Here is a 72,089-nt window from a genome sequence, read left to right as displayed (position 1 = left end):
CCTCCCAAAGTGCTGGGATTACAGGCAGGAGCCACTGCTCCTGGCCGAGTTGCAAAATATTTTTAATATAAGAAAACAAAACTTAATACAACAATTAGATGGGCACAAAGGTAAGCTACGTCTTTCCCACCGTAATGATTTTCTTTCCTTGAGGATCATTGACTGACTCAGGTCTGGTTACTTTTGTTCAGAAAAAGAAAAATGAGAAACTTTGGATGTAGTTTAGATTTTTGGGTTTGCCTATGTATGATAGCTATTGCTTTGTCATCTTAGAAAACAGAGTGAAGGATGGGATAAAATCACAATGATATCTAGTGTACTAAGTTTTAAAAGAGTCGTGATTGATGTTTTTAGGATTAAGCATTTGTCTCCCCTGCAGCATGCAGACACAAAAATTGTTTATGAAATATGATTTCTCCAGATCATTTCTTATTCAGTCAGAATGAGGAACCAGTGCTGAATTCAGCTCCCAGATGACCAACTTCGCTTCTATTATTTGTGCATGAAAATAATTGCAGGTGCAAAAGGGAGGGGAGCTTCCAAGCAACTGGCCTTAGGTGTGCTGTGGTAATAGTGCCCAGGCAAGCTGGGTCCTGCAGCAGCTATTCCAGACTTTGGTTTGAGTCATTTCAGTGACTTGTAGCTTTAAAGAGGACGAGGTGCAAAGAGAAATAGCAGACTTCATGGTGTTTAAAAGAAGACCTTTATATGGACTGAATTTTATTCTTTTCATTGCAGAATTTAGAGATGGCAAGCAAGTCACAAAGCACCTATTTCTGCTTTGAAATACAAGTTATGGTTTCCCATTGGTTAAAATTTGCTGTATTTTTTAAACACTTTGCCTAAGAGTTCATAATGCGCTTGTAAAGTAATGGTTATTGAGGGAGTTTAAAAATTCCCTAAGGAGCCGGTTTTTTGTTGTTATTCTCCAAATAGAATGGGAATTTGCTTAAGACAGCAGTGGTTACCTGTGCTGATTCCTAAATCAGAAGTAGGGGTAGCACAGGAAGTCACGTTTGCATGTGATCTTTGGATTAAGAAGCAAATTCCGCAACTTCAAAAGCTCAACTGAATTGTTTCCTTTGGAGAAAAGAAAAAAATCCAATGGACTTGTTAAACCGTCTTGTCCCATGCCGATTCAATCCATGGAATGGAACTGATCCATAATTTATGGGTACCAAGGTGAGGTGATGGCGTTAGGTGCAGCTTTTGGTCCAAAGGAAACCTCCAGCACGTGAGCAGCATGGTGACCCCTGGCAGCCACGGGACTGTGAGGACGGCATGCCAATTACTGAGGAAAACAAACAGCCGCAGTGTCTACACGCCCATCGGAGATATGAAAAACGCAGCGCATGTATTTTTTAATTTAGTGCATTTTTGCTGCTCAATAAATGTATAATAATAATAATCATCGCATTTTTATTAGACACTGTGCATTTATGAGCAAGCTTGGTGGTCTCTTTGGGTCTCTGCCAAGGTCTAATGGAGCCTTCAGAGTTTCTCAGATTCCTCTTTTTAAGTTTTTCTCTCCTTTTTGCATAGTCTAAGGAAAAACAGCACAACTCCTTAGCATAAGGGAGAAGTGAAAAAGGTATTTTTAAGTTTATCTGAGAGTCGATCTATCTTAGCTTTTCGAAGCCAAGTACATTCTTATAGAAATCACAGTGCTGTATAACAAAAGTTGAAAAGAAAATAATCACCCACAAAGGAAAAGAAAAATGTTAGCATTAGGGTTTTGTTCCAAAATTGGTTTCTACTCCAAGTCTCAATATTCATTAACCTATACTGCCAAGTAGTATGCTTACTTATCAATAATTGCACAGCTGGGACTTGGCAGAAAACATCACATCACTTTTTAGGAACCAGAAATAAAACATGGGTAAAGGCACAGTTAATGCTGTCACATCAAGGCTGAAGAATGTAAAACGCCTTGAGTGAGTGATAAAACTGTGGAAAGTAGGCACTTTGGAAAATAAACGTATTATTTGGCATTATAGGTCACAAAAATAATTTTATAGAACTTAAAAACTTCTCCCCTTATATTCAAGCAGATGGCTGTAAGGCCTAATCAAACATCCCGATAATCAGTACAGTCGTGATCAGAAGGGGAGAACTTAATTTTTTGGCACATAACCTTAATTGGTACACTTGTCAGATACAATCAGACCTGGGTTGTGGAAGGGTGAGACAGGGAGATTCATTTAGCCAGACAACAAATTGTCAATGAGTGCTTAATATGGACCAGCCCCCTTTCTTAACACTTGGATAGATCAGTGAACAGGACAAAGAGTTACACTTGGGTGGGCATTGGGAAGCGTATTCTACTGAATAGAGAGTTCAGAGGAAATCTAACATACAGTGTAAGGCTGGAAGTTGAGGAAAATGAAAATGAAATAAGGAGATCAGTGTTACTCAGTTTGGGAAGACACAGTTAGAATGAGACCAATAAAATGATGGTGTCCACATCTGAGTCCTGAGAAGACCAGTGTCCCAACTTGTAGGCAGTCAGGCAGACAGAGAGAATCCTTTCTTCCTCAGCCTTTGTATTCTGTTCAGGCCTTCAGTGGATTGGATGAGGCCACATTAGGGAGGGCCATCTGCTTTGCTGCTAAGCTTACCTAGAAACACCCCCATAGACATACTCACACATAATATTTGATCAACTATCTGGGCAAACCTGTGGCCTGGTCAAGTTGACACATTAGATTAATTATCACAGTCATGAAGAATCTTTTCTTTTTTTTTTTTGAGATGGAGTCTCTCTCTGTAGCCCAGCTGGAGTGCAGTGGTGCGATCTTGGCTTACCGCAATCTCTGCCTCCCAGATTCAAATGATTCTCCTGCCTCAGCCTCCTGACTAGCTGGGATTACAGCTGCGTGCCACTGCACCTGGCTAATTTTTTGTTTTTTTTTTTTAGTAGAGACGGGGTTTCACCATGTTGGCCTGGCTGGTCTTGAACTCCCAGCCTCACTTAATCCGCCAGCCTTGGCCTCCCAAAGTGCTAGGATAACAGGCATGAACCACTACACCCAGCCCATGAAGAATCTTTAAACTTTATTTATTCTATCTTAAAAACTTGAAACACCTGTAAACTTACTGAACATAATACTGAATCATTGTTTCAGAGAGATACATGCACAATAGTAAACCAAACATAGTTCTTTGCAGCTAGAGAACAAACACATTTTGTGTCTAACTTGAAGACAGATGAATGGGACTATACAGAAGAAAACATTTTTTCCATCCGAGGTAATGAGTACTGCAACATCCATGCATGAGACTGGTTTATCACTTCTACTGTGTTGTATGCACACATACACAATGTATATATGTGTGTGTAATATATAATTTATTGGCTTTTTGCAAGATGTACAGTCAGCATATCTCCCAGAGGAGCCATGTTTGAGATGTTTTAGAGAGATGTCATCTCTTGAAATTTAGACAGGTATTGAGACAGCAGCTAGCTAATTCTGGGAGCATAATTAGTAAACATCTAGCAGACATTCAGATCAGGGGCTGGTGAGTCCATACTGCCCACCCTGGCTCTCCCTTTGCAGTTGCTTCTATTACGAGATTAGTACTTGACACCCGATATTATGGGCAGAGCTTCTTGAGGGCAGAGACCATGTCCCACATAGTGTTGGATCCTTAGCACCCACCACTTAGTGGGTGCTCAGTTCAGGATTATTGGTCTGAGCTGAATTCTACAAACAGGTAAGGAAACTCTCCTCAAGGGGAACTGCAAGACCAAGAACTGTGCTAAAGGAGCTGTCATTTGGGACAGGCCTTTCAGCTTAACTCCAGGGCATATCTTTTGTCTTCTCCAAGCAACTTCCGTGCAGTTGTGCAAAGAGGAGTGTTCAGGAGGGGGCTCTGCTCAGTGTTTAAGGATGTTCATCATGGCACTGTCTGAAGGACTGGAAAACTGTTGACAAGCCAGACATCCACCAGTAGGAGAAATGCTTAAATTGGTACATGGATATTATGGAGAACGAAGTAGCCATTCACGAAGAATGAGACGAGCCTGAGGGTTCTGACCCAGGAGGATATCCATGGTATAGTGTTAATTTTTAAAAATCATGCTGAATATCAATATGTACACTTTGGTCCTAGTTAAAGGAACAACCCTCTGCATATATGTCAGTACTTCGAAAAGTTCTGGGAGGATCTGGACCAAGTACTAGGAGTGCATTTGAGAGGCTGGGAGAGATTGTTTAACTTTACTTTTTTTTTTTTTTTTTTTGAGATGGAGTCTTACTCTGTGGCCCAGACCAGAGTGCGGTGATGAAATCTTGGCTCACTGCAACCTCTGCCTCCCGATTTCAAGCGATTCTCCTGCCTCAGTCTCCCAAGTAGCTGGGGTTACAGGCATGCACCACCACACCCAGCTAATTTTTTTGTATTTTAGTAGAGACGGGGTTCTACCATGTTGGCCAGGCAGGGCTCGAACTCCTGACATCAAGTGATCCATCTGCTTCGGCCTCCCAAAGTGCTTGGGATTACAGGTGTAAGCCACCGCACCTGGCCTAATTTTGCTTCTTACACTTCTGAGTTGTTTGCATTGCTTTTGCAATACCATATATACATATATATGGTATACATATGTACCCTATATATATACACAAATATAAAACAAAATGATAGAGTGTGTGTGTGTATATATATATATATATACTATATACATATATATGCACACACACACAAATATATATATATATATTTCTGGACAAGGAGGCCCTTCAGCCTTATGAAAACTTCCATTTTAGTAGGCAAGAATAAATATATAAATAAATATCTTAAGCATTTATGAAATGTTTATTTAATAAACATTTAATAATATATATAATTGAATAAATCACTACTTAAGTATTTATTATTTCTTTCTTTGCTTTGGCTAGCTAAAACAGAAGAGTTCTCCTGAGGGAGCAGGACCCTCCTTTACTAGAGGAAAAATCCTATTTTCTCTGATTGAAAGCCCTCTTATTTGATTGGGCTTGGATTTCTTTTTGTGGAAAGTAAAGAGCAGTGTCCCCAAAGGGCCCCTCTGGGATTGTGTCCAGGATGGGGAGCCTTCAGTTCAGAAGGGCCACTCTCTGTTTAGCATGAAGGTCTGTAATCTCTGTGATTTTGTGGTCTTCTGAAGTTGGGGTCTTGGCCCTGGGCACCCTAACAAGAAGTTGGCTCAGGTACTCACAACTTGGTGATGAGGCTGGCAGAGTGTGCCCGGGGGCCAGTTACAGCTGGTTTGCAGACTACTGATGACACCCTCAAACTGGTCCGACACCTGGGGAACTTTACAAAAATTCGTGGAGGTGGGCTTCCCCTGGATTAATTTACTCAGATGTTTGAGGGTGAGGTCTGGCTCCCACATGATTCCAACACTCAGCCAAGTTTTTGAACCCCTAGGTTAAGAAGGAAGCCGGGCAAGAGAATGCAAGTGAATCAGTGAAAATCACAACAGGTGAAACAAGTCAAAGGCTTCTCAGTATTGCAGTCTCCCCAAGTGTGCTTTTCATGATCACCATTCAGAATCACTTGGGGTATGCATTAAAAATGCAGATATTTGGCTCCCCCACCCCCCAACCCCACCCAGAGATGTTGAATTGGAATCTCTATGGGGTTGATCTTAGGAACATGCATTTAAACAAGGATCCCAGGTGATCTCCAGGTAAAGCTCTAGAACGCTCTGTCCACAGACAGTGGTTCAGTAACAGCATCTTCATTTGGCAATCAGTTACAGGAGGCTGCTTACTGTGAGAAAGAGGGTGTTTGATAAATTTATTGGATTAAGCTTTAGAAGAATTAATTCATCAACTTTTTCAATAGGGAAATTTATTTCAGCAACTGATTTGGCAAAACAAAAGAAACATGTTCCTAGTATGTTGGTTACTGTAGTTGTAATAATGCTGTGGCTTCAGAGTTTGTGTTTATAGGCACCTTTTATTTAATGATCTTAATGTGTTTTATAGTTGTTCTTCTTATAATGGTTCTGTCAGAGTTTTTACTGTCCTCACTTCTCAGAACAAAAGTGAAAGATTCATAATTACAAGTCACATCCTGGCAATAAGAACCAGTGTTCCTTTGGAGTTCGTCACGGTGCATACATACCACATGATACAGGAAGGATATTTTTGTCAATATCAGAGCTTTAAACTTCAATGGGGTGGCATTTAGATATGTAAGTATTGGGAACAGATAGATATATGTAAGTTTACAATTGAATTCTGAAAGGTTGGTTCCAGACATGGATCAACTTAAAATTAACTCCGTATTTTTACTTTTTGGTGATTAACTCTTATAAAGCTCTAAGACTTTCTCTGATCAAAACTTTATTTTATAGGTTAAAAAAAGTGGTTCTGAAAACACTGCTTTTGAAATTGTAGGCCTTTTTAAAAAACTTGTAATTTGCGTGTCCAATGTTATTTTTTTCTGCTTTTTCCTTTGGCACATCTAAATAAAGCAAGCCAAAAGTTTGAGTGAATTCTCAATTAGCATTCTCTACTGAGGGAAGGGAAATCCTAGCAGTAAGTCTGACATGAGTCCCATGCAACCGTAATTTTATGTCACTCGCCTCATAGTCCTGAGGTACAGCCAGGAGTAAAACCTGCTCCTGGAGTTTCCTTTGGATGCTAATAAACATCTCCACAGAGTGTCAACTGGTCTCTCCTATGCTATCTTCACTCTCAGAAAAAATAGCAATAGTGAAACATTATTTACCAACACAGGTCTATACTTCCCCTATTCGTTTTGTGGTCAGCCTCAGATCCTGATTTCATATTTAAATGCTTATTCCTTTAAAAGTGTCTAGAATCAAGGTTCCATCAATAATTTAAGATAAATTGAAATCACTGCCTTACTGTTCCCTAAGTCACTCTTAGGGGGGATTTGGATGAAATGATCAGAAAGTTTCCTTCCAGTCAAACCATTCTATTTTATAGGTTTGGTAAGTAAGGACCCGAATGCTCTAAGTAGGTTCAAATTTATAGGCTGGGATGAGCTATATCTCAAGGTACTATAAAAATTCATGTCTATGATTGCAGAGACCTGGTCAACGGTATTTAAGAAACCTTTCCATGCACTAAACAATCTTCTACCTCACTAAAAAGCAATCATTTATAATATATCTGTGTGGCCGAATTGGTCTATTTAACTGATTCCCTGTCACTGAACATTTGTTTCTAGTTTTTCTCCCCTTTTTCTGATGTCTTTTTTCTCTTCACCGGGTGGGATAGTTAATAGAATGTGTCAAGTTGACTGGGCCATGTGATGCCCAGATATTTGGTCAAACATTATTCTAATGTTTCTGTGAAAATGATTTGGATGAAATTAAAATATCAGTCTGTAGACTGAGGAAAGCAGATGGCCCTCTCTCATGTGCATGCGCCTCATCTGATCGGCTGAAGGCCTTAATAGAAAGACTTACCCTCTGCTGAGTAAAAAGGAATTCTCCTGCCTGATGGCCTTTGGATTGGGACATGGCCTCTTCCTGGTTCTACAGCAGCTTCTGGACTTTGGACTTGAGTGGGACATCTGCTCTGCAGATGTTGGACTTGGCAGTCTGCATAATCACGTGAACCAATTCTTTATAATAAATCCCTCTATCTCGCTAGCTTTATATCTGTCTTTATATATCTCCTATTGATTATGTTTCCGTGGAGAATTCTGACTAATATCAATGGCAGTGAAAAACACATCCTTTTCAAAAGTGTGTTTTCAGCGTTTTTTTTTTCTGTCAAACAACAAACGTATTGGATTGTTAGCAGAAAATACGTGCTATGTTAATTGTAAATTAGATACATGGAGCCTGAGGATGCTACTGTTATAAGCTAAAAAATTTCCTCTTATTCCTCATTTGAGACAAAGGAGACTTTGAAATGAGCAAATTGTGTTCAATGTGTAAGTTCGGTTCAAGAATGTTAAGTAAAATTGAATATATCTCTGGGGATATGTAACTTTAAAAATTAATAACATAAATTATGTTTCCCAATAAACGAGTTAACAGCAGGTTGGTAGACGTGTTATATATGTGATTGTATTTAAAGTGTTTGTAGTTTACTAACAATAAAGGGCACTAATTCAGGAAGTTAGTATTTTCACCTATTTTAAAAAGGACACATTTTCTTCCTCTTACCCTTCCAAAGTCACTCAAAACTTTGATACAAAAGACACTTTCGGTAAAGCCAGCAAACTAAAGGTTAAGAAAATTTAGAGGCACGAGATTGAAATTTGTAGCTGAGCTCCTACTAGGATGGTGTAGACCAGGGTTTCTCAACCTCAGAACTATTGATGTAAAGTCAACTGATTGTAGATGTTAATCACAACTGCCCAGATAAAGATGAGTGTTCGTTTGACTTTAAGTAAGGGAGATGATCCTAGATAATCTGGGTGAGCTTCATCCAATCAGTTGAAAGACGTTAAAAACAGAACCCAGGTTTCCCTGAGGAAGGAGAAATTCTGCCTTTGGACTGCACAGTTAACTTCTGTCCCAGAACTGCCAGCCTGCAGCCCCGTGCTACAGATTTCGGCAAGCCAATTAATTTCTTGCAATAAATCTCCCTCTCCCACCCTCTCCCTTCTTCTCCTTTCTGCCACCCCTCCCCCTTCTTTCTCTTTCTCTGTTTCCCTGATGGCATCCTGGCTGATACAGTGACCCTTAATGCTCACACTGATTTACAATGGGAGAATCACCACCATTGTCATTATCAAGGGACATCATGAGGACAGGAATTTATCTCATTTATTTTGCTTCCTCCTGGAGGCTGGTGTATGGCTCTCAATAAATGATGGATTGAATGAAATCATTGTTAACAATAATTGCAAACTGCTCTGGAGCATATAAAACACTATCTTGAATGTTTCTTCTAGGAAGTAGGTAATTTGTTTTAAAAAAGCGTTATTTAACTTTATATACATGTATATGCATATGTATATAAAGTCCTGTGATTCTATTCTTTTGCCCTGTTTTCCAGAGTTTCAGTAGTGTGATTCTATTACTTTAATAATGATTCTATTACTTAAATTATGAAATACACATATATACACATATACTTGTATTTCATATATATGTATTGAATATATGTATATATATGTATTGAATATTTGTGTGTGTGTATATATATATATATATATATATATATATTTCATTATTTAAGTAATAGAATCATACAGCTGAAACTCTGGAAAACAAGGCAAAAACACCAGTAAGTTCATGATCCTAACATTACTAGTACCAGTATTTTGGTGTATTTCCTTTCGGTTTTCCTCCAAACCCTACCTTATTATTCATTTGTTATTTTTGTATAGTGGTAATCATACTGTACTTACATTTTTTTCCTGCTTTTCCCTCTTGTTATTGGTCTTCATATACATCATTTTCTCTCTTTCTTTTTTTTTCCTGTTGAAAATATCTTTACTGTTTAGGTAAAATTAGTTTATGCTCATTAATAAGATGTAGCTAGGCTGAGGCAGGGGAATCACCTGAGGTCAGGAGTTCAAGACCAGTCTGGTCAATATGGTGAAACCCTGTCTCTACTGAAAATACAAAACCTTAGCCATGTATAGTGGCGTGTGCCTGTAATCCCAGTTACTTAGGCGGCTGAGGCAGGATTGCTTGAACCCAGGAGACAGAGGTTGCAGTGAGCCGAGATCACGCCACTGCACTCCAGCCTGGGCGAGAGAGTGAGACTCCGCCTCAAAAAGGAAAAAGAAAAAGACAAAGAAAAGATGTAGGTTTATTGAGCTGTGTTTGGATGCCATACACAGAGCTATGCATTTTACGTGATCTATCTCTTTTCATATTCAAAGCAAGTATGTGGTGAGTGTTGCTACCATCCCCAGTGTGCAGATGAGGCAACTGGTCTTGGAAGGATCAAAGAGCTCATTCAATTTGCCCGATGGGAGAACTTCTGAAGAATATGCTCCTTCTACCTTGCCGTACTGTCTCATTTTGCTTATTTTACTTTATGTTTTCTTTCATGGATGAAGGGATACGTGGACTATGGGAAAGCATTCCTTTTCGTCTTGTTCTGTGGAAAAGAATATGTGCCAAGACTCAACATCTGGCTTCATCTCTTACCATCTAGTTTAAGTGTTTCTTAAACTTGGCAAAGTGAACCATATCTTTTTTTTTAGGTGTATGACTACTGATATTTTGCTTCTATTCATGCTTTCAAATTTAGTTCACATTGCAGTAATTTTCACTGAGGAAAAAGGCATGGAGTTTGTATGCTTGGGGTCAGTCACTGGTAATTATACCATCTGAAATCCACATAATCAGGTACATATTTGAAGCTGACAGAAAAAGTACTACAGGGTCATGCAATCCCAGTGGAAGGATGCAAAATGAAATAAATGAATGAATACATACATTTTAGCTATTGTTAAGGAAATTTTCAAAGATTAATATTGGGTATCATTGGGGGAGTTCTTATGTTTCAGGTGAGAAGTGATTTAAAATACAGATTTCTCTCCCTGTTTGGTTCTGCTTAGAAATACCAAGAAATTTTCATTGTCTTTTCACTGCGTGTTCAATACATTAAAACAAACAATGCCACACTGAAGTCAACAATCCCAAATATGGACAGTAATTAAAATACATGCATGATCAGATTACAGCACTGCAGAGAAGGAAGCATTACTATTATTGGCATTTTAAAACAGTTTCACTTCCTTTTTCCTCAAGTAGCTCCTGTGTATTGCAAGAGTGGCCATGTTTTCCTACTTTTCTTCGTACCCATGCTATTCAATTATTTTTGAGTAAAGGCTTATTTTTAACTTGAAATTAACTGTGTGTCTTCTGGGCCTGGCTAGTTCGTGAACAAGGTTTGCTCTCCTCTCCCCTCTGATTTTTAAAAAATTGTGCTAGTGCTGGTGGAGAAGTTTTGAGCATTGAGATGTTCTGGCCCTCCTTTAGAGGATAATACATAAGGGCTGCTGACCACTGTGCCAAAGACCAGCTCAGCTGAGTAGCAACTACCCTGCACAATGAAAGGAGTTTTGTTGGATTGCCAAAGCTCTCTAGAAGATGCTTAAGGATGTTTTCCATTCCACTTTGTTGAAACATCAGCTTGGTCAGGCCTCTAGAGAGGGAGTAAACACAAACATATCCTCTCAGTTCTATGTAATATCGAGAAGCCAGGATAGATGTTAGGAGGTGAGTTCACACACCTGCATAAGTCATAGAGCTAACGTGCCAGAAAGTTCATATAGGGTACAATTTTAGCCTTAGAAAAATTTGGAATATTATTTTTGATTTCCTGTTCTCTCCAGTCAGCAGCCCAGTGGAAAATGCTGCCTGAGGTGATTGTTTCATAAATGTTATGAACTTGCCTTTACCAACATCTAGAAAAATGATTTAGGAGTAAGTTTAAATCTCATCTTGAATCTGCATTCAATCTTATAAACAAAGATTGATAAATGCAACTCTGTTTAAGACTCTGGCCTGGTGAATTTCTTCTACTATGTGTATGTCCTTAAATTAGAGAGAGTGCAGACAAGCTAGGCCTCAGAAGAACCTGGAAAAGTGCTCTTTGCCTTTCATATGGACAGTTGTGCTCAGGTGGTGTGACTTCAGAGATTCCTTGCTGACTCAGATACCCTGGTTTACCTCCATCTCAGACTTGGTAAAAGGTTTTATTGGGATAGCGAATGTGCAAGACCTTTGAAAACTATAAAACACTATGAAATATAGGGTAGAATAGTTGATACAATAATTTTCTCATTTTCAAAGATAAAATATAAGACTACTACTTTGGATAGAATATAGCTGGCCCTACTGCAGCAACTAGAAAAAGCTGGAGAAATTACAAAAATCATGTTTTTTAAAACCTCAGAAAATTGTGGAAGAAACGAGTACTAGATGAGCTAAAATTATGGAGAGGAGTAAATTGTTCCAAGGTAAGCTGATGATTGACAGTTTCCTTTGGCCCTAGGGGATTTGTTGATTCTGGATTCAGGATGAGGACTGGACTTGGTTCAGGCAGAGGGTCCTTGTGAAGGAAAGACAAAGCAGCAAAGCTTTAACCAACATGAGGCTAGTGTGATGAATTGGAAACTTGGAGTGGTTCAAACTCAGAATTTATTTTTGTCACAAGATATTTGCTGAGTTCTTGGACTTTACAGGATACTGAGGAGTGAGTCTGAAAATGTCTAACGGAAAATGAAACCTCCCACAGGCTTATGCTCTTAAGAAGCAAGAAGCATCTAGTGGGTAGAGCCTACTTTAAGCACATGACTGTTTTCCCCATTAAGACCTTTGCCAGATGTTGAAGTTTTCTAGGGCCAGGAGACTGGTGAGCTTGTTTGAAAACCTCTGAAGGTTAGAGATAGATTTTTCACAATCTTTCATGATTGAGGAAACTGATACCCACCAGACTATCCATCAAAGTCCTGAGAGGGGTATACCCCAGGGACAGGGGTGAACCAAAGGTCTATTAAGTCTTAAATTGAATTCCTGATTGGATTAAGGCGCACAGCCTCTCACTCAGTCTGTCTAAAAGAAGGGGGAAAAATACTCCACATTCTCTGGTGGAATATAACATGTGCATATAACACACTTTTATGCACAATGTCTGGAATACAATTAACAATATCTATACGTGCAAAGGGACAAGAAAATGTGAATGATAATAAAGAGACAAAAAAGACAGCAGAACCAGACCACATGATAAAACTACTAGAATTAGTAGATTGGAACTTTTAAAATAATGTTCAAGAAAAGAAAGAGAGAGGTGGAAACAACAGATGAAAATATGGAAAATTCACCAGAGAATTGGAATTTATTTTAAAAAATCCAAATGGGCAGTCTAGAATTGAAAAAAGCCATATCTGAAATTAAGAGCTAAGTGAATTCATTTAACAGCAGAAGGGACAGAGTAGAGACTAAAGTTAGTGAATTGGAAGAGAAGTCAATAGAAAATACACAAACTGAAGCCCCAACTGAAGCACAGTGAGAAAAATTAATAGAAAAAAGGTCCAACATACACATTATTATAGTCCCAGAAAAAGAGAAGAGAGAGAATAGGAAAAAAGCAATATTAAAAAACACGATTAAGAATTTTCCAAAATGAGAGGACATTAATTATAGATTTAAGAAGCTCAGCAAACTCCTAGGAGAGTAAACACAAAGAAATCTTATTTAGGGACAACACATTAAACCGACTGAAAAATTACATACTAAAAAAGAAAAATCTTAAAAGCATCCAGAGATAAAAGACACGCCACCTGCAAAGTAACAACAATAAGATTTGCAGCTGACACCTCCCAAAGATATAGAAGTTAAAGACAATAAAATGACAACTCTAAAATGATAAAGTAAAATAATTGTCAACCAAGAATTCTATTCCTGGTGAAAATGTCCTTAAAAGGTGAAATGAACACATTTCAGGCTAACAAAAATGGAGGGAATTTGTGGATGGTGGGCCTCACTAGAAGAGAAACCACAGAGGGTTCTTTAAACAGAAGAAAAAAAATGATTCCTGATAAAAACAGAGAAATTCAGGATGGAATAAAAGAAAGAACAAATATAAGTAAATACAGGCCACAACAAATAAAAGTGGAGATTCAGAACCATATTTTATATGTAATATGCATGTCCCAAACAAACTCTAGCACAACGTCTTATACAAAGTATGTGCTCAGAAATTTTTTCCTGGATATTTTCTCTGATTCTAAAGAAATTCTGATCTAATTATAAAGGCAATTATTTAATGACATGAGATTTTTGTTGTCCGAGGGATAATAGGAGTTAGATGCTCTTACTTCTTTAATAATTTTCTTTTTACCATTTTTCTTTCTTCACTCATTCTTCATCATATTTGATATATGACTTCTATACATTTAAGTCATATCTAATATTATTTTATTCTTAATATTGTATTAGTCCATTTTCATGCTGCTATGAATACCTGAGATTGGATAATTTCTAAAGAAAAGGAGGTTTAATGGAGCCACAGTTCCACATGGTTGAAGATGAAGAAGAAGAAAAGGCACATCTTACATGGTGGCAGGCAAGAGAGGATGTGCAGGGTAACTGACCTTTAAAAAATCATCAGATCTCATGAGATTTATTCACTATTATGAGAATAGCATGAGAAAAACCTGCCCCAATGATTCAATTTCCTCCTGCTGGGTCCCTCTGATAACACGTGGGGATTATGGGAGCTATAATTCAAGATGAGATTTGGGTGGGGACATAGCCAAACCATATCAATATAATTTATACTATTAGTTTTTCTGTTCTTCCTATGTCCTATGTTTTAAGGTCATACTTACTATAAAAATGGTAACTTGGTAATTATTCATTGAATCACAAAAAAGCATAGGACTATAAGAAGTAAAGCAGACCAATGCTCCATTAAACTTAGTATCCTCGTTAATGAGGATAGCAAAGGGAAGAGTTGGAAACAAATGAAGAAGAAGAGAATATAGGCAGATAGTGAGGGTCTGAGTATAAATTAGGTTTAAGCTGGGGAGAAGTAGAAGCAGAGGAACCAGATGTTGGGGAGAGAGAGGGTCTTGGAAAAGGTTAATTAGTGATAGAAAGTATTGCAAAAGGGGGCCGGGCGCGGTGGCTCAAGCCTGTAATCCCAGCACTTTGGGAGGCCGAGGCGGGTGGATCACGAGGTCAAGAGATCGAGACCATCCTGGTCAACATGGTGAAACCCCGTCTCTACTAAAACTACAAAAAAAAATTAGCTGGGCATGGTGGTGCATGCCTGTAATCCCAGCTACTCGGGAGGCTGAGGCAGGAGAATTGCCTGAACCCAGGAGGCGGAGGTTGCGGTGAGCCGAGATCGTGCCATTGCACTCCAGCCTGGGTAACAAGAGCGAAACTCCGTCTCAAAAAAAAAAAAAAAAAAGAAAGTATTGCAAAAGGTAAAGACTGTGATTCTATGAGAGTTACTCAAGTTCCAGGTAGACAATTTCATAATTGTTATTCAGCACTGCTTAGCATTTGTTCTGTTTGAAGTGAAGAAACTGCATTGTGCAGCCTGTGGATTCTTTCAAGGGAATCATTACCCATCACAATGGTTGCTCATCATGCTTAGAATAACACTCAACTCCTGAACAAGGCTTATATGGCACTAGGAGATATGGTTCATGTCTGTCTCCAACTCATTTCACACACTGGGCTTCTCACTTATTCTTCCGCTGCTATTCCTTTTTGTTCTTCAGTCATTTCAAGCTCATTCCTGCCTCACGGTCTTTGTGCTCAGTAATCCCTCCACTGGAATTCCCTTTACAGAGGTCCCCCCTTATCCACGGGACATACATTTTAAGACCCCAGTGGATGCCTGACCCCATGGATAGTACCGAACCCTACATAGTCTATGTGTTTTCCGATAACCAAGACAGCTACTGGTGACTAATGGGTGGGGAGTGTACACAGCGTTCATCTGCCGGGCAAGGGGGTGACTCATGTCTTGGGCGGAATGGAGCAGGACAGCACAAGGGTTCATCGTGCTACTCAGAATGGTGCGTGCGATTTAAAACTCATGAATTGTTTATTTCTGGATTTTTCCATTTAATATTTTCAGACTTCAGATGACAGTGGGTGATGGAAACTGCAGAAAGTGAAACCTGGGATAAGGGTGGATGACTGCACTCAAATCTTAGCAAGATGATCAGCTCCTTTTTATCATTCAAGTCGCATTTCAATGTCATCTTTTAGAAAGCCCTGGAAAGCAGGGCTTCAGCTCCTTCCACAGCACTGTTTTATTTTCCTAATAGCACTCAGTCCTATCTAGAATTATCCTGTTGACTTGCTTATTGTCTGTTTCTCTCCATAGAAGTTAAGCTCCACAGCAGTGAGGGCCTTGCCTGTCTTACCGTATCAGCCAGTAATAATTGTTATAATTAATTATATATATATCATTATATTATAATTAATTAAATATATAATTATTATAATAATTATTATGAAGGAAAATAGTGATTGTGGGTGATAGGCGAAGGGTTATTTTAGAATGATCAAAGCAGACCTTTCTGAGAAGTCACAGTTCCGTAGACAGCTTACTGAAGCCAGGGAACAAGTCATGGACAGTTGAGGGAAAAGCAATCCCCTAGTAGGTCTGCCAGCAGATGGGAACATGCAGGACCTTGAGAAAAAACAGGGAGATCCATTTTGCGGTAGTGTGAACACTCGAGATGGTGGTAGGAGACGGAATCATAGTGGGAGGCAGGGTCAGCTAGTGAATTCTCTCGCAGGTAATTTGGTTTAAGGGTGACAGTGACATGACTGGGCTTATGTTGTGTGGCATGTGGGTTTGACGCCTATGCAGGGAGACTGTGAGGAGGTCATTGCAGTAATCCAAAGGGAGAGACGCTGGTGGCTAGAGCCACCATGGGATCAAAGAAGATGGCAGAAGGTGGCTGGACTGTGGACCTTCTTTGAAAGTGGAAGTGTTAGGGTTTGGATGGGTGGCTGAGTGGATGCCGTGCTGTTTGCTGAGATAGGGAACACCTGCAGCCCAGGTTTCTGGGGACAGCCCAGGTTTCTGGGGAGAGAGGCTGTGAAGACTCAAGAGCTCCAGGTGTGCCGTGTTGGGTTTTGCAGGTCTTCTAGAATATGGAGTGGAGGTGCCAGGGAAGCAGCAGGGTAAACACTGGAGAAGGGAAGGAAGGGCTAGGGATATAGTTTGGGAAGCCTCGGCGAGTGGATGGCATGTGAAGCTTTGGGAGTAGATGAAATTTGAGAGGTGAGTACAGGGAAAAAAATATCTGTGAGAACAGAGCTGTTGGATACTCAAAATGCTGGATATTGAGAAGAAGATGCAGCCAAGGAAATGGAAAAACGATCAGTGATGTAGGAGGAAAACCTAGAATGTGTTCATCTGTCATAGATGACAGAAGAAAAAAAAAGGATGTGAAAGCCAAGAGAGTGATTTAGTCTGCCAAATTCTACTGAGAGGTCAATTGAGTAGGTTGAGAACTGACCGTGGATGTATGTAGCTGGACATTCATTTTGGGAGATGATGGCAGTACCAGTGAGAGGCAATTTGTTCCTACTCACCCTTGGAGAATACTGGAAACATTCTTCCAACATCAAGAAAGAAGCAAATATTAAAGAAGCCTTTGCAAAAAAGGGAGAAGGTCTTCTCCATTCACACATTCAATGGAAGCTGGCTATGTAATAGATTAAAAAATTATTTTAGCTAATTCTTAAATTCCAGTGGACTAAGTAGCAGAGAACCTAGGCTACGGTGTTGAAAGGTCTATGTTAGAATCCGGCCCATGACTTCCTAGCTGTGTGACTTTGGTCAAGCATCTTAACCTCTCAAAGCCTCAGTTTCCTCAACTTTAACTAACAGAGATAACAATGTTGAACTTGCAGTGTAATGAAGCTAAATGGAATATGTGAAGTTCTTTTACGTAATGTGTGTTTGATAAATGTAGTTGTTGTTAATATTATTATTTATGCCCCATCTACATTGTGAAAGGAGGGAAAGTTAAAATGGGTTATGCTGGCATGAGACCAGAAGAGTGAAGAGCAATGGAGAAGCAGAGGCAAATGATGAAGAGGAAGGAGGTCGCATCAGGAAGCTGGGCAGCTTTACTGGCCATAAGGCTGGACTCGGATAGGGAGATGGGGCAGTTTGGACCAGCAATGTGATGTAACATGGAGACAGTGATAAGTGAAGAAAATCCCAGGGCTTTGTCAGCCACATTTTACGACAGAAGAACTAGAGACAGGCAGGAAAGTAAAATGGCCAGGAAAAAAGTCAGACGTGGCTGAGGAAAGACAAGCGTTATTGTGGAGAGCTGGCAAGTAGCAGACCTTGCCAGGCTTCCCAAAGACCTGATGAGTTTGTCTTTTCACATTTTCGGAGATGTATCCACCTGGGGATATGTGGGGGAAGGTGGGCCCTAATTACAACATTTTCTGCAGTTGCTCCCAAGATTTTTGCATCAGGCACAGTCCTTCCATGCCTTCCAGAGAGAAATATGTAATTATAGTGAAAAGTTAAACTTTATTATTTTTGTAAATAAATAGCACATTCAATAAAGTGTATTAGTGAAAATTCTCCCTCCCACCCTTGTCCCCCAGCTATGCAATTGTCTTTTCCAAAGGTAGCCAGTGCTGTTGTATTTGCTTCTTGAATACATTTATAGAAATATTTCTGATATGTGTAAATATAAAAGGTTTCCCCCTAGGACACAAATAAGGCATGCCATATACACTGTTCAGGATTGTATTTTTTTTCATAATATTCTTTGGAGATTAGTCCTTATCAGTATCCAAAAACCTTCCTTATTTTTCTTTTAACAAGCTACATAAGATTCTATTTTATAGATTTACTGTAATTCACTTAACCAGTCATTCTGGATGGGCACACAGCTCTTGGCAATCTTTCCCTACTGCATAGAGTGCCATGGTGTGGAATCTTTGGCATATGGGAGTCTGCATATGCATGCATAGACATATAGAAGGTAAATTCTAGAAGAGAAATTGCTGAGTCCAAGGGTCCATGTACTGGAATTTTAATAGATTTTACCAAAGTGCCCTTCAAAAAGACTGTGTCAATTTAATCTCCATTAGTAATATAGGAGAGTGCCTGATTTTCCAAACTCAAACACACATTGTTTTATGTAATTTTTTAATATTTGTCAAATTTATAGGCTAAAAATGGTATATTGACATAATTTTATTATGTATTTTTTTGTGAACAGAGTTAAGCATAGTTATTAATGTTTAAGGAACATTTGTATTTACTTTTCTGTAAGATGACTAGTCTATTCTATTGTTGATACATTTTTCTTTTAACACTTTAAATATTTCATTCCATTCTTTTCTTGCTTGCATGGTTTCTGAAGACAAGTCTGATGTAATTCTGACCCTTGTCCACTTTCTGTTGCCATAAACGAATACATGAGACTGAGTAATTTATAAAGAAAAGAGATTTATTCAGCTCATGATTCTGGAGGCTGGGAGGTCCAAGACTGGGCATGTAGATCTGGTCAGTTTCTGGTGAGGGCTTCATGCTGTGGAGTAACATGGCGGATCATGGGTGAGTGCAAAGAGAAAGATGAAGCCAGCTGACCTGCTTTGTAAAGAACTTGCTCTTGAAAGAACTAATCCAGTCTCTTGAGAACTGCATTAATCCCTTCATGAGGGCAAAGTCCCCATGACTCAAACACCTCTTAAAGGCTCCATTATCTCTCAGTACTGTTATGTTGGGAATTAAATTTCACTGTTAATTTTAGAGGGGACAAACCACATCCATAGTATTCTGCCCCTGGACCCCCAAAACTCACATACTTCTTACATGCAAAATACGATCATTCCATCTCCATAATACTGTTGTAAGTCTTTTTTTTTTTTTTTTTTTTTTTTTGAGACGGAGTTTCGCTCTTGTTACCCAGGCTGGAGTGCAATGGCGCGATCTCGGCTCACCGCAACCTCCGCCTCCTGGGTTCAGGCAATTCTCCTGCCTCAGCCTCCGGAGTAGCTGGGATTACAGGCACGCACCACCATGCCCAGCTAATTTTTTGTATTTTTAGTAGAGACGGGGTTTCACCATATTGACCAGGATGGTCTCGATCTCTTGACCTCGTGATCCACCCGCCTCGGCCTCCCAAAGTGCTGGGATTACAGGCTTGAGCCACCGCGCCCGGCCTTTGTTGTAAGTCTTAATGTGTTCCAGCATTAACGCAAAAGTCCAAAGTCTCATCTGAGACTAAGGCAAAGTGCTTCCAGCTGTGAGCCTGTAAAATCAAAACAAATTATCTGCTTCCAAACTACAATGGTGAGATAGGCATGGGGTAGACATTCTCATTCTAAAAGGGAGAAATAAGCAGGAAGAAGGGAGTAACAGGCCCTAAGCAAGCCCCAAATCCAGCAGGGAAGACATAAAATTTTAAAGCTCCGGAAGAATCTTTCATGCCACATGTCACCACATGACACACTGGGCTTGGGATAAACTCCTGAGGCTTCAGGCAGCCCCACCCCGATGACTTTGCTGGGTAAAGGCTATGTGGGCACTCTCTCAGTGTCTGCAACTATCTCAGGCAGGTGTTGCATGCTGCTGGTGGCTCAACAGTTCTGGGGTCTCAGTGGCAGCCCCATTCCTGTGACTCCACGAGGCATTGACAGGTAGGGACTCTGTGGCAGCTCTACTTCTGTGGCAAGTTTCTGCTGTTCCCGTGGGCTTTCTGTGACATCCTTTGAGATCTAGGTGGAGAAAACCATGCCTCCAAAGCTCTTGTATTCTGAATACCTGCAGAGTTAGCACCACATGGACACCACCAAGGCTTATGGTGTGTGCCCTCTTGAACAGTGGCCTGAATTGCACCTGGGCTCATGTGAGCCTTGCCAGGGCAAGGATTGCTTAACTGGGATGTGGGAAGCAGAGTCTGGAGGTCGCCATAGGCATCAAGCCAAGGTTCTGTGTCTGAGATGAAAGGGGCAGCCTCTAAGATCTCTGTAATGCCTTTAGGACCATTCTCCCATTGTCCTGATGAGCAGACCTGGCTTCTTTCTGCCTGTGCTAATCTCTTTAGCGAACAGTTGCCTGGCTGCCTCTTTGTACTGACTTTTTGCTCTCTACATAGCCACACTGTGAATTTTCCAAATCTTTCCACTCTGCTTCCCACTGCTCTTGTAACTCACTGTAAGTAGCCAGAAGTAACCATGCGGTATCTTGAGCACATTCCTACTTAGCTATTCTTCCACCAGGTATTCTAGTTGTCTTTCTTAAATTCCACCTTCCATAAAGCCCTTGGGCATAAATACAATGCAGCCAAGTTCTGTGCAACTGAATAACAAGGATGCCTTTATTCCAGGTTCCAATACCTTGTTCCTCATTTCCATATGAGACCTCATCAGCATGGGTCTCCCTGTCCATATTTCCACCAGAATTCTGGTCACAACCACTTAAGTAATCTCTAAGAAGTTTCAGAATTTCCCTAGTCTTTCTGTCTTTTTCTGATCCCTCACCAGGCTCTCCCTCAATGATTTGCTCACAGGTTAGGCGTTTTCTAGCTGACTTCTTCAAAATTCTGGATACTACCCATTACCTGGTTCCAAAGCTGCATTCACATTTCCAGGCATTTGTTAGAATCGCAACCCCAATGTTGTTACCAATTTTCTGTCTTAGCTCATTTTCTGTTGCTGTAACAGAATACCGCAGACTGAGTACTTTACAAAAGAAAAAGGTTTCTCTAGTCTATAATTTTGAAGGTTGGGCAAGTTAAATTTGGTCACCTTCTGGTAAGGGCCACTTGCTGCATCATACATGGTGGAGAAGTGAAAGGGGAGGCAGGTGCGTGCAAAGAGAAAGACAAAGTGGGCCAACCCACCTTATAACAACTTACTCTTGAGAGAACTAACCAGTCCCATGAGAATTGCATTAATGCCTTTGTGAGGGCAAAGTCCCTATGACTCACCTCTTAAAGGCCCTATTACCTCTCAATCCTGCTGGCAATTAAATTTCAACGAGTTTTGGTGGAGACAAATCACATCCAAACCATAGCCATAGGTAAGGTGTCCCCTGCCCCCCCACCTTAGCTTCTTTCAAGATATTCTCTTTATTTTTGACTGTCTGTGGTTTGAATATATGCCCAGGTGTATATATTTTTTGGTATTTATCCTGCTTAGTGGTCTCTGAGCTTCCTAGTTGGTGGTTTGGGGTCTATCATTAATTTTGAAAAATTCTCAACTATTATTACCTCCAATTTTCTTCTATTTATTTTTCTTTTCTTTCTGGCATACTCATTAGAATATTTATACTTTGTATAATTGTCTCACCGTTTTTCCATATTCTATTTTTTCGATCTTTAAAAAAGTGTCTGCATTTTAGCTTGAAAAGTCTCTGTTGACACCTCTTCAAGCTCCCTAATGATTCTTCAGAGAGAAGAAGAGAGAGCCCTGGTCATATTTCCCTGTGTCCAGTTAACTGTCATTCTCATCAAAGGCATTCTTCATTTCTGTTATAGTGGTTTTTATTTCTACCACTTCTTTTAGATTTTTCCCTTTAGTTTCCATATCTCTGTTGACCTTACCTATCTATTCTTGCATACTGTCCATTTTTCCATTAGTGATTTAGCAAATTAATCATGGTTAAGTTTTCAGTGTGATAATCCCAAAATCTCTGTCATTTTTGAGTTCTTGCTTGTTTTGTCTCTTCAGACTGTACTTTTTTGCCTTTTAGCATGTCTTATAATTTTTTGTGGAAAGCTAGACATGACATATTGAATAAAAGTGACTGAGATAGATAGACTAGTGTGAGGTTTTATATTTATCTGGTGAGGGGTTAGGCCTGCTAACTCTTTGCTCTAGCTATAGATGTCAGAGGCTAAAATGTCATCTGATGTCCCTGTTTTGGTCTAGAGATTCCTGGTGTTTGAACCTTGCAGTTCTTTAAGTCCTAGGGTAGTTTAGCGTAGTTCTAGTGATGTAGTGGTAAGGTGTGGAGGGGTTGCGTTCTGGATCACTATCATTAGGGCGCAGTCTGTTAGTGAGCCTGGGGGTGTATTTCCCTATCCCCATTTCGAAGGCTAGAGGGGGCTGGAGTTGTGTGTTTCCCCTTCCCCATGTTGGTTAGGCCCTGGTCAAACAGTTTTCCTTGAGGGTAGGCCTTGCTAAGAAGAGGGAGCCCTGGGCATATTTAGAAATAGTCACTTTTCCTCTCTTCTTGTGGGAAGTAGAAGAGGATTTTTCTCAGACCTTCACAGGGAGAACCTGGTAGGGTTCCTGGAGGTAAAACTCAGGGAAGTGTGGGGACCCCTGTAAGAAAATTCATAGGAGATTTTTTTGATGAATTCTTGACTCTGAAGCTTGTCACAGTGAGTCTCCAACAATTAGAGTTTAAGGTATTCCCACTGATAGCAGCTCCAGCTGTGTTTTGCTTCTGCTTTGGTAAGCTGTGATTCTCTGTATCAGCCTGTCTGCCTCTCCACTTTTCAGGGCAGCAGTTTTTCCTATGACCTTAATTCTTGATTAATCTAAGAAGAGTTCTTGATTTTCAGTTTATTCAGTTTTTTTCTTGTGTGCATGGGAATGATGACTTCCAAGCACTCTACATGTTGGATCAGACACCAGAAGTCAAATTTTTCTTAATGATTTGTAGGAGCTATATATATATATATATATATATAGGCACTCACATACACACAGACACAGACATACACACATATATATATTTGAGATATGGTCTCACTCTATCACCCAAACTTGAGTGCAGTGGCATGCTCACAGCTCATTGCAGCCTTGACCTCCTGGGCTCAAGCAATCCTCCCACCTCAGCCTCCAAAGTAGCTTGGACTACAGGTGTGTGTCACTACACCCAGCTAATTTTTTAATTTTTGTAGAGACAGGGTCTTGCTCTGTTGTCCAGGCTGGTCTTAAACTCCTGGCCTCAAGTGATCCTCCTGCCTCTGCCTCCCAAAGTGTTGGGATCACAGGCATGAGCCTTTGTGCTGGCCAGCTTTTTATATGTTAGAAAAACGAGTCCTTTATCTTTATATGAGATGCATTTTTTCTCATTTCATCATTTATCTTTTGAATTCGTGTTTTTCTCCCATGCAGTTAAAAAATGTTTTGTGTGTGGTTGCATTTATCAATATTCTCTTTTAGGCATATGGATTCTATGGTACATTTAAAAAGGACTTCATACATCAGATCATAAGGGAATTCTTCCATTGTTTCCTTTAGGACTTGTTATAGTTTTATTTTTTACATTTTAAATATTTGCATTTGGGTTTTATCCTCATGTAAATCATGAAGAATAAATACTATGTATTTTTTAGTTGTCTATTCTGTTGTTTCAAAACTGTTCACTGATCGTTCATTTTTTCCAAATTAGTTGATCACCATATATAGAATTCTAATATGTATTAGGATTTATTTTTATAATTTCTATTCTGTTATTGCTTTATCTGTTTATTCATAGGCTAATATAAATAATTCACATGATACTCTGTTCTAATTATTATAGTTTTAAAAATATTTAAAAATATTGTGTGGCTAGTTACTCCTTAATTTTTCTTGTTAATTAAAAAAATTTATTGTCAACTTTATTTTTCCATATTACCTGCAGCATCAGTTTATCTAATTTTAAAAGTCTTGGCATTTTTATTGTCATCGTTTTTAGATTAATTTAGGAAGGATTACATATTTATGACACTGAGTTTTTCTATCTAAGAATATGATACGCCTTTCAATTTGTTCAGGGCATCTTTTGTATTCCAATAAATATTTTAAAATAAATTTATTTTATTTATTTATTTTTAAGGATAAGAAAAAAGCATACTTTATTCTTTTTCTGCAGTTTTTTTTCTTTTTTTAAAATTTATTTTATTGCATTTTAGGTTTTGGGGTACATGTGAAGGACATGCAAGATTGTTGCATAGGTACACACGTGGCAGTGTGATTTGCTGCCTTCCTCCCCATCACCCCATATTTGGCATTTCTCCCCATGCTATCTCTCCCCAACTCCCCAACCCCCCACTGTCCCTTCCTATTTCCCCCTAACAGACCCCAGTGTGTAGTGCTCCCCTCCCTGTGTCCATGTGTTCTCATTGTTCAACACCCACCTATAAGTGAGAACATGCGGTGTTTGATTTTCTGCTCTTCTGTCAGTTTGCTGAGAATGATGGTTTCCAGGTTCATCCATGTCCCTACAAAGGACCCAAACTCATTGTTTTTGATGTCTGCATAATATTCCATGGTGTATATGTGCCACATTTTCTTTGACCGGTCTATCATTGATGGGCATTTGGGTTGGTTCCAGGTCTTTGCTATTGTACACAGTGCTGCAATGAACATTCGTGTGCACGTGTCCTTATAGTAGAACGATTTATAATCCTTTGGATATATACCCAGTAATGGGATTGCTGGGTCAAATAGAATTTCTATTTCTAGGTCCTTGAGGAATCGCCACACTGTCTTTCACAATGGTTGAACTAATTTACACTCCCACCAACAGTGTAAAAGTGTTCCTATTTCTCCACATCCTCTCCAGCATCTGTTGTCTCCAGAATATTTAATGACCACCATTCTAACTGGCGTGAGATGGTATCTCAATGTAGTTTTGATTTGCATTTCTCTGATGACCAGTGATGATGAGCATTTTTTCATATGTTTGTTAGCCTCATGTATGTCTTCTTTTGTAAAGTGTCTGTTCATATCCTTTGCCCACTTTTGAATGCGTTTGTTTGTTTTTTTTCTTGTAAATCTGTTTCAGTTCTTTGTAAATTCTGGATATCAGCTAAAATAAATTTAAAATAAAAATAAATTTTAAAATAAATTTAAAATAAAAATAAAACTTAAATAAATTTAAAATAAATTTTATTTTATATAAAAAGAAAAAATATATTTAAATATATTTTTATATAAAATAAAATAATATAAAATAAAACAAAATAATATAAAATACAAAATATATTTAAATATATTTTTATATAAAATAAAAATATATTTAAATATAAATTATAAATATATTTAAATATAGTTTAAAAATATTTCTTGGTCAGACCAGGCATGGTGGCTCATGCCTATAATCCCAGAGCTTTGGGAGGCTGAGGCAGGTGGATCATCTGAGGTAAGGAGTTCGAGACAGCCTAGCCAACACGGTGAAACTCTGTCTCTGCTAAAAATACAAAAATTAGCCTGGTGGGTGGCACATGCCTGTAATCCCAGCTACTGGGGAGGCTGAGGCAGGAGAATCGCTTAAACCTGGAGGTGGAGGTTGCAGTGAGTCAAGACTGGGCCACTGCACTCCAGCTTGGGCAACAAGAGTGAAATTCTATCTCAAAAAAAAAAATATATATATATATTTTAATATAAATATATTTAAATATATATGTATTTTAATATAGAAATATATTAATATTTAAACATATATTTTTATATATGTTTATTTATTTATATATTTATATAAATTTATTTATATAAAATATACATACATATATATATATATATATGTTTCTTGGTTGGGAGTGGTGGCTCATGCCTGTAATCCTAGCACTTTGGGAGGCCAAGGTGGGAAGATCACTTAAGCCCAGGAGTTGGAGACCGGCCTGAGCAACATAGTGAGACCTTGTCTCAAAAATCCCTTTTTTTCTTCATATGATCTTCTACCTTTTCTTTGTTGTTAATTTTTTCCTGGGGATCTTATCTCTCCTCTCCTTCCTTTCTTTGCTTTCCTTTCCTTTTTAAAAAACCGATTGTAACTGGGGTCTTTTCTTTCCTTCCTTTTGTCCTTTAGCTAGTCATTGTTTACATACACTCAGTGTAACTGGCTGTTGATGTAAACAAGTATATATGCCCATCATTTATTTCTGTGTATTTATTTTGGGGAGACATGCTATTAAAAATTTAAAAGTATATGCCTGTTATAATTGAGGACAGTGTTGCACAATAAGGATCTCATGTCTATGAACTGGGCTCCACCATTTATTAGCCCTGCGGCAATAGGAATGCTACTTAATTTCCATAAGCCACAGTTTCCTCATTTATAAAATGGGATCAAATAATATCTCAGAGGACAGTTTTCAATATTAGGAAGAGAAAGCACAAAAGCACTTAGCAGGGTGTTGGAAACAGAGTAAGCGGTCAGTAAATGATAGGACCCTACAAGGGTTCTATCCTCATACCATGATGTTCAAACCTAGTTTCTGGGGTCACACTGACTTCAGCCTTCCAAAATCACTCCCCTCCATCCCATGCTCCTGATTGCTCCTAAACAAAAGCCAGTAAGTAGACTGAAGGGTTGTGGGGTGGGGAGGAGGAGAATGAAGGAAAAGGATGGAAGGGTAGAGGCCCGGTGACACCTTTATCATAGAGAAGGAATGAAATGACTCTGTACTGATTTGGATTTTGGGATCCAGGGAATCTGAAGGAAGACAAGCTAATGAACGTGGCAGGGAAGGTGGACCTTTTCCAAAGGGCCACTTCGAATTTGCAGAGGACCTTATAGCTGACAGCTCACTTTAACCTAACTTCACAGCAAAGGGCTAGGCCCAGTGAGAGGGCCTGCAGCCACACAAGGAGTAGGTAGAGGGTCAGATGATGTGTTTCAGATCTGCCGGCTCCCATTCCAGTGCTCATTCCTCTTCATAGCCTTCTTTATTTCTCTTGTCGTTTATTCCCCTCTGGGCCTAAGTACTTAATTAAAAACAGAAAAGACAGATGACAAACGTGATAGAAAACACAGGGAAGGGGAAGGAGGAAAGATAAGAGTTAAAATATTTTGAGAAGAGAGACTCAGGGAGCTTTGGAATTAAAATCAATGATAGTATTGGCTGAATACCCCCATGGGAGAAATCCACGGGGGAACTATATAAGGAATAGTGTAATGATTGCGACTATGTCTTGAGGGTCTATTGTGTGCTGCTTGTTTTGTGTGCATTTTATTTTCCTTTTACTCCTAACAACAGTCTTCCGAGGCAAGGGTTATTAACCCAATTACACCGTGTGCCTGTAGAAGGCAAGGCCTCTGTCTTCTTGGGGAACTAACATCTTTATACTCACTGAGAAGACCTGTAAAATGTACTCATAGTTCTGGACATGGACATGGTTTTGCCAGAGCTGTGAAGGACCTTGAGGATGTCAGCCCTGGCGAGTCAGGGTGAGTGCAGGAAAAATGTGATGTGGCCGGGGCAAGGAAGGACACTGTTTCTATCACTACAATAAGAAAAACCACCAGAGCAAACCAACCAACAAATCCAGGCAGAGAAACCTGACAGAGAAGGCAAAGGGGCGAGGAAGCAGCAAAAGCTTCTTGCAGCTGGAGTTAGGGATGCGTATGAAATGTGGATCAAGCCAACTGCAGTGGGGGAGGCCGCTCAACCTGGGAAAGTGCTCCATCAGCTACTTCGCCCTCTCTCCTACTGCTGCAACGCTTTTTAAAGGGACAGTCACACCCTGCAGGATTCGGAAGCGGAAATGGTCTTTGCTCATTGGATGACAATCTAAATTCAGACCGAAAGAATGTGGTTGGAGACAGCTGGTGGAAATGGTCCCAGTCTTGTCTTCACTGGAAATGTCCGGTGTTCACGTGCTGCTCGTCTCTCTTCTTAAGAAGCGTCTCCCTGTCTCCATCTCTCTCCCTGTGCCTGTCTCTGTTTCTTCCATCGTTTTTTTCCCCCCTAAGTAACCATCTCGGCGCATTGTACCCAACTGCTCGAGGAACGCCCCTGCTGTACCCATCGCTGCTGGCTGCCTCGGTGATTAATGCGAGCGACTCGGGTGGTTTATGAGAAGTGACACTTCCTCCCCAGCTTCTTGTATCTGCTGCCGAGCAGTTAACGTTAAAGCCCGCTCTGTACCTCCGCGGATGTGACTGCTGTAAATACCACGGGGCAGGGCTCTCATGCTTCAGAAACACGTAAGCAAGACGCACCGAGCCAGCCCCGGACACCCAATGACCCTGGACTGCGGCAAAGCGGGGGTGGGAATGGAAGAGGGGAGGACCACCTCGCTCCTCTCTCCTTTCTCCTCGCCCGGGCCGGAGCACGCCTTCCTCCCCGGAGGGCAGGGGAAGGTCGCTCCAGGTCGCTGGCACCTCCAGCGCCCCCGAAATCTGCAAATTCATCGCTCCGGTTCGTCTTCAGGCGAAGCCCTCCCGTCCGGAGTAGGGCCAGCCCCAGTTCTGCTTCTCCAGCCTTTAGCTGACTACTAAGGCGGATCCGACTTCTCCCCCATAAAGAGGTTTTGAATCGCTTCCCCACCGCAGGGGTTCAGTCTCTGCTTTCGACTTTGCTTCTCAGTTGCACGCTCCGCGTCCGGAGCTGCGCTCAAGTCTCAGCAACTTTCACCATCTTGACCTGAGAGTTGGGCCGTTTCTAAGACAATGTGAACAAAGAGGAGCAGGGGGAGGGAAGGGGGGCCCCGCGGGAGGGCTGCGGGCGAGCGTGTGTGTGTGTTGGGGGCGCCGCGCTCCGCGCCCGCGGGCACTGGGGATCCGGCGGCTGGCAGACTGTCCCGGGTGCAGAGCGCGCCGACTCCAGCCTCTCGGGCCGACCCGGCCCGGTAGGGCCCCGGACGGCCCCTGGAAGCGGGTTTCTTTGTCCCTGACTCCCGCTGGGCGCGAAGGCCGCCGGCGGCTAGCAGAAACCCGAGCCCGCGCACCGGAGGTCAGTCTTCCACGTGCGGCCCCGCTGGGGAGAGCAGGAAGGAGCGGCTGCGGCCCGGGGGCGCCCCGCGAGCATCCTGCGTCCGGCCCTCCCGGCTCCACCGCGGGCTTCGGGCGGTTGGAGGGAGACACTAGAACTCGCCTTTCGCTTCCCTGAGCCGAGGTAGGGCTAGGGATGTCGCCGCTCTTCCTAAGGAGCATGGTTTGGGGGCGAGAGGAAGCCCACTGGGGCGCTCCCCGCGACCCAGACTCCCCGAAGACGCGCGCCCGAGTCGAAGTCAGGGACAGAGAAGGTTCTCTGGCGCCCCCCTGCCGACTGCTTGGCGGCCGCCGGGACCCCGGCTGCGGGGCGGGACCTAAACATAGCCCCGACCCAAAGATGCCCAGCAGAACGCTGCAAACAAAACCGAAACGGTGGCCGCATCTGCGTGTGTGTGTGTGTGTGTGTGTGTGTGTGAGAGAGAGAGAGAGAGAGACGGGGAAGGGGGGTTCAGATCCAACCGTCTTACCTGCAACATAGTTTGTGCTTCTGTGTGTGTGTGTGTGTGTGTGTGTGTGTGTGTGTGTGGCAGAAGAATGGAAGAGAAACTGCCACGGCCATCCAAGCCCATTAAATCAACTCCCCTTCCCTCCGACTCTCTCCACTCAGTCATATTCTACAACGCAAGGTTACAGAGCCCACGTGAAAACTAGTTTCCCAGTTTCACTCTGACCCTCCATCCGTGTAGCCAGCTAGATTTTAGGTTATCGGCTTCTATTCCGCAGAACTTCGAGTCTCAGGAGACTCAGGGATTCTTCCTCCCGCCTCGCGCAGTGCATCTTTCATCTGCTTTTCTTTGTAAAGCCAGGGCTCCTCGGCTGCCTCCCCAGGAAGTCCTGCGCTCTGGCGCGCCGCGCCTCGCCTGCCGCAGAGCGGCGCGGGCAGCAGGCCGGGCGCTAGGACCGCGGGGAGCCGGGGCGGCCGCGGCGCTACCTTAAACCCAGCCCAATGCCGCTGCCTGCGCCACTCTGCGCGCCGGCGGGGGCTGCGCAGGAGGAGCGCTCCGCCGGGCTACACCGCTCCGCGAGCCGGCGCGGCAACACCTGTTCGCGGCGGCCAGGGCGGCACGCGAGCTCCCGGACGCGGCTCTCCTCGCTCGCCGCTCGCCGCCCGTTCTAAGCCCATGGACATCTGCCGAGCCTCTGGAGGATCCTGGATACTAGCTTTGGACGCCTAAAGTTTCTTCTTCTTTTTGTTTTATTATTATTATCGTTTTTTGGAGGGGGGACCGGGAGGGGAGATTTGTCGCCGCCACCAACGTGAAATTTTTTTTTTCCCCTTGAAGGATTCATGCTGATGTCTGCAGAGTCGGTTAGAGAGTAAAAACAGCGCATGCCTTCCTGGAGTCAGGATCCGTAAATTCTGACGTAGCCCGTGCATCTTAAAAATCCCTATAATAACGCCTAGGCATTTAAGTTGCTATGGTCATTCTGATCTCAAACCAAATGGAGAAACTACGGATTTTTTTTCCTTATTACTGTCGGATGGGATGAAGACCTTCCTGCCTGCTAAGAGCTGGGGATCTATCTATAGAGATACATAGATATGTTTATCAATATGTCAGTGTGTGAGTATAAAGTGGTGGTTTCTTAGACTATCAGTGGTTTGACCTTGAACCTGTGCCAGTGAAACAGCAGATTACTTTTATTTATGCATTTAATGGATTGAAGAAAAGAACCTTTTTTTTTTTTTTTTCTCTCTCTGCAACTGCAGTAAGGGAGGGGAGTTGGATATACCTCGCCTAATATCTCCTGGGTTGACACCATCATTATCGTTTATTCTTGTGCTCCAAAAGCCGAGTCCTCTGATGGCTCCCTTAGGTGAAGTTGGGAACTATTTCGGTGTGCAGGATGCGGTACCGTTTGGGAATGTGCCCGTGTTGCCGGTGGAGAGCCCGGTTTTGTTAAGTGACCACCTGAGTCAGTCCGACGCAGGGGGGCTCCCCAGGGGACCCGCAGTCACGGACTTGGATCATTTAAAGGGGATTCTCAGGCGGAGGCAGCTATACTGCAGGACTGGATTTCACTTAGAAATCTTCCCCAATGGTACTATCCAGGGAACCAGGAAAGACCACAGCCGATTCGGTAGGTATACCATTAACCCTTTAGTGTCCATGAGATGGCATGTTGGAATTATAACTACCAAGAAGGTGTTGGCCGGGTGGGGAACGTGGGAAGGGATCTCCCCTCCTCCCCCTTTTCTCGGTATCTCTCTTTCTGTGTCTTGCCAGCTCAGGAAAAAATGCCTCCGGAATTGCAGATCTGCTGCTGGCACTGATGCAAGTATACATCAAAAGGCCCCCTACTTTTAATTTAAAGGGGGGCATAATTTATAAATATAATACAAGTTTCCAGTTCTTTTGCATCAGATACACGGGTTTAGGAAGTTTCTTTTGAATGGACTGATCGCACGAGTTTAAAGCTTTAATCATTAACTACTAAGAACTTAATGCAGTTTCCTGGAGGCAGTGGGTATCTTGTGCCCAAATTAAGGTTTTTCACTTTTCCCCTTTCCTGTAATAAGTATACTGCTTGAATTGTGTATTTATTAAGCGCATTGATTATTCCCCCTTGTGAGGGTCTGAAAGCCCCATAGGCAAATGTTGCTGACGGATTGTCCTGTTGGGAGGGCTAAAGTCGTATTTTAGGCTCCGTGAAAACCAGGGACAGAGGCTTTGGGAAAATGACTTGGGAAGGGGCAGGACGCTGGCCAGGGGTGTTTGTTCTTCCCAGCTATCAAGTGCTAATCTCTGCTTTTAAATTTCCATAGCGTGCAGCCGTGTGGGTTTCTTGCTTGGCTCTCTGGTGTGAGTGTGTGCGCGCGTGCAAACGTTGCGAGGTAATTTTAAAGGGCATTCCGAGGATTTCATTTTCAGCGAGGGTTTTTGTGACTCAGCACTGAGGGCTGCAGGCTGGAGGGCTGCTGGCTCTGCCCACTTTATGCCTGCACACACGTGCTTGCCGGGGCACCTGAGCCCAATAGCACGAAGTCAACTAACACACTCCCGATGGGGTGGACTCTCGAGTTTTTTCCTTACTTAAAAAAAAAAAAAAATTAAGCGCCAGTTGGGGCAACCAGACTGTTCGAAGGAGTTAACTTCTGAGTGAACCCACCTGACAACACTTAAACTGGGTCGTAAAAAGCAAAGTCCTGCGGTGATTTTTCTTCCTCATGCTTTAGTGCCAGATGTTGAACACAATCTAAACTATATGTTTAGCTTCGTGCGGCTGCGGATGATGCCAGAAGGTGAGGAGGACTCAGGCCTGGGCTGGGGATAGTCCCAGATCCACGAGGCCCAGGATTTGCTCCTTGTGCTCACCCCTGAGCCTAAGCCCAAAGCTGAGCCTAGTAGTGTGAAATTGCTTGGGCCGTCTCCACTCGCTGCTTAAAAAAAGTTGTAGCTCTTCGCTTTGCAATTATTTCAGTTGAAATATAACTATCCCCTCCCCACCCCATTAGTAAAGGTAGCTTCTGGTTGTTGCAAAGGCAAGACTAAACTTTTACTAAAAGTGCCGTTTCCATCTGGCCTCTTTAAGGGCTGCCACCGTGCCTAGCGTTCGACACCAGAACAACAGGCAGTGGGCGGCCCTGGGTGGGCGAGCGAGTGTGTCCGGGCCCGCGTCGGCCACCCGCGGGGCGTCGGGGCCGCGCCGGCCGAGGCGAGCGGAGTGGGCGGTCGGCCTAGGTGTGCCAGGCGGCCGGAGGCCCAGCCCTCCCGCGCTCGCGGCCGGCAGGTGCCTCCTCGGCCGCCCGGGCCCCGCGGCGCACTTAGCGGCTGCCCGGCCGGCTCCGCGCGGTCCTAAACGCGCTCGTGTTCCGGCTCCCTTTCCGCCTGGCTCGGGTGCGCCCTTCAGAGCTGCGGGGACCGCGGGGGCTGAGGGGCGGCAGGCAGGGGCTGACACACTTCTGGCCGCGTTTAGGGACTCCGGTTTTTCATTTTGGCCCAAGTTGAGCCCCTTCGCTTTCTCTTTGTGTGTGACAGTGGGTCTGGCGGGGCTGACAGCCGCCGCCCGGGGCTGCGCGGTGGTTTGCGGTGTGGGAACGGCTGGAGGCGCGCGCAGCGGCAGGAGACTTGGTGGCGGGGACGGAGGACGGGCTGGAGGTCGGACCCCTGAGCTCCCCTGTCCCATCCCATGCCCCTTCCCTTCTTCTGAAGCACGCAGCCGGGTTTTGGAGACTCCAAGGGCTCCGTGGTGCCCGGGAGGTGGGTCGGGGGCCCCTGGCCGGAGCCGCAGGGGAAGGAGTGGGGGTGGGGGGGACAAAGGGCCGCGGAGGCGGGTGGAGGGGGCGGCGTGCTATTGTTAACCGCTTTCTGAGAGCAGAGCTCGCGAGCTCGCCGATTGCGGTCCAGCTTTCCCGCGCCCCCGCCTCGGCTCCGGCTTCACAACCGGGGGAGCCCGGGGTGCGCGCGGGAGAGCGGCGGGGGCGCACCGCTGCAGGGGCGCCGCGGCGGGCTCGGGCAGGCTTTATTGTGTGGATCAGCCGAGCTTGCCTTTGAGAGACCCTGTTAGAACTGTGGTGCAGCACGACTGGGCCCTGGTGTATAGAGATTATGGGATGTTCTAGTTGGGGCTCCTCCACGGACTCCTTCTCCCATGAGCATTTTTTTTTGGATGCCGTCACCTTTAGGACAGGGCGTTTGCTACACGCAATCGAGTCATTAGAAATCCCGTAACTGTGCTACAGGGGAGAGCGCGGATGCAAGGCCGGGGACCATGCGGGAGGGGAAGGCAGGAGAGGCGCGTTCTGGGGTCAGCGTACGAGGACCGCGGCGGGCTACAGTGGCTCAACAGAGACCTGACGTCAAACAAAAAGCTAGACCCCTCACCCCTAGAGGTCGGAGAAAGGTGTCGCCAAGGAAGTGACATCTCCAGTCCTTAGACACTGTCGGCGCTGTGTTAGGAGGTGGGGACTGGGGGGAGGGGCAAGGAGTAGTGTTGGGTGGGAGGGGGCGGAAGCCCCGGCCCAGTTTGGGGACTGGGGTCGCCGAGCCGCGAGCTAGCCCGTCGGCCTGGCGTCGGCCGAGGGGGAAGGGCGCCCTGGCGTTCCGCTGTGCCACTCACCCTGGCTGGGATGGAGTTGAGTGGGTGGCTGTGCGCAGTGGGGGAGGGGAAGAGGGTGAGGCAGGAGGGTTATTTAAGTCTTTCATCCGGTTGCCGTGAGAAGCTGGCCCCCGGGGTGACAGCAGTGCCGCGGTCTCCCGCTGCTGCCGCTGCGGCAGGTCCCAATATTAGCAACCTCTGCAGAGCGGTGGTGCGTGTGCTGGGAGCCTCCTACCCTCGCCTTCCCAGCCCCGCCCGGAGTGAGGCCGTGGCGGCGCTAGGACCCCGCGGCGCGCGCAGGGAGGGCGGAGGGAGGGCAGGGGCGCCGGGAGGGGGCGAGGGGCTGCGGCGGCCGGGCTCTGGCACACCTGGCGCTCCCGCGCGCCGCCGTGGCCTCACCTTCAGCCCTCCTCCTCCTCCGGGAGCGGCCTCTCCTCCGCAGCAGCCCGGCTCCCCTCTGGGGACTTCGTCCTCACTCTCAGTTTCTCTAGAAAAGAGTAACTGTAGGTGGGGGGCGGAGTGGGTTTACACCTTGATTAAAATAGAAAGCGCATTTTCTACCTGAAATGAAACAGCAGAAGGAAACGTGCTGGAAAAAGGATTTTTGCCGCCCCCAGGCAGCCGCAGGTGACTGCAGCTGCTGGCAAGCTTGGCAGTGACACAGCAGCGGTAGTGCAGGGGACGTGGGGGTGGGGGAGTCTTACTGTTCTAGCAGGAGCTGCAGAGGTGACAACTTAGGTGGGACCTTGAAGGAGCCCTTTGTTTTTTTTCCCTCTGGGGCTGGTGGTGTGGAGGTAAGACTGAACCAGGAGACAAGGAACTGGCAGTTGTATCTCCGTGCAGTAGGCTGGGGAAGCGAGATGTTTTGTTTCATCTGTATATCTACATACCTATGTCTATATATAGCTCACTTTTAAAGCACTCTGGCCTTGCTAAATGGAAAAAAAAGTGGGCAGAAAATCATTTGGGGAAATAATAATGTAAAATAATAAAAACGTGAACACTGGGCCTGATCTGCCATTTAACTTGCTTGGGAAGCCTAACTCTGTTCACCTTTTGGCTGGGTGGTAGCTCTGAAAGGCCAGACTTCATCAAGACCTCAGATGAGCACCCAAACTGGGGCTTCCATTCAAAGGTGGGTCAGGTGAAAGTTTTACTAGAGTGGAGAAATATGGTAGTATTATTTTTTTAAATGGGTATTTAAAAATCTTATTTCCAGGGTTTTACACTTAAAACATTTTTTTTGTTCTATGTATCTGATTCTTCATTGTCTCAGGAAAAGACTGGGTGTTTAAGGAGATGGTTTTAGAATTGCTTCAGGTTCTGGAAAAATTGGTGGGGTCATCCAACTCCATTTCGGTTAGTCATTTTCTATGTCATCTCTGAGATGTGCTCAAGTTGCTACAGATGCGAACTTACCCCGGTTCAGGCTCTGAGATGATTGAACCCGCGGCCCTGGCTGGAGCTTCTTTGGGTGAGCAGGAAGCTCTGCAGGAAAGAGTCTTAATCGCGGATTTTCCACAGCCCCCTGCCTTGCCCCCTCCACAGTCTGCATAATTTGTGTGGTCTGAATGTGTTCTGTAACGTGTTGGGGGCTCTTAGGTCAGAGGGCCATGTCATGAGGGCCACAGTGGAGCAGCTCTGACTGCCTTGCCCTCCCACTGCTGGCCTCACATGGCCTTGGAGGTGAGGCCCAGCACAGATGGGTTCTAGGGGGCGGTGCCAGCTTTGGGTTAATGGTCCATTTGAATGGAACTGGGGCAGCCCGTCAGCTCTGGGGATGGTCACTAATAGTGAGTCTAGGGCAATGAGGAAGGTCCGGTGGGGTCATTTTCCTGAAATAGTCGAGGCATTGACCTGGTCTCTCATGGACTGTAGATGATCTCACACCTCATCAAATTCCATGGGGGCCCAGTGAATGTGTTCTCATTTGGAACTGTTCACTGCTGTGGAAGAGAATAAAGAAATGACAGCAGTTACTGACCCTGTGCTTCCCATGTCACTCTATCACTACCCACTACTGTGGACCTTCTGAGCTAAGATGTCAAGGCTGCGTCTGCCCAAAATAAGGGACAGGCTGCCAATGGTACACATGTGTGCCATAGTTCTAATATTAGGCACAGTCTCATCATTTGCTCATTCCTCCCGGCTTGCTTCCTTCCTTCTTTTCTTTGGTCTTTCCTTCTTTCCTTTTCTCTCTCTTTGATAATTAAACATTCAGATGTCTGTGCACAGAAGGCTTCTCCTGACTGTTATTGGTCCAGCACCCTCTGCTGCCCAGTCACGTGAGCAGATAACATGTGGAGCGTGTCGTACTCAGGGAGTGTAGTTGGAAGCACTTGCTTGGCACCAGCTCCACTCCAGAGAGAGGTGAATGGACCTCGCTGAGGTTATAGAATTTGTTGTGGACGAGAGGGTACCAGGAATGACGAGGTGTCCAGTCTGGTTGGCGTGGGATCCTGTTGCGGGGTTGCCAGATCTTCCTGACCTTGCAACAGTGGTGCCCTTTGCATGGGGAAGAATGACTGTGACTCCTACGTTCAGATAGTCTGCTTGTCCTTGCGTCACTGAGGTGACCACATGAAAAGCTAGGCTGTTCTTTTGAGGTCTCTATTTTTAAGGAGATACAGAGAAATGGGTGGTGGTTTGAGGTGATAAAATCTTTTCCACCTGGGGTCACTGGGTAGTTCCTTCTTGCTTGGATAGCTTTTTGGAGACAAATCTAGGGTGTTTATTTTCTTGGGAAGCCTCTGACTTGCCTTCAGAAACCCAGATGAGCTGCCCGTCTTTGGACTGCCCTTACCCTGAACATCTCCCTCTAACTGCATTTGCCACACTCTTGTTATATTTATCTGTTTATATGTCCTTCTTCCCAACAGATGGTGAGCAATTTGAGGGTGATAGGACCTAGGCTATATCTGGTTCATCTTTATATACTCAATAAATGGCGTGATGCTTAGCTTATAATAGTCCCTTAATAATAGCTTCTTGAATGAAAAAGTGAATGAATGTGAATTACAGCTGTCTTGTCAATGCCAGAAAAAGAAACTAGATAGATATCTTAATATCTTCATTTCCAAATTATATAATAACAATGCTTTCAGAACTCACCTATATGGAACTAGTACAGAAATCACAGAGACATTAAAAAGAGACAAAACCAACTTTAAGATGTGCATAATAGTTAAGGAAATGGGCTTTGGAGTGCAATTGCTTGGGGGCTAATTATTAACCTCCTTAAACCTCAATTTCCCCATTCGTACACTGGGGATTAGAATATTGTAATGCCTAGAGTTGTTCTGAGGATTAAATGATAGAAAGCCTCTCATTTGGCATAGACTGAATGCTCAAGAATTCTCACTTTACAATGATCATTATTGCTGTTATTATTTTTTTTTCTTGATGTTCTGCAGACCAGCCAGTGAAATGGCTTTGTGAAATCACATACACCTTATTATTTGTTGGACCTGATGGGCAACATTGGCTAATATTCATTATTAGTCCTCAGAGTTACCTCATGTGCAAGGAAAACAGAAAGATCATCTTATGCCCGTTTAGAAGCTGCAAATATAAATATCTTTTAGTTTTATGATTAAACATTTCCTCATTGACCTGGTAAATTAAATCGTTCAGACCTCAAAGGGGGCCAATTGTTTTCTGCATTTCATTTTATGATGAAAATTGGACATTAATTAACTCCTTACATCAATTTCAGGGTATATATGGCTCACATTTTGCTGTGCTTTCAGGTAGCTAAGAAGCTACTCACATACTTGTGACTGCTCATAGTAATAAAATACCACATTTTAATTATTTTGGCTCATAAGAATTAGAAGTAGTACAATGAAATAAAATGACTGCATCAAAAAGGGAGTGTATCCAATGAGAAATGAATCTCACGGAAATATTACCTTATTTATATTCCCATTTGCTTTGTGAGTAGGGAAGGCTAGTGATAAACTGGCTTCTTTTAGATGCATCTTCCATCATAGAGTCATAGATTAATAGATTCAAAACAATGTATAATTTCACTTTATATTTTTTCATACGCTGTTTGACATTCTATTAAAATAATTACCTTTGAATCTTTAGATAATCTGTGAACTGTAAGTGCAAGATAAATTTGTTACATTTTGTCCTCATAAATGAATAAAGAATACCCCTTTAGAAGAAATAGCTCTTCTTTTTTACTTCACCTCACCTCGGAAGAGTTTCCTCTTGAGCTAATCCTTTCCTCTATTAGATTTATGCTGTCCTGTCTTCTTTTGATTGCAGCACCAGTGTATTTTGTGAGAGTTGCAAAATTAATTGTTGAAAAATTCATGTAAGTGCTTTTTTATTAGTCACATGAGACTGACTATAGCACATTGTTACCCTAAGTTGTTTTCTGAACTTTTAAATGTAAGTAAAATTTTTAATATTTGAAAGTATTTTTAAAACAACTCAGTATTTGCATTAATAAAAGGGCTACATAAAATGTAGCACTTTACAATAAAAAGGAAAAAAATGTCTGAGTGAAAGTAGGATTAGCAGCGTCCTAAATATACTGTGGGCTAATCATCTGAAAACCACAATATAGTTAGAGAAATTGAAGCTGCTGTTGTGTGGCCATAAAACTCTGGATTTATGCCCAGCTTAGGTGTTATTCTTAGTGAGGTAAGCAAGGGGAAAGAAGGAAGTAAAAGAAGATCATTGTGTTGATTTGATTTTGGGATACAGCATTGCATGCCTACTTTAAATCCTGAGCAGTATTTCTCTCTTCAGAATATTATTATTTTATTTTAATTGCTTAACTATCTCTTTGAGGTTTAGCTAAGTATAGCAAAAGCCAAAACTTTGTTTAAGCAGAAATATTTGGGGTGTATGTAGGAAGTTTTAGTTTTTTAGATAGAGTTAAAAAAAATTATAGAGAGCTGGAGCTGGAGAATCTTCTGTAGAAACCAATCAAGACTTTAGTTAGCACCTCATTCTCTTATTTTGAGAGACATAGATCATTCTCTAAACAGAATGCTTTTTTTTCCCTACTGAAACAGTTATTTATTTCTCCCAGTTCTAAAGGCTGGGAAGTCCAAGAACAAGATACTCACACACAGATTCTTAACTTCATGTTTCTAAAGTGGAAGTAGGTTGTCTTTTTTTTTTCTGTTAAGTATTCTGTTTAGAGAATGGTCTTATGTTTCTCAAAATAAGAGAATCACATACAGATACTTTATGTTTATGAAGTAGACATAGGTTGTCTTTCTCTTAAATTCTACTCTTTTAAGTTAATTAGATTATATTCACACTGGTTTTTCTGTCCTGTTACTTCTTAGCAAACTATGTAGACAGTAGCTTTTTAATTTTTCCAAATGTTTTGTTTATTGTGTAAGTCATGTTAATAAGTATTTTTGTATCATTATGATAAGACAGAATTTAGCTGGAAATCAATTCTTTCAGGCAGTGATTTTAAAAGACACTTCTTTAGCTGGGGTTATCCAAGTGGGGAGCTGGGCTCAGTGTCCTCTCCAAAACCCCAGGGATGCTGCGACTCTAGGGACATGCTCCACGCTCTGACCTGTCCTCTGCCTTCTACCTTTTGTCTACAGGCATTCTGGAATTTATCAGTATAGCAGTGGGCCTGGTCAGCATTCGAGGCGTGGACAGCGGACTCTACCTCGGGATGAATGAGAAGGGGGAGCTGTATGGATCGGTAAGCACTGCAGGGACTTCATCCAGCTTTATGCTCCGTGCTTGATTTGAACAGCTGTCTTTTCTCTAGATTAAAAAGGGCCAGAAATGAAACTGAGTCTGCTTGGAAGGCGAGTGTAAGTTTTTACTTTTTGAGGAAAGCCATTTTATTTTTATTAATAGATAAACAGCTCTGCATCTTCAGTAGACCAAGTTGCTAAGAAAATGCTTTATTTATATGCCAAACCATCTTCATTATCAAGTAAATAAAAAAATGTACAAGTGTGAAAAATCCTATCTTCTTGTTTTGAATGAGAGTTATTTTTGAAATGAATTGAAATGATCTCCTCCTAAGCTTTGCCAAGCATTGTAATTAAAACTAGAAATAGACCACGCAGTGAATCTAAACTCTCTCTGAGCCACATGCAAGATTTTCATTATGCAGAGAAGAAGGGAGATGGAAATTGTTGTCAGATATTTTTGTATGTGAATAAGAATATGACAATATTGTAATTATTTGCAAATGTTATAAATTTATTTTTTTCCACTCGCCATCTCCACTAGGTTGTAAGGTCCTCAGGGGAGACAGTAAAGAAGTATTTATTGTGCCCTGCTAGGTGCCAGGCAGGTACTGTTCTAGGTGCTGAGGTGTGAATGAGACAAGCTTACCCTTCCACTCTGTGGTGGGGACTAACTTTCCATCATAGTATCACTTCACTCCTGCTAATGCAGTACCTAAAACACAGTGCGTGGTACACACAGGGACTTAATAAATTTTTGCTGAATGTGTGAGTATGAATAATATATACTAACTTGGGTTTTCAACATTCAAACTTGTAATGAAATTAATCTTTAGTGTTTCTCTCTTTCTCTTTTTTTTTGAGATAGGTTATTGCTGTTGCCCAGGCTGGAGTGCAGTGGTGTAATTGTAGCTCACTGCAGCCTGGAACTCATGGGCTTAAAAGATCCTCCTTTTTCAGCCTCCTGAGTAGCTGGGACTATGAATGTGCATCACCACACACCCTAATGAAAATTTTTTTTGTAGAGACAAGGTCACGCTATGTTGCTCAGGCTGATCTTGAAGTCCTGGCTTCAAGCGATTCTCTTGCCTTGGTCTCCCAGAGTAATTTATCATTGCAACTACTGGTGGTCAAATGAGAATTTAATCCATGTTATCTGAAATATGAGAACTTTGATTAGAGTTTATAAGATGTTGAAAAGAAAAAAAGCTTAGAATGAGAAAAGTTTTGGAGTTCTCGGTACACAGAAGTGAAGGGCAAAAATTTTTCTAGATGTGCTTTTCTACCATTAGGCTTGTAAAAATATGTATATATAGATACACACACACACACACACACACACATATATATATATATATATATATAATGCTAAAATATATTTGTAAGTATAGGATTGGGTTTGGCTTTTTAAACACAGAACATGGTTTAGGCAAAGTTATTTAGCCCCTAAACGACTTTTGTGATACCTTTAAGTGGGAAGAAAGATAAGATACAACATAAAGGAAACTTTTACATTTAAAAAATAGAAAATGACGTTCTCCTTTTGTCATACCTTCTTTTTTTTTTTTTTTTTTTTTTAGGTACGTAATGTGGATTTCAGTTGAACTCAATAAAAAGCTTTTTGTGTAGAACAGAAGTTCTGACTTTTAGTATGTAGATGGGGCTTTGTTTTATCACAGTGGCCTCCAAACTTGTATCACGTTTCCCCACCAAAAAAATTGTTTTCAATATGCATCTCAAATAAATATAGTATGCTTAATTTGAGTATGCTTCTTAAATATTAAATTATTTTAAATTTGTATATATCAAGTATAGTTTATGTATGCTATTTTATAAGAGATACAGCAAAGTAAACAATTTTAAAGAATAGAATGAATGAGGAAACCTAAATAGGGGCCCTATTACTTGTTTCTTGTTCCAAGGATCACCTTGCACACCCCTCTGAATTTTTCCCAGTTGAGAGATGACCGATCTTTCAGGTGAAATCACCAGCATGATTCAGACTCCTGTGGTTTATTGGTTGACAAGGAGAGCATGTCTGATTTTGTGTTCAGCAAAGCTGCTGGTAGGATTGTTGCCCGGGCTGAGCTTCATCTCTCCTTCTGGATGATTTAAGTGGTTTCTTACTCATGCCTTCCTGCCTGGCACACCCCAGTTCCTAGCACAGTGCCTGGGGCAGCATGAGAGGGACACCGAGTGTAGACCCATGGGGTACCAGTGACAATACTGTGGGAAACAGCTGGAGAACGCCATCTTTCCCATTCTCTAGGAAGCCCACCTGTCTTGTTAGGTTCTCTGTGACACCTGGCTGCCTCTTCTTGGGCTTTTTGAGCACAGACACAGTGTGTGGGCAGGAGTAGGCTTGTCACCACTGCCATACAGCTCACTGACAGTTCAGTCATGGAGTCCCAGCCAGGCAAAGGGCAATAAAAGAAAGGGCAAAAAGGCTCTTCTTCCGCGTGTGCTTGAGAAGCGCACACCTTCTCACGTGAAGAGTGTCCCAGGTGTAGAAACTGCTCCGAGGAATGGTGGCTGCCAGAGACACTTTTCCATATCATGCTTTCCTTGCAGAAACATGTCTTCAGCCACTTCCCTGCATCCCTAGTCTTTTGTCTCCAATCCATTCTCCACACTGATGGCAGAAGTACCTTCAAAACCCAGATAGGAGTGTCACCTGTGCACAGAGATCCTTCGAATACTTGCCTTTGAAGGATACTGCCCACATTCTTTAACGTGGCACCCAGTGCTTAGGATGAACCGCTGCTTGGATCTGCTTGCCGGGAGCACCCCTTGTACCTCCTTACCTTTGCAACTCCAGTCTGTCTATTTGCTGTTCTCCAAACACATTATGCCATCTGATATACATGTGTGTTCAAGTGAATTTCTCTCTCAGATGCCTTTCTCTTGCCTTCTCCACCTGATGAAGCAGGACTTTTTATTTAAGATTCAATGGAAATACCACTTCTTCTGCAAAACCTTCATTACACCCCCAACTCTAACCCTATTTATTCTAGTTAGTATTTCTTGTGTATTTCTTTGGTCCCCGGGAATAGAATACTTTGTTACCTTATTACATAAGTCACAGTACAGTTTACAGTGTAATCGATTGTATTTCTCTGTTTCCTAATGTATCTAAAGGGCATGGACCACATTTTTTTTTAAGGTTTCCTAACACACAACAGTGACGCTTGTACATAGTAGGTGCTTGATGAGTTCTCATTGGGTTGAACTGAATTAAAAGTTATGATTTATTTCTATCCTTCATTAGATGCATAGAAGTGTTCTTGCAGTATGTCCCTTGTATGGTTACTTGTATATTTAGGTCTCCAGTTGAGGAGGAATCACCATCTTCCATTTCTATGCATAATTGGCCTGTGTGTGCCTGTGTAGTCTCCCGTGTGTGTGGCCCAAGGGGGATGAGGCTGATGCTGGAAGAAAGATAGTGCAGTGTCAAGAACATGGTTAACTCTCATTCTGTATCTGCTACGAAGTAGGCAGCAGGCTCTCTTTCTCCTCTTCTGTAAGACGAAGAACTCGAGTTAGACATCTGGAGTGTCTTGTCCCAGTCTGGGTGGATCCCAAGAATTCTGTAGTTTCAGTTTCTCAGGTTTCATTCTCAGGTCTTCTCTGTCTGACCCATGATGTTCTTATGCACACAAAATGTTTGTGCAGTGAGATCTCTTCGCCTCTTTTGTAAGGAGCTGGGAGGGAGGCTCCTGGGTCACAGGTTATTTCCCTTTGGTCTGTTTCCCCTGCAGGCGAGGGGGAGGGCAAGAGTGAAAGTCTTGTTCCTTGGGGGCTGGAGTCTCATATTTCCCACTGGGTTTGTGGTTTTCCTGCCTTGCGTGGTAGTGAGAATGAGGAGTGACAAAAATATCTCATTTTCATTGTGATGAGATTGAGAGAAGGAAAGAAACCGGCAATGGTTGTGTTACTAAACACACTCACATTTGGAGCCTCCAGGCATCTTTATCTGTGTGAAGTTTCATGAAGCTCAGTAAACTAAATTGGAGATTTTTTTTTTTCTAAACAGTTAGAAAAACTTTAAAAATACCGATCTCATTATGAAAGAAGGTAAATAGGAGATTTGTTAAGAGTCATCTTTTATAAAGTAAATGTGTACATATAGTGAAATTCATTTAGATTGTATTTTCCTATTTTGGGATTAATTTTCTCCTTTCATCTATGTAGCTTTTGTTTGCTTGTTTTTGTCCCCAGGTTTACCTTGAGAATAGATCTAAGAGGTCAGAGGTAAATGGGTTAATACTTCTTCAGAAAAATATACAGGATTCTGATATCCTGTTAGAATGTGAAAATAAGAAAAACTATATTGTTAATGGGTATCATGATTTGATTAGAAGGAGAACATGAATAATTCTAACTCAGGCTGGTGTTTGATTATTGTATTCATGTGATAATTTATCCATGTATCCATTCATTTATTTGCTTATTTATTTCACATTTATAGCTACGATTCATCCAGCACTGTGATGAGTGCAAAACAATGAAACAGATATCTATGCTTATAAATAATTCAGGGCAGTGTGAAATTTATCATAGTAGAGGAATGGACAGATGTCTTGGTGTCCCAGAGGAGTGTTTAAATAACTGCTTGGGGAGGTTGAGGGGTAACATTTAAAATGGGTCTTGAGGGATAAATAGGAGCCTCAGAAAAGGAAGGGCAGCCAAGTCAGGCCACATGACCCTTCAAATGTAACGATTAAAATATGCTGCCAGGCTATGCAAGAGGATGTTAGATTACACACACACAAAACACACTGGGCCAGGGGATTAGAGTATTCATTAACATTGGTCACTTTTGTTCTTATCAAAAAGATTAGAAGCATAGCTCTGGTAGGTTGTTACTTTTAGAGTCTTAATCTAAATTGAGTATTATCAAGATACTTAAAAAAATTTTTTTTTTTTTTTTTTGAGACAGAGTGTTTCTCTGTCACCCAGGCTGGAGCGTAGTGGCACAATCTCAGCTCACTGCAACCTCTACCTCCCAGGTTCAAGAGATCCTCCTGCCTCAGCTTCCTGAGTAGCTGGGATTATAGGTGTGCACCACCACACCTGGCTAATTTTTGTATTTTTAGTAGAGATGTGGTTATACCATGTTGACCAGGCTGGTCTCAAACTCCTGACCTCAAGTGATCTCCCCATCTCGGCCTCCCAAAGAGTTGGGATTATAGCCCTGAAGAACATTCCTGGCCTCCAAGATACTTTAAAACATCAAGAATAATTGACCATAATAAATGCCTCCTTAAAAAAGAATGCCATGAAAAAATTAATCTCCTTCAAGAAGCTTGCATTGAATGAAAGCAATTGACCTTCTCATTAAAAAAGGTAGCTGGCACAGGCACTGACATTATAAGGATGTTGAAACATAGAGCGCAGAGTCTGCAGAAGTAATGCTGGAGGATGGCACAGGGATGGCGGAAGCGCTGACGTTTCTGGTTTGTGTCCCTTTATAACACTTACATTATTTTGCCCAGAATTGTAATTCCTGCTGGTCTCTTCGTTAGATGAACATTTTTGGAGTCAGAGTCTTTGGCTTTATAATCTTTCTCTTTCTTGAGGGCCAGGCAGGGCAATTTATGTGCAGTTGGCATGTGGTGAATGTTTGTTGACCCAGTTATTCACCCTGTCATGAACACGCACACGCGGTGTCTACCGTACGTGAGCATCGAACAGAGATAGCACCGATAACCGGGTTGTGAGCTCGTAGAGTCCAGGTGTTTCCACAGGAACTAGTCAGCTCCTGAAACTGAAAATGAGAGAGGTTAAGTGACTTGCTGAAAGGCCCAAAACTTGTAGATGCAGAGTGAGGACCAGCTTTGTGCTAACTGCCTCAGACCATTGCTTTGCAGCCATTCCGAGCCTCATCCTGACAGGTGCTTCTTAAAACAGGTGTTTACTAGTAGGTTTGGTTATATTTCCAGGGACGCACCAGGGCCCTGGTTTATGTGACTCCATGTAATCAGTAACCAGGTGTGATGGGGTTTGACTGTTTCCAATGCACAGAAAGTTTCTTTTAGCAAATACCTCATTTAGGGGCAGTTTTTTTCTGCTGGGCAGACATATATGAGTCAAAGAAATTTCTTGCATGGTGCTTCCATGTTGTGGGGCAGGTAGGAGGGACCGTGCAGATCCCTCTGTCCCGGAATCGAAGGAGATACCCACCTCTTTAAAAGGAGACAGTGAAGTATCTCAGATCCTTATAATCCTATATTGACTTAAATTATTTTTATTATGTTATTTGAATATCTGCATGAAACTAGATATAAATTCCTTATACCTCTTTGACAATTGTAATTCAAAACATATATATGCTGGAACTCAAATGACAAGATCAGTAAAACACACAGTGACACAGTGGATGTCATGTGAAGGAAGATGTTCCCTGACTGAGACGAAGATCCTGCCTCACTGTAAATCCACCTTGGTGCTTGGCATGGCTTCTTGTGAGCTCAGGGTGCATGTCTGGCAGAGCACCTCAGGATGACCTGTTCCCCTGCCCGCTTCTTCCCGTGTGAGTTCCTGGGACACCAAGTGATCTCAGACACACCTCCGATGTACTCACCGTGCCTTTGACTTTTCCTGTCGGTCCCGATGGTGAAAGTATTATGGCACTGTGTAGCACTGACAATAATTTTAAACCCCCGTGCATTTTTGGGGGCGGTTATGTGGTTATGGGATGGTCATCTGTGGGCTCCTGGATACCTTGAAACAGTTCTAGTACTTTTTCATTGAAATAGAAAGGCAAAGTAAAAACATTCTTGGAGAGAACTTGTGGCCCTGTAGATTATTCCCTTTGCCTTCTAGGGATCTGTGGTGTCACTGTTGGAGGACACTGCACAGGCATGGGTCAGAGTTGAGGATGGAGGCTAACCCTTGCAGTTCATCAGACGCCCCCTCATCTCTCACAGGTGCTCTGCAGGGGCAATTTGGACCTACCTTTGAACAAGCAGAACAACCTTATGTGTTCATGGAGCAGGACATCATACCACACCACACGGCAAGGACCTCTCAGCTTCTGATTTGTCACTGTAGTGGTTCAGTTCCGATTGCTCTAATGGGAGATGTTCAGACATGTCCTGTACAAAGAATGCAGTTCACATAAAGGAGATGAAAAGGTTCATTTCCTTAGTAACCTACCCAACATCAGGTGTGATCTGGAGATGGGTGGTTTTCAACAGATATTTTGAATGATAGAGCATTGCCTTATGCTGTGTTTCATATGTGCGTGGCCAGTTTTCAAAGAATTGAGTAGTAATTCTTAGATGATATGGAGTGCAGCTTCTGCTGTATGGCTGAATCCATACATTGTCCTGGTTTTTTAGATAAGGTGAGATTTTAGTGACTTATTGAAGGTCACGTACATGATGACAAGTCAGGATTTGAATGTAGGTAAATTAGTAAATCTTGTCTGATATATATGCATGTTAAGAGTCTGATATTTATGCATTTTTGTGAATAAAAAATACATTTACTAGAATTAACTACATAGTGAATATTTTTAACCAGAATTAACCACATAGTGGAGCAAGTTTTTAATATTTCTTACACAGATGTGATTTTGGAGGATTGCTTTTCTTTACAGTAGCCTAGTTATAACTTAGTGGTTCATTTGTTTCCTTAGCATCTGTATTGCTGGCCATTAGTTAGTGGACAATCATCGTTTAAAATAACGTATCTGTTTGATTTTAGTTATGGTGTTGAGCATGGTAGCTACATTTACTAATTGTCTAAAGCACACTTAACACATTCCAAGCTAGTATGGCCAAAGTCATAGAATACAGGTGTGGAGATTTTCCAGGTTTGGAAAAGGATTATTTTAAATTGCTGACTGCTCAGCAGACACATTTCCCGTCTGGGATGAGAATTTGGAGGAACGTTGTTGTGGGCCCCCAGGAACATTCTCAGGAGTCCTGGAGCAGAGTTTTCCCGTGAGAGGTGCAGCTTTCACACACGAGCCCAGTGTCCCTCTCTCCCACCCTGGGTTTTACTCTCTTCCCTGCCTCACGCTGCTGCATTTTCTGAAGTTCCTCTGCCTCTGTCTCTGCCAGAGAAGCCTGATAAGAGAGCTTGAGACAGTAGTTTTGGGAAGCCCTGAGTCAGACGCCTATTAAAGCTGCCCCATTTTGTGAAGTGGAGCTCTATGAAGGCAGAGACTTGGTGACTGTGGTTCCCATGGTCCCACCAGTACTTTAAGCTGAGTCTTGCATGCACTTGGCACCTAATGAATATTGAATGAATGAAATGTATTGTCAGCGGGATCCCAAATCACCTGTGTGTTTTTCTAGGCCTAGGCAGAGCCTAGTTGATAAGTACTAGATTCCTGAATAGGTATTTGAGAGCTGGAGGAGTTGACCTGTAGACCTGTGGTTCCTGATTATTTTGAGTATAAGAAGGTTCTGTTTTTGATAAATTGTGTTAGGGAGCCTCACATGCTAGTAATTGCGCTTCTAAGTGTCTTATGATTGAAAGGATGCATTATGACAGCAACTCCTCTGAATTCATTAGCACTTTAAAATGAATTCCTCACTGAGAAGTCTGTGTGAGGGTCTTTCGTGTCTGTGGCTTGCTGACAGTGCCGACTCCTGCTTCCCCTCATCCTGAGCCTTGGGGCACATGGAGAAGTCTGATCAGCTTGTGAGTCAGGGTCTGCAAAATAAGCAGGTGATGGTAGTATCAGGGACAAGAGAGGCACAACTCAGCATCTCCAAACTCTTCCGGCTTCTTCCCCTCCTTACCTCCTAAATCCTGGCACTCCTTCCCCTCACCTCTCCCACGTCGCCCCTGTTTTCAGAATAGATTGTTCATCGCATGGAACCCTGGAAAACCCCTCAACCAGAGCCTCAGTGTCGTGGACGGTACCTGAATTGCAGAGCTTCCTGTTTCTCCCAGGGGTAGCGTAGTCTCCCTGGATTCCCTGAGTTAATGCTGCTGCACAGCCTGATTCAGAATAGGGCTCAAATTGGAAGCGCTCTCTAATCATTCACAAACTCACTCGCACACTCAAGCACTCTTCCATCCACACATCCACACTTACACACCCACATACACATTCACTTCTCTGTTCACACACACTCCCATTCACACACGTTCTCCCATGCTTACACACTCACATGCTTGCACTCACTTCTGTTCACAGTTCACTCACCCTCACACTCACACTGACTTGCTTACTCTTCCATTCATAGACCTACCCACATGCTTAGACATTCACACACTCACCTGCTCACACCCACTCACACCCACTCACACACTAGCATTCACTTACCCTCACACTCAGGCACTACCTCACAACCCCTTGTTTTCTTTCCCAAAGTCAACAGGTCTTATTGATTACCTACTAATAATGCATGGTGCTTTGCTAGGTGCTGGAAATACATTGATCTTCATTGCTCACAGATTCTGTTTAATTTTTTAATTTTTTAAATTTCACTTACTAAAACTTGCTTGTCACCCCCAAATCAATATTTCTCCGACTTTCGTGGTTATTTGTGGACATGGACAGAGAAGCAAAAAATGTGAGTAGGCTCCATGCACATACTCCCAATGAGGTTGGAGAAGACGCAGTTCTCCTTGTCTCAGCTCTGCTGGAAGCAAGGGTCCTTTTCGGGATCAGTTTAGTGCCATGTGCCATGTTTTGTGTTTTTGCTGGTGATTTTGCTGTAGAAAGCATCCTCAGCATAGTGTTGAAGTGCGGTTGAGCGTTGCTAAGCACAAGAAGGCTGCAGTGTGGCTTAAGGAGTGAATACGTGTGTTAGAGAAACTGTGAGTTGTGAGTTTGATGTTAATCAGCAATGGATATTAAATGTGGTGTCATTCAACAGAAACACACATAAAACAAGGTTACATATCTGTTGGTTGACAAAAATGTTACGACCAGAGGCTCAGAGGAGCCCAACCCTGTATTTCCCCCGGGAGCAATGGTTCAGTATTCTAGGAGGCTTTAGAGGACTTCGCTACCTCTAATAAGGGGAATCAGCATACCTACAAATGCAAATGTACTTCCTTGTGAGGGTGATCTTAGAGCTGATTCAGGAAGAACTTGGAACTTCGCTGAGGGAGTCAGACATGGAAACTCAGAATTATAATTTGGCATGATGAGTGTTATAATAGAATTGTAAACAAAAGGGGCTTGGAGAGCTTGCAGGAGGGAGATTAATTCTAGGAGTAGGAGAGAATGTCAGGATTATGCACAGACGAGGTGGAGCAAAACAGGCAGGTGTTCTCAGCAGAGAAAAAAGCTTTTCAGCCAAGAAGGCAACTTTGCTGCAGGGTTTAGAAACATGGAGGCTGCTGGCTGTGCCCAGATTCTGTGATCTTTCCTCTGTCCCTGCCTCGTCTGCCACATCTTTTCTCTGCTTCTGTTTATCCTAGTTGCTGCCAGAGGCATCTTTGCTGACATTGGTGGGTCCTCCCCTGTCAGCATCAGCAGCCCTTCCTGGCCAGAGAGATGCCCCGGATCCTTACAAAAACACTGGCCCTGCTGGGGTGGAGTGGCGGCTACTGTCCTGGGGCAGCTTCAGCCGTGTCCTGGTCGCCTTACCCCTCCTGCCTCCGCCTCACCAGGGACTGAATTAAACTTGCACAGAAGCATCATTTGTCAGCCTGCTGGCCTGGCGTGCCTCAGCGGCACTGTGACAACCGGCTGAGAAAAATGTCTGCACATTCCTGACACCCCCGTTGCAGAGGGCTTCCCCCGAGGACTCAAAGGTTATGGCGCTAAGTGCGACAGCCACGCTGAGAGCTGTCTTCCTTCATGCTCTCCGTAAATGCTTGCAATCTGACAGTAGTTGATTCCCTTTTAATCTTTTTTTTTTTTTTTGTAATTCTTTATTGAAATCTCTGTTGAAGTTTGTTGCTTCTTTGTAATGAAGTGCCCGAAGCTCAATGCAGTATTCTAAGAACGGACTTGCCAAGGTCATACCGAAGACGTCCTTGTCCCCATGGTACACAGCATGATGGCTGTGCTGTAGCCCTGCATTATGTTTGCCTGCTTAGCTGCCATGTTGCGTTGCATATTCGCACATAATCAGCTGTCCGCTCTCAGCTTTAGGTTCTCCTGCTCTCTTTCTTTCTTCCTCCTTCTCCACTTTGCTTCCTCCCTTCCTTTTCCCCCTTCTTTTGTTTTCCATGGGAATTTCTGTTTCAGATACTTTTCTTCTGGCTGTACTGACTTGGCTTGTATTCTCCTTCCTTTTTTCCTCGCTCTTTCAAGCTGATTTTCATTGTGCTGTGTTTAGATGGGAGACTCTAGTCTGTACTTGCAGGCTGAACAGTGGCAACTTGGAGATGAAGCGCGGTTAGTGGAAGCGCAGGCCCGGGAATCGCCGCTTTGTCGCTTGCTGGCCCTGCAGCCATGGGTAATCTTCTCACTCTTTCGGAGCTGTGGCTATAGAACGGGGTAGGGATAGACACGTCGAAGCCAGGCTGTGAGGATTAGAGATGCCTGCAGAGCGGCCCATGTAGCGCTTGGCTTGTGTGTCTGCTCAGCACATGCTCGCGCTCCCAAGCGGGTGGTGATGACGGAAATGCGGCACTCGTGCGAGAGACACACTGACACTGTGTTTCTTGTGAGTTTGAATTCTGAAATTAAAACCCATGACGTGCCCTTCCTCAATTTATATGTTAAAATGTCCACAATCAAGCCTTATTTACCAAGATTAATTTTACATACTTTATTCTCATCTGCTGCTCACAATCGTTTTATCTGCTCAATTAAAGGCATTTCTTTTATGAGGCATTTCATTGACTTTGTGATTATACTTATTATTTTTTTAAATTGGAAACTTACAGGCTGCCGTAGCATCCAAAAGGCTATCATCAGAGACGGTCTCTTAGAGTGAAGGCACAATTTTTAAAGAGGTTCATGCCAGCATATTCATTTGGTGTCTTGGAGGAATTAGAGACAGTCCCACCGTGGTATTGAGGAGGAAAAGGGCCATTTCTATTAATCTATCAAAAGGTGGGGTCAGCATAAAGGTTGAGTTCCCAAGAAACCCGGGCTGATGTGAGTGTATGGGGGCTAGGAGTTGGGGGCCAAGGAGTGGGGAAGGTGCCAGGGACAGTTTCATCTCTCTTGCATTCTTGCACAGGACTTCTCTGTGGGTATTGGGTGGATATGGGGGTGCTGAGGGGACACGGGCATCTGCTATGGCTGTCTGAGAAATTAGAAACTCAAGAGCCATGTGAAACTATCACATAGTACCCAGGGATCCCTGGCTTCCTTGATCTTTGGGTTGCATTTTCTCTGCCTTGTGCTCATGCCCAGCTGCTCCTCCCGATTTGAGTGTCCTATAAGATTGCTAACTTTTTTTTGTTTTTTCGAGACAGAGTCTCACTCTGTTGCCAGGCGCCAGGCTGGAGTGCAGTGGCGCGATCTTTGCTCACTGCAACCTCCGCCTCCTGGGTTCAAGCAATTCTCCTGCCTCAGCCTCCGGAGGAGTTGGGACTACAGGTGCGTGCCACCACGCCCGGCTAATTTTGGTATTTTTCAGTAGAGATGGGGTTTCACCATGTTGGTCAGGATGGTCTCGATCTCTTGACCTCGTGATCTGCCTACCTCGGCCTCCTAAAGAGCTGGGATTACAGGTGTGGGCCACCGCGCCCGGCCCGAGACTGCTAACTTTGACGGGATTTGGCTTTGCTTCTCAGTAAGTTCTCTTGGGCAGTTCATGATGTGGGTTTGTTGGTCAGGCAGAAAGTTCATGAATGAGCCATGTTGATTGACGCCAACGTTGGGAAGAGGATGTGGCAGTCCCCAAAGCGCAAGGAAGTAGCCATGCCTTTGAGGACTGTATCCCCCCGATGGTCTCCCAGTGAAGAGAGGGAGAGCTCCTCAGGCCAAAGTGACTGTCTCCTTCCTTGTCCTTTCCTCCCAGAATCAGCATCTCATTCTCTGCTGGTTTCTGGAAGCTGAGCTCAGTCTGTGTTTCCCATCCTCTCCCCACTCCCCCTGCAGTGGGAAAGTGATACAGCCCATTTCATTGGGTTTATTTCTCTATTTTCCAACTGCACTGCAGCCTTTTTTTTTTTTTTCATTTCCTGTTCAATACACCCTTCCAGAGTTACTGTGAATGACTTTGGTTTTGGTGTTTCCCAAACTGAATCACTAGAATCTTAGACTTAAAGCGACCTTAGAATCTTAGTCCAATTTCTTCATTTTTACGGAGGAGAAAATGGAGCCCTGGGACTGTTAATCGACTCATCCACAGTTACTGGATTATGTGTGTGCTTTCCTAGAAGGTCAGCGTGCCTCTACCAGGGACATTCTGCGCATCTTTTACTCTTCAAAATTTGTCTTTGAGCATATACTGCCATTATATTTGTTAATCTGTCACTTTCTGTCCTTTTATTTCTAAAAATCGTGATGAATTTAGTCTGCTTTCTCTATCATAGAAGGTCTGGTACATTAAAAAAATTCCGCCCCCTCCAGTATCTCCCATGATTATCATGGAAACAAGGTAGATGGAGTCAGCTGTCTTTGTACAACGCCTTTCTCGAATCCTTGTTTCTGCAATTTTACCTCTCAGCCTTTTAGCTTTCTGTTTCTTCTCCGTTGCCTGCCTTTCTGATCCTTCAAGGGCACTCTACTCTCAGTTTTTACTGAGTAATATTTAATTTGAAGTGTTTTCAGTTTTTGTGTATCTTCGATGTGCATTTTAAGTGGTCATTGAATTACATTACTACTCTTACCAGATACTAGTCTGTAGGGGAAAAATGTTACATGTGATTTTTTTTTCAACTTGGTATAAGATTTGAAATTCAATGAATTTTTCCTATAGGTTTGTTTATGGAGCGATTAAATGTACATTGGCTAAACATTAACACAAGCAAAAATACTTCTCAAAGTAAATATTGAACTTTGAAAGTTTGAATTCTGTTCTTCTCTGAGCAAGACTTTCTTTTCCCTGTGGGAATACACCTCTGAACATGTGTTAAAAGTTTATGAGCTAATATTATTTGCTAAACAAACATTCATTTTTATAGGCAGCTTCCAAGGAAGATCTCTCAATGGTCTAGTTTGTCCTGTGGTACATTTGGCAGGTTCTGTCCTTAGCAGCAGACCAAGTACCACTTGGTTGGTGAGCATGCCGCACTGAAGATGTGCGTGTGTGTTTGTGCACGTGTGTGTGTATGTGTGTGTGTGTGTGTATTTTTGTGTATATGTGATTAGATTCAGACTGGGACCCCTATCGCTGAGTTCCCAAATAATGACGTAAGCAGCTTCTGGGCAAAGGTCTTTTCTGTTTCCTTTTTCCTTTTTTATTTTAGGTGGAGGAAGAGTGGAGAGAATTTGGGAATTCTTAGTTTCCTGTATACTTTGATGAGACAAAATGAAAAATGGTCCACCTACTTGGTTCATTTTGTTTATGCGGACCAGACACAACTGATTGAATTGTTCCCATAATTCTGGTGGCAATTTTGGTGGCCAGAAATGTGGATATAAAAGCAGGCCCATCTGGAATACTGGGGAATTTAGAGGTTTTGGAAAATGGGGCTTAAGGTGAGCCACGTTTGGTAGGGTCTGGGTCGGAGCTTCCGATAAAATAAGAGTGCCCTCTTGCCTAATCTCTCTGTGTTTGTTGCTTTCTGTCTACTTGGGGACTTCTCCCATGAGAGTAGAGTGGAAAGACCTGGCTTCTTATTAATGGTCCTTTAGTCATTATATTTAATCACCCTGATACTTGCAATAACTCTCATTAAGGCTTTACTGCTAGATTATTAATGAGGAAGAGTACATCTGCATGAATAGAGTAATTGTGGTTAAGGGAGGTTTAAATATCATGACTGTAATAAACATAGATATGAGAAGGAACGATTACACTGAAATCATTAACTTATGACATGTTCGGGACCTCTGCAGTGAAGCCAGTGTCTGTACAGTTGCTGATCATAAGTTGACATGCTGTGGTAGTTTATAACATAGCAGCAAGTAGTCTAAGTGGCCCATTGAGTAGAATAAATGCAACCATGTGGACAAAGCGACACCATATGTTTGTTAATATGGAAATTATGTTTTAAAATAACAGCATGGCAGAAGTCTATACGTTTTCAATAATAACTAAGTCTTGACTTTTGAAACAACTCTGACTTCATTTTTTAAGTGGGCAGAGATACGAATCCAGCATAATGTTACCCACGTGGATTACACATTTTCAAATTGTCTAATATTTTAAAATAGTGTCTGTATAAGTTCATGTATTATAACATTCCGAAGCATTCTCTGGGCTGTACTATAATTTTCACATTATTATCTCATACTTTGGTTTTAATGGGATTGGTAAGAGTTTTGAAGTTTTAATTTCAGTTTTTCCCACTGCTTGGAATTTGATGATAAAAAATGAAAAGACGTTTCCATAGTTGCTAACAGTCACCAGATTTTGTTCCAAAGCATGGACTTTAGTAGACTTTTGAATCAAATCCACATTCTCCACCCAAGCCTAGTGATATAATCCAACGGTTCAAAGATAGGTATGCCATAAACAGCTATAGTTAAATAATCTAAAAAAAAATTAAAACATGGAAATACAATAAAACAAGAATTGATCACTTTATAGTGGAATACTCTATAAACTGTCTGCATTAGAAACATGTGGTGAGTTTTAAAACATCTGAGTTCTATAATTCTAGAGTGTATAGTTTATTTGAAGGCAGACACTCCCTCCCCCACCCCTTCCCTTTATTCCCAGATTTATATAAGAATGTAAGTTAATATTTTTTTGCTATCCAAATTTGCATTTATTGACTTATGTTTTATTTAGAAAAATAATTTTGGAGTAGAAATATATAACATAAATATTTTCACCTCGACTAAATATCGTATCACTAAGTACTGAAGTGTGATCATAAAGAGATTAGTTCTGTAAATCTTGCTACTCTAAAATAAAAATCACACATTGGCATAATCCCCAATAAGAGGAAGAAATTATTTAAACACATATGTATGATTTAGACGAGTAACACAGTCTTTAGCTTTTCATGATAATTTTGATTTTTAAGGTATCTAAGCTGATCTGTGTGGCCTAATTGGTGAGGTTGCAGGAGCTGAAATGTACCAGTGATTTTGCAATGTCATGTTTGCACAATCTCATTTAACTTGTTAAATGAAGTTATATAACCCCCTTGTATATGAGACAACTGGAATTGGACTCAGCCATCACGAAAAATGCTGGCTATAGATTATACTGTTTTTCTTTTGTTTGTTTTTTTTTGGTTTTTAGAGACAGGGCCTCACTCTGTTGCCCAGGCTGTAGGGCAGTGTCACAATCATGGCTCACTGCAGCCTCGAGTCAAGTGATCTCCCTGCCTTAGACTCCTGCGTAGCTTGGACTACAGCTGTGCACCACCATGCCAAGCTAATTTTTTATGTTTTGTAAAGATGGGGTCTCACTGTGTTTCCCAGGCTGGTCTTGAACCCCTGGCCTCAAGTGATCTTTCTGCCTGGGCCTCCCAAAGTGCTGGGTTTATAGGCATGAACCACTGTGCCTGGCCAATTATACTGTTTAAATTGAATAATTCGCTTTATTTTCTAAGTTATGTGTGTGTGAACGGTGCTGGAATAGCCTGCTAGGGAAATAGGGCAGTGTTAACTGGCAGTGAAAAGATCAGTTCAATTTCTTAGTATATTTACTTTTCTAAAAAGGGGATTTTTCATATTCTTTAAAAAGTATAAAATGAGAATCTTTCCTTAAGCACTGAAAACTATTTCACGTTTTATTCTTAGTGATACCTCTACCACTGTGGAATTTTGTTCGTGATTGCTATTTTCCTCCCCTCTCCAGCTAGTCCTCCTGAAAATGAATAGAATTATTAAAAAATTACCTTTTGAAGTAGAGGGACACATAGGACTCTGAGAAGAGTTGCTTTACTGAATTGCTGAGCATAGCCTTTACTTCTGCGACCCTCCCCAGCACCTTCTCCGAGAGAAATGGCACAAGTGTCACTGGAAGAGTGGTGCTGTGGGCATCATACTGCCTCGTCAGTGAAGAGTGAAAAATGGAAGGGCCTGGTCCCAAGAGTGGTGGCTGTGCTAGGGCTCCTGGGAAGTTCTTGCTCTGATGGCTTCATTACATAATAACAAGATCCTGTGGCACGGACCAGGTGCAAATTGCTTCACGTCTGGGCCTTGCTGTCCCATGTATTTAACTGGAAAAGTTGCATTTGCTGTTTTCTAATGTGTATTCAGGTTCTTTTTTTTAATTTTAATTTTTATTTAGTTATTTATTTTATTTTAGGTGCATACTATATCTGGCATTCCTCTCCATGTTAGCCCTCCCCCCCCTCACCTCACTCCCCACCGCCTGCTGTCTCTCCCCTACCCCCCCAACTGTCCCCTGTGTGTGATGCTCCCCTCCCTGAGTCCACATGTTCTCACTGTTCAACACCCACCTATGAGTGAGGACATGTGGTGTTTGGCTTTCTGTTCTTGTGTCAGTTTGCTGAGAATGATGGTTTCCAGATTCATCCAAGTCCCTACAAAGGACACAAACTCATCGTTTTTAATGGCTATGTAGTATTCCATGGTGTATATGTGCCACATTTTCTTTGTCCAGCCTATCATTGATGGGCATTTGGGTTGGTTCCAGGTCTTTGCTATTGTACACAGGGCTGCAGTGAACATATGTGTGCATGTGTCTTTATAGTAGAACGATTTATAATCCTTTGGATATATACCCAGTAATGGCACTGCTGGGTTAAATGGAATTTCTGTTTCTAGATCCTTGAGAAATCGCCACACTGTCTTCCACAATGGTTGAACTAATTTACACTGCCACCAACTGTGTAAGAGTGTTCCTGTTTCTCCACATCCTCTCCAGCATCTGTTGTCTCCCAATTTTTAAATGATCGCCATTCTAACTGGCGTGAGATGATATCTCAGTGTGGTTTTGATTTGCATTTCTGTAATGGCCAGTGATGATGAGCATTTATTCATGTTTGTTGGCCTCATATATGTCCTCTTTTGAAAAGTGTCTGTTCATATCCTTTGCCCACTTTTGAATGGGGTTGTTTGCTTTTTTCTTGTATATCTGTTTTAGTTCTTTGTAGATTCTGGATATCAGCCCTTTGTCAGATGGGTAGATTGCAAAAATTTTTTCCCATTCTGTGGGTTGCTGATTCACTCTAATGATGGTTTCTTTTGCTGTGTAGAAGCTGTGGAGTTTAATTAGATCCCATTTGTCTATCTTGGATTTTATTGCCATTGCTTTTTGTGTTTTAGTCATGAAGTCCTTGCCTATGCCTATGTCCATTTTCTTCTAGTGTTTTTATGGTGTTAGGTTTTATGTTTAAATATTTGATCCATCTGGAGTTAATTTTAGTGTAAGGTGACAGGTAGGGGTCCAGTTTCTGCTTTCTGCACATTGCTAGCCAGTTTTCCCAACACCGTTTATTAAACATGGAGTCCTTTCTCCATTGCTTGTTTTTGTTGGGTTTGTCAAAGATCAGATGGTTGTAGATGTGTGGTGTTTCTTCTGGGGTCTCTGTTCTGTTCCATTGGTCTATGTCTCTGTTTTGGTCAAAGCTGGAGGCATCACACTGCTGGACTTCAAACTATATTACAAGGCTACAGTAATCAAAACAGCATGGTACTGGTACCAGGTTCTAAGATGTTAAGATGTTAACATGGTATTAAGAACACTGTTGTTGACTGGGAGCTTCCCCCATGTTCAGTGCTGTTCTGTGACTGGATCTCTGTCACAACCCTGTCTCAAGACACTTATCACTCACCTGTTTTAAAGATGAGGTTCCTGAGACTTGGAGAGGTGAGAGAACCAGTTGTAAAGCCCTGCAGCTAGTGACAGGTGAAGCTGGGATAGGACCAGGCTTCTGACTCCAAAGTCAGGCTTTCCTGTCACATAAACTCATTATATTCTGCCAGGATTTTTATCTATTTCTGATCCAAGAAAAACCATTGTGCTATGGGTGTGCTGGGTATGCAGAGGAAATATAAGGTAGCAAGCACCTCACTCATTGCTCAAAAAGGGGGAGGAAGTGTTCTACGTTTTTAAAATAAAGTTTAATTTCATAGTGTTTGTAGGTGATGTGATTTCCTGCTGCAAAAAAGACAGCTTACTTTGAATTAGTTTTTTTTTTGTCCCTTCTAGAACTAAAGGCTCATCCAATCCCATCTTTTGGTCTGTTTTATTAATGATAAAATAAATGCACATAATTTGTTTAGAAATTTCACTTAATTACAGCAAACTGAAACCAGCTATTTTTAGCTAGGAATGATCTCGCCTGTGAGGAGACTATTATGCAAGTGGAAGCAGTACTAAAATAGCCATTAATGTCTTCAACACACTTAAACTTCCATGAGTTTCAATAGAGATGAGACAGAAGTCACAGTCACACATTCAGCCTGATCTCCTCAGCCTAGGAGGAGGTTGAGTTTCCCCAGAAGAGCACCCCTCTGGGCCCACATGCAGAGGAGGGTACAGGAGTGCCTCTCTCCTGTGCGCCCCTCCTGTGGGGTAGAGTTGCTTCTCCCGGACACCCTCAGAGGGGAGCAGTTCAGTTTGGGGTGAAGCTTGGTTTCTGCAATTCATTCTGTCCTTATGAACCCAGCACCAGAAGTCTGAAGTTTTCCCATCCTTTTCGTTTTTGCCTGATGTATGGTTTTTCCTTTCCGCTTTCCCCCATTTCAGCCCACTTGGCAAAATTTGTCCCGTGTGATAGTGTTTTGTTAAAAACCTACTCAGTGCTTCCGGACACATAGAAGAACACCTGTCAGGAAGTGCCAGCCCTCATGAGCTCTTGAGTGTGGTTTAAGCCTTTGAATTAGGGAAGGATATAGAAAAGGTGGCCTCACGACAGACTATCGATCGATTTTGTCAAATTCTCTCCCTTTGTCCACTCCTTTGCTCTTCTGACTTACTCTGCAAGGAGTTGGGGATGATGGATCCTACCCAACTGGTATCTACGAATTCATTGTATTAAATTGTCCTTAACTCTGTACATGAAAAGAGAACGTCTGTATTGTGGTGACATATAAAGTTTACTCTCTGTCCCCTGGGTCTGAATGACAGAAACGAACGCCCTTATCTGTGTTTGCTTATTTGTGTTCTTATTTATATAAGGTGCCAGGTAGGTAAGAGAAAAGAAACTACTTCTAACAAGTTATTATAGTGTTTACTGTTTTAAACACAAAATACATTGATTTTAAAAGTTTCAGTTGAGCGGTGAGAAGAGGAAAAAGGCCAGTAAGTCCTGTCGCTTTATTTCTCCAGGGGCCGGCTTCGATGCACACATTTTTGCCTAGGGTGTGTTCATGGCTTTGGGATGTGGTGTGTGTGGGTTATTTTTGTTTGTTACTGCCCATGAGTATTGTAGCCCCAGGAGCCCCAGGTTGTGAGGTTCAGCTGGACCCCAGCTTTCATAAAGCTCAAGTGGAGAGGAGGTGCAGTCCTTCTAGGAAGATGCAGAGCCTTCTGATCTGGTTCAGGGCACGTTTCTTCTTGGGATCTGTGAAACTGAGAATGTAGCTTTTTTAGTTAGGGGTCTCTTCTCCTATCTACATTCAAGGAAAAGGAAGGCCAGAATATTCGTTTTTACTTCGGGTTCAAGAAGACTCACTTGGTCATCATAGAAGCATTATGTTTTAAAATGTAGATTGAAAATTAGAATTCTGCATTTAGAATTCTCCCACGGGCCTGTTAAAAATGCATATTTTGAGAACTGCTGAATCAGAGTTTTAAAGGGTTGGGGCTCAGAAAGCTGCATCTTGAAAAGGCTTCGCAGGTGAATCTGCCACACACTGAATGAAGTTTAAGAACCAGTCTTAGAGAGTAGTAAGTAAATGCTGCTGCTAAAAGGGCAGAAAATCTCCGACATCACTGGTCATATTGCTAATGTTGGTCTCTGCAGCAAGTACTTTATACAAAATATACTGGTGTTAAAGACAAAGCCATTATCTGAGCCTTGGCACAGCCACAGGCTCTCCCCCCCAGCATGGTCGCCACATGGACGCTCTAGGAAAAGTGGGAAAAACCTATCACGTTAGTTGTTGTTTGCATTTGACTCATGTAAATGATTGGTATGTGCAACTGTTCAACTAGAAAACATGTAGACTCTTTTGCGCTTTAACCATTATGAGTTAGAAATTAGAATGTAGTTAAATTTATAAGGTTAGGCAGTTTTTGCAAAATGCATTAAAATGGTTAAAATGGGCTAAAACATCAGTATTTTCTCATGGAGGTTATATGGTGTAGCAATGAAATGTTACTTTTAATATTGAAAGTAGCTAATGTTGCAATGTTTATTTCCCTTTTAAAAAATTTTAATTTTAGTTTTTAGTTCTGGGGTACATGTGCAGGATGTGCAGTTTGTTAAATAGGTAAACGTGTGCCAAGGTGGTTTGCTGCACTTATCCATCAGCTACGTATTGAGCCCAGAATGTGTTAGCTATTTTTCCTAATATTCTCCCTCTTTTTCTTTTTACAGGAAAAACTAACCCAAGAGTGTGTATTCAGAGAACAGTTTGAAGAAAACTGGTATAATACCTACTCATCAAACATATATAAGCACGTGGACACTGGAAGGCGATACTATGTGGCGTTAAATAAAGATGGGACTCCGCGAGAAGGGACTAGGACTAAACGGCACCAGAAATTCACACATTTTTTACCTAGACCAGTGGACCCCGACAAAGTACCTGAACTATATAAGGATATTCTAAGCCAAAGTTGACAAAGACAATTTCTTCACTTGAGCCCTTAAAAAAGTAACCACTATAAAGGTTTCACGCGGTGGGTTCTTATTGATTAGCTGTGTCATCACATCAGCTCCACTGTTGCCAAACTTTGTCGCATGCATAATGTATGATGGAGGCTTGGATGGGAACATGCTGATTTTGTTCTGCACTTAAAGGCTCCTCCTCCTGGAGGACCGCCTAGGGCCACTTGCTTGATTTATCATGAGAGAAGAGGAGAGAGAGAGCGAGCGCTAGGAGAGCGTGTGTGTGTGTGTGTGTGTGTGTGTGTGTGTGTGAGTAGCGGGAGATACGGGCGGAGCGAGAGCAAGAGGACTGCGGCCTGATGCATGCTGGAAATAGACACGCTTTTACATTTCTGATCAGTTGTACTTCATCCTGTATCAGCACAGCTGCCATACTTCGACTCATCAGGATTCTGGCTGGTGGCCTGCGCGAGGGTGCAGTCTTACTTAAAAGACTTTTTCAGTTAATTCTCACTGGTATCATCCCAGTGAACTTAAAGCAAAGACCTCTTAGTAAAAAAACAAAAAACAAAAAACAAAAAAACAAAAAAACAAAAAAACTAAATTTATTTATAGAAATTCCAAAGGCAACATTTTATTTATTTTATATATTTATTTATTATATAGAGTTTATTTTTAATGAAATATGTACAGGCCAGATAGGCATTTTGGAAGCTTTAGGCTCTGTAAGCATTAAATGGCAAAGTCCGCTATGAACCTGTGGTAAATTCATGCAAGTAGATATAACGGTGCATGGATATGAGAAATTCTAATGACCCTGATGTACTAAAGGCGACAATCTCTTTTGTGCCCGTATTATTGTAAACTTATGCACATCGCTCATGACACTGAGTATTCACTCTTCAGACTGCTTGTTTCATAGCTTATCCCAGAGGATTAAAGATAAACTGGGTCTCAAACTTTGATTCTGTGTCTGTAATATTTCCTCTCTCATAAGTGACTCCACTATTGTAACTTCATGGTTGGAAAATATGAGGGTTGGTATATGTCTTACTTGTTTAAATCTATCGCAGAATATACCAAAGCTAAATGATAACTATGCTTTTATTTTAGCTGATCTCCAGAATGACAGTGTTAACATCAAACATTGTATTGATTTAGAATTCTTAAAAAAGGAAAAAAAAAAGGATGTAGCACAGACTATTTTTTTTTAAAGACATAAGAATCACATTAACAGGATCATACTTGTAAACTTTTTTTTGGTTCACTTGACTATCAAATATGAAATTATAGAAGTATCATAGGGGTCATTGTAACATCTTTTAGAGCAAATGGGTTTCAGTATGAACTGTCATAATTACAAGGTAATAGCACCCTTAGTAAAACTTGCAAAATGAAACTAATAAATCGTTATCAATAATGACAATGAGGGGGAAAGTATTATATTTGTTGACTGTGTTTTGTTTTTTAAAATGGTCTCCACAAACACTCAATTTTTTTAGAGGGGATGTTACTATGTAGAATATCTTTTACAAGGCTTTTGTAACATTTTATGCTGAAAAGCATAAGAATACATATTTCTTTAGTAGCAATAATTTTGGAACTTGCCCTTGGGCAAGCGAGACTATTTCTTACTATATACTAAGGAGAAAAAAGCCAAATTCTTAAAGCAATATTTAAGAAAAAAGGAATTTATAACAAATTCTCATCTACATATGACACTTTCTAGCCGGTGGTGTTGAGAAGTGGAGAGTGACAGTTTAAACGTGTTGGGATTTATGGAACTAATTTAAAAATTTAATATTCAAACTGTTTTGCTCTGATGCACATTCTCTATGAAAAATAAAAAGTGTGTCACTGGTGAGTGACAGCTGTCATGAGCTAGAAGCGCATGACTTATTGTCGTGACAATGTCTTGCCTTTCTGTGGTCCAAGTTGGAGTACATGGCAATGCCCTCCTGCTGATATGCATTAAGGAAAATCTAAGCCTAATATTTGGAATTAAGAGATATTTTGGGGGAAGGGGACAGAAGCAATGTAAAATAGTTGATTTATGATAAAGCTCAGAATGTCCTCTTCATTTATTTTCTTTTTTTTCCCCTTTCTAAACAGAAACTGCATTTAGTCCCAAGAAGTAGTATTCTTATTTATTATTTAACCCTTTGCTGCTGCTAAAATGTGCACATATTCAGGCTTTGTTTTTCCAAAAGGCATTTTTTTTGGATAAAAATATTAAACATTTGACCACAGGAAAGAATCAAGTTTCTAGGATGTCATAGGTATACTATTTAGCACTGAAAAAATTGATTTTAGGCCACTGCTAAAAGTAGTCTTAAAGTAGCATGAGACCTTAGATGATCAACCGAAAAAAAAGAAAATTGCGAAAAAGACTAAAATCTTCATGCATTCCTAGAAAATGCTACTTTAATGTCTACTTTTGGAGTTAACTTTGTTTTGGTACCTTTTTTTTTTAGGAGAATTTGCTTATATATTTCCGACTTAAGCTACCGACATTTTCTTCTTCAAGCGTCTGACTAGTCACAAACACCTATGTTTTTTTTTTTTTTAAGAAAACCAAACTGTTATATGCTTTTGGCAATTGATACAATAAACTGTAATGGTCTGTAAATAAATAAATATTGACTCATGCAATTTATGTAAATAGGCATTCTGGGAGAATGGATGGCTCAGGTTTTCAGTGTGGGTATTGTCTGTTGGGCAGTAGAGTGAGTGATCCCCAGCTCATGGGTTTGCATCCAGGTCTTGTCTCAAGAGACCCAAAGTCCAGTGAATGGCAGCCCTGAGCCATTGTGGAATGGGGGTTCCGGTTTCACAGATGCTCAGATAGCCAAACCATTGTCTTTTTGGTGCCAACACTTGCACCATGGTCAAAGACTTACCGAGCATGGACTGAACAGCCTTCCCATCTGTCATGCGAATGTCCCCAAGCAGTGTTGAAGGACATGCCAGGTCAGTGCTGGGGAACCTGCCCTGCCAGGTCCTGTTTTGTAGATAAACAAGTGACTTCCTTCCGGTGTTTTGATTCTATTTCATCACATTAACACTACAACCTTGTGTTATTTACTTGATAATCTGTAATTGTATGTAAATACATACAGGATTATGTAATTTGTGTAAATACATAATTACAGACTTTTGAAAACTGGTATTTTTTTACTTAATGTCCATTTTGGAGCTGCTTCAGATTCTGTGCCTACCTGAGCCAATGGAATTTAAAAAGCATATTCTCCTTGCTCTTAACAGCTGTGCTGTGTGTTGAGGGGGGTGAGGGTTATGGGGGATGGAAGGGAAGGAACAAACATATCCAGATGTCTTCTTTCTGTGAGCGTTCGATGAAGAAGCAAGTAATGTTCTGGGATGAAGATTTATGAACTTGGAGCAGGTGAAGCTAAGTGTGTGTGCACATTTACGTGGATGGGTGAATGGACAAAGGCATATTGTTTGAGCTCAGATTCTGTTTGCTGCATCACTTGACCTTGAAATGTACCAAATTTAGATCCACTGTTTGTGGTCACTTGCACGAAAAAGCAGTGAAATGGTGGGGGTGGGGGAGTATGCCAGATGAATTTGAAAGAAATATTAGCCACCGAGCCCCTCTCAAATGTACGTGTGTATTCATGTGGTCTACGTGATCTATGATACCCACATGTATCCATAGACATTTCACATTTTAAAATTTATATTTTATTCTTAAAAGCAGAATGGGAAGGAATTATAACAATAAATTGTGTCTATTCTTTAGCACACAGTCCAGAATTCAGGGCTTCAGGTTTGTAGCACGGACCCTGGCAACAGACGGTTTGGTCACAAATGTGTGAATAAATGTCTCAAAGTGTGATTTGTACTTTCACTTGCAGCGTGCCTCATTGTTGCTCTTAGGTCTTTAGAAAAAAATTTTGATGTAGCCTTTCTTCATCAGAGAGGAACATGTAGAAATAAGAAATAGACACCTTGATAATTTTCTTTTGGAATAAATTGAAAATGAATATTCTTGATGTGTATTCTCCACCAGCTTAGTCACCAGATTGCTAGGCAGACATCTGGCTCTTCGGTCAGCCACTTACGAGGCCTCTTTGCTGTTTGGGTTAATAGGAAAAGAAAATTCTTACTTAAATTCTCGTTATTCTTCAACCATATTCCAGCTTACATATTGGAAAAAGTTTTTAAATTTTTAATTTTAATTACAAAATTTGTAGGCATAACTGGATATCTGAATAGCCTTTGTGCTTGTAACTGACCCTTGCTATTTTTTTTTTCTGTCACCTGATGAAAGTCCTTCTAGCTATGCTGTTTTGGTTATGATTCCCATTGTTATTAGTTGTCTTAGGAAAATCTGATACCAGGAGCTAAGGAGTTAAAATAAAAAGTTGCGTATGAGAGCGTTCAGAGCTGAACAACCGGGGCTGCCCTCCTCGCACAGGGGAAGGGCAGGCATTATTGACAATGTTCATGGCCCAGCTTGGAGAAACTTATTTTTGGAAACACTCATGCAGGCTTTCTCCTTACGATGTTGCAAAATATTCTGTAAGTTCCTCCTGGCTGTTGTGTCTGGCTCCTATTGCATGCACAGGCACAGCATCGCGACCTGGTGAGCTTTCTGTTTTTTACCACTTACTAATAAGAGGGCTCTTCCTAGGCTGTGAAGACATTAGAATCACAACTCCTGTTTCAGAGGGAAGCAATCCTCCAGATGTCCCCTTGCTCTGTGGTTGACCACACTCGTCCACCCTCTTGCCTGCCTGCTTATTTTCCTTCTCATTCCCTTCCCTCCTTCCTTCATTTTATTATGTGGAGCTGGAGACACGTCACAGGTGGCACATGGAGTTTAGACAAATAGACATCATGGTGCACTGTGATGAATCCTGGGATAAGGAAGGTGCTGGGAGCTGTGGAAAGCAAGCTGCACGCAATCCGGACTTATGACGTTCCAGGATTGTGATGATTATGGTGAAATGCAAAGGGCGAGAAGGGTTACGGAGAAGAGAGCTATAGATTCTCTGGCGTTCTGTATGTGTCCCTGGTGAATTTGGGCTCATTCTACCTTTGACTGATGTTTCCCAGATAACTGTGTCTGAGCCTAATGTCAGATGTAAAAAGCCTGAGGTGGAAAGTGCTGGCTGATGGACCAGCTTTGGTCTTGCAGGGTTTCCTACGCCTTGTGTGGGGGCATGGGGAGATGATCAGAACCACAGTCTTTGCGTCAGATCAGCTCGTTTGCCCTGGGCTCACCTGTGGCCTTGCTCAGAATGCTCTTGTGTTGCTCTTGGTTTCTTTCCAGAGGAAGATTATCCTACTCATTTTTGCTTTAATTTGATGTTTTGAGGCAGGGTCTCATTCTGTCACCCAGGCTGGAGTGCAGTGGTACGATCTCGACTCACTGCAGCTTCCATCTCCCAGGCTCAAGGGCTTCTCCCACCTCAGCATCCTGAGTAGCTGGAATTACAGGCATGCACCGCCACACCCGGTTAATTTTTTTTTTTTGTAGAGACGGGGTTTCACCATGTTGGCCAGGCTGGTCTCAAACTCCTGGGCTCAAGCGATCTGCCGGCCTTAGTCTCCCCAAATTGCAAACATGAGCCATTGTGCCCCACATGTTTTTATTAACATTACTTATTTTATTTATCCCTCTCACATTTACCTCATGCCACAGGCAAAATCTGCAGTGTAAAAATAATTAAAACATAGGAAAATAAAAGAGGCAAAATATAATCTTTAAAATATCCAGTTCATTCTTTCAATAAACTTGTATTGAGAAACTGCTATATAAAATGAAACAGGGCTGGGATATAGTAGTAAAAAATAAGACAACATTCCGATCTTGTTACTTAAACAACACCAAACTGGGTTCTATGTCGGTGAATCTATAGACACATGACACCTGCTCAAGAAACTGTAGGACTGGGATGCCCACATCCAAAGCACATTAGGACACCTTGGCAATTTTTCCTGAACTTTGCTCTTCTTCAACTACGTATTTAATTTACCTTAATATGTAAGAGCTCAGTTTGAAGCAACCCTATTCAAGTTCTATTGGTTTACGTAGGATGGCATTGAAAGAGCGTCCTCAAATTTGATGACACAGATGGTTTCGGTAGATGAGCCACTGCTTGGAAGAAAATGAGTTTCTTTTGGAACAAGCAGAATGTAGGCCAGCCTGTTCCCTGACCTCCCCTCCTTGGGAAAAGTCAAGGGAAAACGAAATGGAATTCCAAGTTTTTCAGTTGTAGATTTGTGATGACTTTCAAGGGTATGAGCGCTCAGTGGAGATATCCCTGACTGGGCTGAAAGGACTGATGAAGCTTGGAAATGCCTCAGCTCCTCCCATTGAATCCATCTCACTGGAATTTTAATGGACATCTAATATATAGTCATAGCTTTAATGTCAGAAAAATGAAATTGTACATCTAGGTTAGAGAGATGAAACCTTTCGTTTCGCTCATCTTCACCGAATGACAAATGTGTAATTAATCTGTCTCTGGATTCCTTGTGGCTTGCTTTGATTTCCTTTCCTAGTTGTGAGGGTACCATAGATTCCTACTCTCTAGGGTTTGCCCTCACTATCCCATGTTTAAAGAGTAGACATGTTTAGGTGCATTTACAGAATAAGTAGAACTGATGAAGTGTGATGGATGGTCTTTAGGATTTTCTCCGAAGAGTCTTATGATCTTAAATTTGACTTAGGAAATAACAGCAAATTGAATTAGAGCAGTATTCACAGCAGGGCATCTTGGCAAGCAAAGAAACTCACCATCCTGTAGGATATACTTCATGACTGACACTGGTTGGGTAAAGCCTAAATATTTCCATGATACTTCCATTCACCTAGCATCTGAAGTGCCATCTGGAGATAGATGAGGGTAATGAATGACTCTTTGGTAAGTGGGCACAAAATTAGAAATCAGGGCATTTCTTCTGATTATTTGCTTCAAAGAAGCAACTTAAAATTTTATAGTGACTCCACTGTGCCTAATGCATGCTTTCTCTTTCTTCCTCTTGGCATATTTCCTATGCAAGCAGGCTGAATTCTACTGTTTTCATTTCAGAGAATGCATTTTGTTCCAGATGCAAAATGCTTATTTCTTTTAAAATATAGATTATTGGATAGAAGAGTTGTATTGATTTAACAATGCTTTCTGTTGAAGTGGAGAAATTTACCTGCCTGAAAATACGCTCTAGTCACCTGTAGTCCATATCCGTGAGCCCAATAGCAGATTTCTGTGTTTTGGCCCCATTGTGTACTCCATGTTGTCCTAAATGTGTTTCAGAAGAATCAGTACCTTGAAATGGCCAAATTGCATCTCAATCAGTTGTTTTATGTCCTAGTCAACTGATTTTAATAGACACTTGGGTTGTATATATTTTTTCAAATACCAAAAGCTCAGCTTATAGGATAATTAAAATAGAAATAGCAAATATTGTAGTATGAATAATAAAAGTTATTTTTGTAGTCATGAATTTTATTTGGTGCTTTTTTTTTTAAACAACAACAACAACAACAATCCTTTAAAAACTGGCCAATAGTTGAGGTTTAATCTTAGGTAAACCCATGATTTTTCAACATGTCTGTAATTCCCATATAGCTTAGAACCTGACCAAAATTCAAGTGAAGGGAACTTTTCACTGAAACTTATTAATTTATTCAGCAAGCAATTATTGATAAATACTATGTTCTAAGATTATTAAAGTAAAACAGAATTATTAAAATTTGTTTTCATGTACAATATGAATATATATTGACCCATGTGGTTTTTGCACGTCTCTTGTAAAAGTGAAGTGAACTAATTTTCATGAGCTTTTTTTTCTTGTCTCCTTTCTGGAAAATATCACTTCTTGGTGGGGAAAGGGACCGGGATATGACTTAAAGTAGAGACCGTCTCTTTAAAGTAAGCACTTTAAATAACAGACCTAGGCCATTTAGAAATATTTTATTTCTCATTCAGCTGGGTGCTTAAAATTGTTCCCAAAAGAATTCCTTTTTGGTTTGATTTTGAATTGTGCATCTGAAAAATAAAACGTCCATAAAGTCAATATGCAGTAATTTAGCATACTTTTTTGGTATGTTTTATAATGATTAGTTCTATATTTTTAGTTCAGAACAATAGTTAAGATTCAAAATTCCTATGTGACTGTTTTTATCTCAGAAACATGGGACAGCTTGTCATGAGGCTATCTTATTTGGGAACCACACCCAGTGGTTCTGAGCACACTCAAGGAACTATATTAAGGAGCATGTGGCAAATGTATGAACAATTTATAAATATATTTGATTAACTCTCTAGATAGGGGCTGTGTACTGATTAGTGCATGAGTATCAGGAAGCTACTTAAAGACAGGGAAAGAACCACCCTTAAATGTGAGAGGTTATAGTGCTTGGCACTTACAAATGGCGAGGAATAGCGCCTGTTCCTACAGCCAGACTAGAAGACTTCAAGATTCACAGAGATCTGGGTAGAGTACAGAGAAGGGTTTTGCCACGGTTATAGAGAACAATTAGTCCTAGACTAAACACTTTTCCAGCCCCATTTAACATATTTTAAAAGAAACACGAAAAAGGATTAAACTATATTTAAGAAGGGCATCCCAGAGCAAAGCTCAATAATAGGCATAGGAGTAAAAAAATCCAGCACCCAAGAAGATAAACAATGCCTGGCATCCAACCAAAAGTCACCAGACATTCAAAGAGGCAGGGAAATATAACTCATAATAAGGAGAAAAAGAATCAGTCTATTCAACCTGACTGTATTACGCCATTCTTGTATTGCTATAAAGAAATACCTGAGACTGAGACTTATGAAGAAATGAGGCTTATCTGGCTCACAGTTCTGCAGGCTATACAGGAAGCATGGTGCTGGCATCTGCTTGGCTTCTGGTGAGGGCCCCAGGAAGCTGACGATAGTCACGGTGGAAGGTGAAGGGGGAGTAGGCATCTCATATGGAGAGAGTAGGAGCAAGAGAGAGAAAGTGGGGAGGAGAGGTGTTACACACTTTTAAACAACCAGACGTCATGAGAACTCACTATTACAAGAACAGCACCAAGCCATGAGGGATCCACCCCCATGACCCAAACACTTCCCACCAGGCCTCATCTCCAACACTGGGGATTACATTTCAATATCCAATTTGGGGGGACAAACTGAACTATATCATTGACCTAGAAATAGAAAGATGTTAGGATGAGTAGAAAAATACATGGAAACAGTTTTTATAATTATGTTCTACATTTTTAAGAAGAGACATGGAAGTTACAAGAACAGATTAAAATTTGAATTCTAGAGATGAAAACTACAATATGTGAGATGAAAAATACATTAGAATGAGTATATTTTTAAAACGGCAATTTAGACAAATTTAGGCAAAAGAAAAGATAAATTCTTCTGAAATTACCAATAGAGACTAAAATGAGAAGCAGAGAAAAGAGAATTTAAAAAAATTGTACAGAGCCTCAGTGGACTGTGGGACTACTTAAAGTAGCTCAATATGTATGTAATTGGAGTCTCCAAAAGAGAGGACAGGGAGCAGACAAAAAATATTTGGATAAATAATGGTCAGAAAATTTCTAAGTTTGGTAAAACTGTAGACATACAGATCTGAGATGCTCAGTAAACCTCATGTATTAAAAAATGAAAACAACAACTACAACTATATCAATACACATAATCAAATTGCTGACAACCGTTGATAAGAGAAAATCTGAAAAGAAGCCCCTTAAAAAACACACTGCTTACAGAAGAACAAAGTTAAGGACGAGAGATGAAGGACGAGAGATGATTTATGGTCAGAGACAATACAAGCAAGAAAACAGAGTAATTAATATCTTTATTAAAGGAGTAATATCTTTAAAGTACTGAAAGAACAAAGCTGTCAAACTAGAATTATATAACTAGCAACAATATATTTCAAAAACAAAGGTGAAGATTTTTTTCTGACATACAAAAACTGAAAAAATTCATCAGCTGACACTGACATACTATAAGAAATGTTGAAATTGTAAATGATAATTATTAATGTTAAAAATGTTAAAATGTTAAAATCCTTTAGGGAGAAGGACAAAAATACCACATGAAAATATGGAATTATACAAAGGAATGAAGAACACCAGAAATGATAACTCTGTGGATAAATGCATATTTTTTTCTTTTTATTCAAATCATTTAAAAGGATAGTTGACTGTTTAAAAATGAGAACAATGTGGTGTGAAATTTATAACAATGAGGTGTGAAATTTATTGCATATGTAAAAGTAAAATAGATGACAGCAGTAGTACAAACCTGGGAGGGTGTAAATGAAAATATATTATCATAAGGTTCTTGTATTACACCTGAAGTGGTATAATATTACACTAAGTTAAAAGATGTGTGGTATCAATCCTAAATCAATCACTAAAATAATAAAACAAAGAGTTATAACCAGATGATATACTTAAACCTACCCATACTAATAATCACATGAAAGGTAAATAGCCTAAACACTCAAAGACGGAGATTGTCAGATGAAATTTCAAAAAGCAAGACCAAACTATATGCTGCCTACAAGACAT

The 72,089-nt window shown here is 41.7% G+C and overlaps 1 protein-coding gene and 1 long non-coding RNA gene across 3 annotated transcripts; one reads left to right on the top strand and one right to left on the bottom strand.

Annotated features, from left to right (window-relative positions):
* Positions 1-18,949: 18,949 nt before the first annotated feature.
* On the bottom strand, positions 18,950-30,014 carry LOC119474041. 2 transcript variants are annotated; one of them, XR_005203336.1, is made up of 4 exons: positions 29,582-30,014; positions 26,909-27,103; positions 26,593-26,677; positions 18,950-18,981 (listed from the first exon to the last, which is right to left on the bottom strand). It is a non-coding gene; the product is annotated as an uncharacterized LOC119474041 (long non-coding RNA). The 2 variants fall into 2 exon arrangements; XR_005203337.1 differs by lacking the exon at positions 29,582-30,014 and adding an exon at positions 27,678-29,504.
* A 63-nt stretch (positions 30,015-30,077) lies between these two features.
* FGF9 (fibroblast growth factor 9) lies at positions 30,078-62,971 on the top strand. Its single transcript, XM_017548166.2, has 3 exons — positions 30,078-31,196; positions 39,740-39,843; positions 61,298-62,971. Exons 1-3 carry the CDS (start codon positions 30,920-30,922, stop codon positions 61,541-61,543), a joined length of 627 nt encoding a protein of 208 aa, XP_017403655.1. The 5' UTR covers positions 30,078-30,919; the 3' UTR covers positions 61,544-62,971.
* The last annotated feature ends 9,118 nt before the right edge of the window (positions 62,972-72,089 follow it).

This window comes from Cebus imitator, unplaced genomic scaffold (assembly GCF_001604975.1).
Source record: "Cebus imitator isolate Cc_AM_T3 unplaced genomic scaffold, Cebus_imitator-1.0 Scaffold204, whole genome shotgun sequence".
NCBI lineage: Eukaryota > Metazoa > Chordata > Mammalia > Primates > Cebidae > Cebus > Cebus imitator.
Note: the sequence above shows the minus strand (reverse complement) of the source record. Positions and strands in the feature narration are given on the sequence as shown.

What these genes read in the sequence shown, in the direction of transcription:
- FGF9 (XM_017548166.2), top strand. Translation starts at nt 30,920, where the DNA reads ATGGCTCCCTTAGGTGAAGTTGGGAACTATTTCGGTGTGCAGGATGCG. An exon ending in GAAAGACCACAGCCGATTCG is followed by an intron (nt 31,197 to 39,739) that starts GTAGGTATACCA and finishes TTTTGTCTACAG; the next exon opens with GCATTCTGGAATTTATCAGT. An exon ending in AGGGGGAGCTGTATGGATCG is followed by an intron (nt 39,844 to 61,297) that starts GTAAGCACTGCA and finishes TTCTTTTTACAG; the next exon opens with GAAAAACTAACCCAAGAGTG.